At 35.7% G+C, this 72,089-nt stretch overlaps 1 pseudogene; it reads left to right on the forward strand.

The window, feature by feature from the left end:
- The first annotated feature begins 10,974 nt into the window (after positions 1-10,974).
- On the forward strand, positions 10,975-53,208 carry LOC114084738 (serine/threonine-protein phosphatase 2A catalytic subunit beta isoform pseudogene; annotated as a pseudogene).
- Positions 53,209-72,089: the final 18,881 nt, after the last annotated feature.

Consider the following 72,089-nt stretch of genomic DNA (forward strand, 5'->3'; position numbering starts at 1 on the left):
AGCCAAGTATGTATAGATATGATATTTGTCTAAAACTCATTTCTAGGTGACCAACAGTATGACAGGCCAATAAATGATTCAGGGCATGAATTTATGGTCAGACCTTATATGAACCAAAATTTGTGAAATTCAGTCTCACTAAATTTAGACTTTTGAAATGTAACCTCAAGTTATGTACTTTAGATAAATTTTTAGTAAAATAGGGAGTTAACATTGAAAGGAAAGAATAAAATAAACTCTGTCAACTAATTATACAGAATGATGTGATTTCATTTGTTTATTCATTTGTTCATTCATTCAGCAACATTCATTTTGTGCCAGGTGTGGCCTAATTGTTTTCCAGTTGTCTGAAGCTAGAAAATAAGAAGAAAAGATGAGAAGAAAGGTAAAGAATATACACTTCAGAGATAAGCATATTTTAAAGAACAATGGGGTGTGGTAGCAAGGATTGAGAAGATAATTTCTCTGATCCACTTAGTATAAAAAAACTTTATCAAAATTTCAAAGACAAAAGGAAAAAGAATTGACTACTCCTAAGGTTTAAAGAATAATCCTAGAAATTGCCCTTCAAATAGAGATCAGATAAGACATCAGAACCAGGATTTATATAGAAATAACCTGACTTTCTCTCTAACCACCCCCAAACTCTAAATCACTACTCCTAGAGAGAATATGCAATCACACTTCTGATTATGACAAAGTTATTGGGAACAATTATAAAAGCTGGATAAAAACAAACAAAAGACAGTGGTTGGTATTGATGAGAAACCAAAATGGTGTATCTTGACTACATCAAAGGTGATTAACTCTTATGTTATCTGCCTTCTAAGAAAAAACCCTAAATTCTATGTGGAAGATGATGACATCATTCAAAGATCCCTTATAGTATTTCAATATTATATCCAGCATTCAATTAAACTTTACTAGATATGTTATAAACCAAATAACAACAAAACCTAAGTGGGTGAAAAGAGAAAAATAGATAATAGAAACAGAGAAATGGGTAGTGTTGATATTAGAAATATCAAATATAAACTTTAAAATAATTATAAAAATATATTTGACAAAATATGTAAAAAGAGAAAATTTCACTAAGCTGTTACATGTGAAAACCTATCAAAGAGAAATTTTAGGGGGAAAAATGCACTAAAATAAGAATTTAAAGAATAGAGTTAACAGACACAGCAGAAGACAAGATTAATGAGCTGAAAGACAGGTCAGTAGAAAGTGTCCAGAATAAAGCCCAGAGAGGGGAAAATTATAAAGAGTATTTTAAAAAGAGATTAGATGAGATATGGAACTCTGCATAAAATTTTAAAATAAATGTGATTGAAGATGAGGTTGCAAAAGAAATAATTCTTTAAAAACTACTGTCTGAGAATTTTCCAAAACTGATTAAAACACCAACAAAACACTGAGTGATAGATTCAAGATTTGCAAACTTCAAGCAGGCTAAGAGAAAAGAAATCCTTGCTTTACACTACATAGCAAATTGATCAAAGCAAAGGAAAATAAGAAAACTCTTAAAAGAAGCAAGGAAAAACATATTATGTCGTGAATCAGACAGATGACTTTTCAATAGAATCAACAGAAGCCAGGGAAGTGGGAATCACATCTTCGAAATAGTGAAAGGTAAATGTATAGACAGAGAATTATATACTCAGCTAAAATATTCCTCAAAAAATGAAGTCAAAATAAATATTCTTGTTAGATAAACAAAGCTAATAATTCTCCACTATTGGATATACACTAAAAGAAATCTAAAAAGGATTATTTGGGCAGAAGGAAAATGATCCTATAAAGAAGCAAATAAGAAAGATGGAACAATAACAAAAAGTAACTATAATGAAAGATACAAATAAATATTAATTATTTTCAATGATAATATTGTCTGAGTTTTAAAATCTAAGTAAAACTGGAATATATCATAGGAAAAGCACAAATAATAGAAATTTATTCTGCAAAACATTATAAAGTCTTTGTATTGTCTGTAAAGGCAATAAAATATTAATTTAAAGCAAATTCTAATAAGTCAGGATGTGTGTCATAATAATTGGGATACACAATTCAAGAGGATATTACAAACAGGGAGAAATGCAATAATTCCCTTCAATATATGAATGGATAAAAAATGTGGCATATATACACAATGGAACACTACTCAACAATAAAAGAGAATAAAATCATGGCATTGGCAAGTAAGTGGACGGAGTTATAGAAGATAATGCTAAGTGAAGTTAGCCAATCCCCCCAAACCAAATGCTGATATAAGGAGGCTGATTCATAGTGGGGTAGAGAGGGGAAGCATGGGAGGAATAAATGAACTCTAGATAGGGCAAAGGGGTGGGAAGGAAAGGGAGGGGGTATGGGGTTATATTATGGGGTTATGGTGGAATGTGATGGACATTATTATCCAAAGTACATGTATGAAGACACGAATTGATGTGAATACACTTTGTATACAACCAGAGATATGAAAAATTGTGCTCTGTATGTGTAATAAGAACTGTAATGCATTCTGCTGTCATACCTAAATTAAAAAAATTCTTTAGCAGGCAGTGCAACTCATTAAAAATATATATTTTTCTATAAATAATTATAGAGATAAAGAGAACAATTTCAAAAAGTTATAATACTTCTAAATACTCCAGTATTTGGTATTATTGTGGATAAAAATTGCTTTATTATTTTCTATTAGATAAAGAGGGAAATTTAAAAGTGATAAAATAGTGAATTAGAATTAGTATTAGTAACTTAAATTTTTATGCACCAATTAAAATATCCTTAGCAATTTAAAGTATAAACTATCAGAATTAAGTAAAGAAAAAGACAAGTCCATCCTCATGGTTACATATATCTGTACATGTAGCTCAGTAACTAATTAGCCAGACCAAAATAAATTAATAAGAATATAGAAGACCCAAATAACCCAACTAATGAATTGAACTAATGAATATTTTATAAACAACTGCAGAAAGTGCACAATATTTTCAAATGCACTATGGATGATTTACCCAAATAGAGCCTATGCTGGAAAATAAAGCAAGTTCCAAAAAATGATAAAGAATTGAAATGGTTTTATTCAGATTTTTCCCACAGTGATCAAAATACCTTACAAGAACAACTTAGAGGAGTAAAAGTTTATTTTGTCTCAGTTTCAGAGGTTCAGTCCATCATCATCTGATTTCATAGCTCTGAACTCAAGAAGAGACAGAACATCGTGGTGAAAGGGTGTGACAGAAGAATGCAGCTAGGGCATGGCAACTTGGGGTGGGAGTTGGGGGAGAGAGAGAGAGGGAGGGAGGGAAAGAGGGAGGGAGAGGGAAATGTGTCTCATTGGGGACAAAATATAGTCCCCAAAGGCATGAGGATTATAGTTCTAATAATCATTTTATCTCTGAACATTCTTGCACTATCTCACACATGAGCTTTTGGAAGACACCTCATATCTAAAGCATAAAATTTCCCCCCTGGTCCCCCAAAGCTCATGCCTATCTCACATGCAAAATACATTTAGTTCATTTCCAAGAGTCACCATCATCTTAACAATTCCAGCGTTATCCAAAAGTCCAAATCCAAAATCTTATCTGAGACTCAAGGCAAATTCTTGGATGCTTTCCCAGTAAAGATCAAAAGCAAGTTAACATGTGTCCAATGTATAATGGCATGGAGTAAACATTTCCATTCCACAAGAGAGAAATAGGGAAACAGAAAGAAGAGATGGGACCAATGCAAGACCAAAATCCACCTGGGCAAACAAGTCCAGTAGCTCCACATCCAGCATCTGTAGTACATGGCATCCTGATGTTCTATCCAAAGGGCTTGTGTATTTTCCCCTGCCCCAAGGGCCTTGCTGGTGGCACCCAACATGCCCTCTCTATTAGCTTGTCTCTGCTCAATTCCTGCAGCTTTCCTTAACTGATGTTGTTGTTACTGGCATCTCTTAAGCTCAAGGGTCTTCACTGAAGTGTTGGCTTTCTTCCCACTTCTTCATGGACCACCCTCTCAGGGGCTGCCTGCAGGGATTCCAATCCTGCTGTATCTTTCTTGGCCTCCCAAGCCTTTCTCTGAAATCTTAGTGAAAGTCTCCATGACTCCCTAACTAGGGCATTCTGCATTCCTGCAAAACTAGTACCATGTGGTTGATGCCAACGTCTGCTGCCATCTTGAGCAGTGGTATCCAAGCAGTAGTTCCCATCTGTGAACACAGAATGTCTTCCATTTACTTGCCTCCTTGGTTAATTTTATTCCTAAAAATTTTATTCTTATTGATGCTATTTTGAATGAGGTTATTTTTCTGATTTCCCTGTTATTGTTCATTGCAGGTGTATAGAAATGCAGCTGAAAACACACACTCTCTCTCTCTCTCTCTCTCTCTCTATACTGTGACATTGCTAAATTCACTTACTATTCTCACAAGTTGTTCTCAATTATGTTTGATTGTTTTGTGGTACATGTAGGGTTTTCTACATATAAGATCATGTTATTTGTAAACAGACACAATTTTGGTTCTTCTCTTCTATTTCAAATGCCTTTTATAACTTCACATTGACCAATTTTTCTGGCTAGTACTTCTAGTACCATGTTGAATAGAAGTTGTAGGAGTGAGCATCCTTATCTTATTCTTGATCTTAGAGAAAAGGCTTTCAGGTTTTCACTGCTTTGTGTGAAGAACTATGGGCTTTTCATATATGGATTTTTTAAGGTTGAGGTAATTTCTGTTGTTTGTTGTACTTTTTAAAAAATTCATGAATGGATGTTGAAGTTTTTCAAATGCCTTTTCTGCAACTCCTTATCATGTTATGTTATTCATTTTGCTAGTGTGGTATATTTCATACAACATCATATATTCAGCTGTTGAACAAAATCCTTGTATCACAGAGCTAAATCCCAAGTGATGTGGTATATATTTTCAATGCTATTGAATTCAGTTTGCTAGTATTTTGAGAATTTTTTGCATGTATGTTTATCAGGTTTACTGGCCTTTAATTTTCTTTGTAGTATTTTTTCTGGCTTTGCCATCAGGGTGATTTTGTCCTCATAAAATGAATTTGGAAGTATTCCCTATTCTGCATTTTTTAAAAGGTAATATAAAATTTATTTACAATCTGTCAAGATAGCTAAATTTTTAAGCTTTTTCAAAATGTTTGGCATCAAAACATCCTTAAGTTTATTTTTTATTTTTATTTTTTAAATTTTTTGTGCTAATTTTTATTTATTTATTTATTTATTTTTGCATTACAATTCTTAATACACCATTATACAATAATTTATCATATCTCTGATTAGATATAAGGTATGTTGACACCAAATTCACATCTTCATATATGTATTTTGTATAATGATGAGGGTCTCCTTTCACCATCCATGCTATTCCCCTTCTCCCTCCTTTTCCCTCCCACCCCTATTCCCTATCTAGAGGTAATCTTCCTCCCTTGCTCTCCCTCCCAACCCCATTTTGAGTCACCCCCCCCCCCTTATATCAGAGAAGACATTCGGCATTTGTTTTTTGGGGATTGGCTAACTTCACTTAGCATAATCTTCTCTAATGCCATCCAATTCCCTGCAAATGCCATGATCTTATTCTTTTTTATTGCTGAGTAATATTCCATGGTGTATAAATGCCACATTTTTTTTATCCATTCATCCACTGAAGGACATCTAGGTTGGCTCCACAGTTTAGCTATTGTGAATTGTGTTGCTATAAACATTGATGTGGCTGTGAGCCTGTAATATGCTGTTTTTAGGTCCTTTGGGTATAGTCCGAGAAGAGAAATAGCTGGGTCAAATGATGATTTCATTCCCAGTTTTCCAAGGAATCTCCATACTGATTTCCAAATTGGCTGAACCAATTTGCAGTCCCACCAGCAGTGTATGGGTGTACCTTTTTCCCTGCATCCTTGCCAGAACTTTTTGTTTGTCTTCATAATGGCTGCCACTCTTACTGGAGTGAGATGGTATCTTAGAGTAGTTTTAATTTGCATTTCTATGATTGCTAGAGATGATGAGCATTTCTTCATATATTTGTTGATTGATTGTATATCCTCTTCTGAGAAGTGTCTGATCAGGTCTTTGGCCCATTTATTGATTGGATTATTTGTGTGGTTTTTTTTTTTTTTGGGGTGCTTATCTTGTTTAACTTTTATATACCCTAGAGATTAGAGCTCTATCTGATGTGTGAGGGGTAAAAATTTGTTCCCAGGATGTAGGCTCCCTATTCACCTCACATATTATTTCTTTTGCTGAGAAAAAACTTTTTAGTTTGAATCCGTCCCATGTGTTGATTATTGGTTTTAATTCTTGTGCTATAGGAATCTTATTAGGGAAGTTGGGGCCTAGCCCCACGTGATGGAGATTAGGGCCTACTTTTTCTTCTATTAGACACAGAGTCTCTGGTTTAATCCCTAGATCCTTGATCCATTTTGAGTTAACTTTTGTGCATGATAAGAGATAGGGATTTAATTTCATTTTGTTGCATATGGATTTCCAGTTTTCCCAGCACCATTTGTTGAAGATGCTATCCTTTCTCCAGTGCATGGTTTTGGCACCTTTGTCTAATATAAGGTAGTTGTAATTTTGTGGGTTAGTCTCTGTGTCCTCTATTCTATACCATTGATCTACTAGCCTGTTTTGGTACCAGTACCATGCTGTTTTTGTTACTATTGCTCTGTAGTATAGCTTAAGGTCTGGTATAAAGATACCACCTGTTTCATTCTTCCTGCTTAGAATTGCTTTAGCTATTCTGGGTCTCTTATTTTTCCAGATGAATTTCATGATTGCTTTTTCTATTTCTATGAGGAATGCCATTGGGATTTTGGTCAGAATTGCATTGAACCTGTATAGTGCTTTTGGTAGTATGGTCATTTTAATGATATTAATTCTGCCTATCCATGAGCAAGGTAGATCTTTCCATCTTCTAAGGTCTTCTCCTATTTCTCTCTTTAGGGTTCTATAGTTTTCATTGTAAAGATCTTTCACCTCTTTTGTTAGGTTGATTCCCAAGTATTTTTTTTTGAGTATATTGTGAATGGGATAGTTTTCCTCATTTCCTTTTCAGAGGATTTGTCACTGATATACAGAAATACCTTTGATTTATGGGAGTTGATTTTATATCCTGCCACTTTGCTGAATTCATTTACTAGTTCTAGAAGTTTCTTGGTAGAGTTTTTGGGTCTTCTAGGTATAGAATCATATCATCAGCAAATAGTGCTAGTTTAAGTTCTTCTTTTCCTATAGTTATTCCTTTAATTTCTTTCGTCTTTCTAATTGCTCTGGTCAGTGTTTCAAGGACTATATTAAATAGAAGTGGTGAAAGAGGGCATCCCTGTCTTGTTCCAGTTTTTAGAGGGAATGCTTTCAATATTTCTCCATTTAGAATGAGATTGGCCTGGGGCTTAGCATAACTAGCTTTTACAATGTTGAGATATGTTCCTGTTATCCCTAATGTTTTTCTAGTATTTTGGACATGAAGGGATGCTGTATTTTGTCAAATGATTTTTCTGCATCTATTGAGATGATCATATGATTCTTATCCTTAAGTCTATTGATGTGATGAATTGCATTTATTGATCTCCATATGTTGAACCAACCTTGCAGCCCTGGGATGAACCCTACTTGATCATGGTGCCCTATCTTTTTGATATGTTTTTGTATTTGATTTGCCAGAATTTTATTGAGAATTTTTACGTCTATGTTTCTGCCACGCGACCAGCACTGGCTTCATGAAAGAAGGTTCGATTCATGAGTAATTGCTAGGGAGTTTTAAATTAAAGAGACAAGACTCTTATTACCTTTAATACCAGCTCCAGAACGGCTTCTCCTAGCTCCCGCCTCCAGCCACCTAATGCAGTGGCCAGGTTTACAGAAGAGACTAGTGAGAGAGAGAGAGAGAGAGAGAGAGAGAGAACACGCCAGGGAGTGGGCTTTTATTGGGGAACAAAAAATTACAGGGAAAATCTCATCCAATGAAGTTTAAGGAGGGCAGCATCCCAAGGTCAGGGGCGACGATTGGGTCTTCAGGGCAGTGGCCAGATACGCCTCTGCATGGACAAGCCCTCGGACCTGGGAAAGGGTGGGGAAGGCTCTAACACAGCTGTGTCTAAGCACCTCTCACCCAGCCAGGGAGGTAACTCAAATCACATGCGAGGATGGCCTCCCACATATGTTCATTAGAGATATTGGTCTGAAGTTTTCTTTCTTTGATGTATCTTTGTCTCGTTTTGGAATCAGGGTGATATTAACCTCATAGAATAAGTTTGGAAGTGTTTCTTCTTTTTCTATTTCACAAAATAATTAGAGGAGTATTGGTATTAGTTCTTCTTGGAAGATCTTGTAGAACTCAGCTGTGTATCCATCTGCTCTTGGGCTTTTCTTCATTGGTAGGTTTCTGATGGCATCTTCTATTTCATTGCTTCAAATTGATCTTCTTAACTTGTGTATATCATCCTGATTCATCTTGGGCAAATCATATGATTCTAGAAATTTGTTGATATCTTCTATATTTTTTATTTTATTGGAGTACAAGTTTTCAAAATAATTTCTAATTATCTTCTGTATTTCTGTAGTATCCATCATGACATTTCCTATTTCATCACAGATGTTAGTAATTTGAGTTTTCTTTCTCCTTCTCTTTGTTAGCATGGCTCAGAGTTTATTAATTTTATTTATTTTTTAAAAGAACAACCTTTTGTTTTGTCAATTTCTTCAATTGTTTCTTTTGTTTTAATTTCATTGGTTTCAGCTCTGAATTTAATTATTTCCTGTCTTCTACTGTTTGGGTATTGATTTGTTCTTATTTTAATAGAGCTTTGAGATGTAGTGTTAGGTAACTTATTTGCTGACTTTTTCTTCTTTGAAGGAATGAACTCCATGCAATGAACTTTCCTCTTAGTGCCGACTTCATAGTGTCCCAGAGATTTAGATATGTTGTATCCATGTTCTCTAATAATTTTTAATCTCCTCTTTGATGTCTTTTGCAACCATTGTTCATTCAATAGCATATTATTTAGTGTACAGGTGTTGGAGTAGCTTCTATCTTTCATTTTATCATTGATTTCTAATTTCATTCCATTATGATCTGATAGAATGCAGGATCTCTATTTTTTTGTGTTTGCTAGGAGTTGCTTTGTAGCATAATATATGATCTATTTTGGAGAGGCAGCTATGTGCTGCTGAGAAGAAAGTGTATTCATTTGTGGATGGGTGAAATATTCTATATATTTCTGTTAAGTCTAAGTTATTGATTGTATCATTGATTTCTGTAGTTTCTTTGTTTCACTTTGTTTGGAAGATCTATCCAATGATGAAAAAGAGGTGTGTTGAAGTCACCCAGAATTATTGTGTTTTGGTCTATTTGACTCTTGAACTTGAGTTTGTTTGATGAACATAGATGCTCCATTGTTTGGGGGCATCTATATTTATAATTGTTATGTTGATGTATGGTGTCCTTAAGCAGTATGTCATGTCCTTATTTATCCCTTTTGATTAACTTTGGCTTAAAGTCTACTTTATTTGATATGAGGATGGAAACCCCTCCTTGTTTCTGAAGTCCATGTGAGTGGTATGTTTTTTCCCAATCTTTCACCTTCAGTCTGTGTATGTCTTTTCCTATAAGATGAGTCTCTTGAAGGCAGCATATTGTTGGGTCTTTTAAATCCAATCTGCCAGTCTATGTCTTTTGATTGGTGAGTTTAGACCATTAATATTCAGGGTTATTATTGAGGCATGATTTGTTTTCCTGGTCATTTTTGTTTATTTTTGGTATTTAACTTGACTTGGTTTCTCCTTTGATAGGTTTTCCCTTTGGTGTAATACCTCTATTTGAGGATTTTCATTCCCTCCTCGTGGAATATTTTGCCAAATATGTTCTGTATTGCAGGCTTGCTAGTTGTAAATTCTTTTAACTTTTGTTTATCACAGAAGGTTTTTACTTTATCATCAAATCTAAAGCTTAATTTTGCTGGATATGAGATTCCTGGTTGGCCTCCATTTTCTTTCAGAGCTTGTATATGTTGTTCTAGGATCTTCTAGCTTTCAGGGTCTGTGTTGAAAAATCTGCAGATATCCTAATTGAAATCCCCCTAAATGTAATCTGATTCCTTTCTATTTTGGCTTTTTAAATTCTCTTCTTATTCTGTATGCTAGGCATTTTCATTATAATGTGCCTTGGTGTGGATCTGTTATGATTTTGTACATTTGGTGTCCTGTAAGCCTCTTGTATTTGATTCTTCATGTTTGGAAAATTTTCTGATATTGTTTCATCTAATAGATTGTTCATGCCTCTGGTTTGGAACTCTATGCCTTTCTCTATCACAATAATTCTTAAATTTGGTCTTTTGATGTTATCCCATAATTCTTGAATGTTTTACTCATGGTTTCTTACAATCTTCACTCTGGGGTCAACATTATTTTTAAGATTATATATTTTGTCTTTATTGTCTGAGGTCCTGTCTTCCAATCTGATCTGTTAGTTGTGCTTTGTATTGAGTTTTTAATGTGGTTTATTGTTTCTTTAATTTCAAGGATTTCTGTTTTTTTTTTTTCAGAACCTCTATCTCCTTATTGAAGTAATATTTTGCTTCCTGTATTTGCTTATGTAGTTTTTTTATCAAAATGATCTTTTGCTACTTGTATTTGCTCTCTTATATCATCCTTTAATTCTTAGAACATTTTAATTATGCACATCCTGAACTCCTTCTCTGTCCCTTCTTCTGCTGTGCTGGCCATGGATTCCAATAATGTAGTATCTTAGTTTGTTTTGGGCACTTTCTTCCCTTGGTTTTCCATTTTTTGTTTGTGTTTTCCCTTCTAGCACTGTGGATCCTAGGCGTTAGAGTTTTTACCTTATAGGCTTATAGTTTCCTTTCAGGTGCTTTGATATTGCTTATAAACCGAAGCCTGTGTTCCAAGCTGGGGGTTTCCCCAACTAAAGATGGCAAGGAAGGTGTCCCAAGATGGAGGTGGCTGCTTTCAGCCATGGAGTGTCTGGTTGCGGGGGGCCAGGTGGTGGCAGTGGGCGCCATGTTCAGACATGAAGCTCTGTGGCATGGGACTGTCTCCAGACCCTTTGTGGTGTCCCCAGGTGCAGGCTACCATGTGTAGGGGACTATGGCAGTGGTTACAGTGCCCCAAGATGGAGGCAACTGGGGGGAACCCCATGTTGGTAGATGAGGGACTACACAGGAGGCTAGATTTCCTGCATCTGGGCAGCAGCCAGGTGTCCTGAAGGGGAGCGGCACCTGGATTCCTGCACAGGTGAGCATCCAGGAGTTGTGCATGGGTTCTGATGCCAGTGATCCTACTCTGGCACCCGGAGGTCCTGTGTGGAAGAGTGACCAGGAGTCCTATGCAGATGCTGAGGCCTAGAGACCTGTGGAGGTACGGTGGCCATGATTCCAGCTGTCGGGGTTCCTCCAATCACCCACAGAGAAACAGTATTCCTACTACTTGAATCCCAGGTTCCAGAGTGACACAGAGTGCTGCTGTTATGCCAGATTCATGGGACCCCAATAGACTTCCAGGAGCCGAATCAACAAAATCACACAAGGGTCTTTATTGCAAGCTCAAGCCTGGACTCACAACCATTCCGATGCAGCAGTCCCAGGGAGTGAGTCCTGTCCTTTGTTCAGTGAGATTTTATAGGTTTTGGGAGGATACTCTATGCGTCACAACATCACACAGCAAATCATTCCATACTGTGGGAAAATCAAACAACAACTCTTTTAACATTGATTAGCACATTCACTGGCAGGAACAAGTTGGGTAGGGGTGATTGGTTAGTACAAGAGGGGGATTCCTTTGAACTGAGTGGTTTAGGCCACAAGGGATATACGTGCTAAACTAAACTACGTGGTTTCCCAACATGTTATCAACCACCATAAACTACTTGGGGGTCATCTGGCATTCCAGGTATTTTCCCTGTCTCATGCTGATTGGAGGTTGCCAGGGGGGTTGCTATGGGTCCTCACTTAGCCTAACTGAATCAGGGACACCTTGCACCACAGACCTCTCCTGTTATTTACAGACAGACAACTCAGCAGGGTGGGCATGTGCTTAGGAGTGCTCTGTGGGTTTTTCCAAGGAAAAACGCCCCCTCCTTGGACAGGCCTTGAAGTAGAAGCTGCTGTTATTTATTTATTTTCAAAAATGGAGTCAAATCAGTTTCTCACTGCCTCCCCCTAGCCCACCATTCTTCAATTTTTTTTTTGAAAGAGTTTGAGTAGAATTGGCATTAATTCTTAAAAAAATTGATAATACTCACCAATAAAGCTACCTAGTCTTGGTCTTTTCTTGGTTGGGATGTTTTTGATTACTGATTTAATCTCTTTATTCATTATAGGTTTGCTCATATTTTCTACTTCTCCATAATTCTGTCTTGATAGATTTTATATTTCTATAATTTTATCCACTTCTTCTAAGTCATCCAGTTTGTTGGCATATGTGTTGAGAGCCACAGCCCAGTTAGAATTATGCCTGGCATTTGCCAGAGGGAATGGTTGAAAGGTGACACCAGCGAACCATTGAGATGATGATTTGAGTTAAGCTATATATAATTGCTGTGATGCTGGATTGATTGTATTGTATATTTGACCTTTACTGTAGGGCAATAGGGCTGCTCTTGCTGCCTGGGCCCCCCCCCCTACTTTGGAGTTCCCGAGTTCTCACGGGGATTCGGAGAGATTGGACAGAGCCTGGTGGAGGGAGTGTGTTCACGGGGATTCGGAGAGATTGGACAGAGCCCGGTGGAGGGAGTGTGTTCCCGTGTGGTGGGTGCAGTGCCGGTGAGAGTTGGGGAATAAAGAGTTGCTATTTGAATCTACAAGGCTTTGTGGCGGCTCGGTTATTTGTGCCCAGCCAGACTGCGGCACATATGATTATTCATAGTTTTCTTATGTGTCTTTTATTTTCTGTGTCATAATTGTAGTGTCTCCTCTTTCACTTGCATCATTTAAGTCTTCTTATTTCTTAGTGTGTCTAAAAATGTTCCACTTTTTTTTAATCTTTTCAAAGACAGACATTTATTTATTTATTTCTATTTCATTTTATATACAATATTTTTTCATGTTCTTTGTTTATCTCTTTATCTTCTATCTGAATGTTCTATCGATTATTGAAAATAAGTTATTAAAATAACATGCTATTGCTATGTTGTTGTTTATCCTTTCAGTTATGTTAATATGTATTTTATGTACTTGGGTGTTCTGTTGTTGAGTTCTTATATAGTCATATTTAAATTCTAATATTTAATGTTTTTTTCCTTCTCCTACCTTTGGGCTTTGTTTGGTTCCCCACCCTCCAAATCCTTTAGGTGACAATTAAGTTTATTTGAGATCTTTCTTTCTTCTTAATGTAGGTACTTATCACTATAAACTCTCAGAGAACTGCTTTTGCTTCATCTTGTAAATTTAGGTATATTGTCTTTCCATTTTTGTTTGTCTTAAGAAATCTTTGTTTCCTTCTTTTCCTGATTGGTTGTTCAAGAAAATTTGTTTAATTTCCACAAGTTTGTGAAATTTTCAGTTTTCTTTCTGCAGTAATTTTCAGTTTTATTTCATGTGCTTGGAAAAGTTACTTGGTATCATTTTAATCTTTTAAAATATGTTAAAACTTATTTTGTGACCTAACATGATATATCCTGGAGAACAGATGTGAAAGATTGAGAAAAAATGTGTATTTTCCTGCCATTGAATGGAATGTTTTGTATATGTCTATTCTTTGTAGTTTTTTCTATGTCCTTTGCTTCATTGTTTATTTTTCTGTCTTATGTTCTATCCATTATTAAAAATGAGTCACTAAAATTATATACTATTATTGTGTTGCCTACTATTTTTCCCTTCAGCTCTGTCAATGTGTGTTTCATGTATTTGGGTGTTGGGTGTATATATATTTATAAATTTAAATCTTCCTGGTGAACTAACTCTTTCATCATTATATACTCTTTTGACAGTTTTGGAATTAAATCAGTTTTATCTAATATAGATATGGCCCATCCCTACACTCTTCACATTACCATTTGTATATCTTTTTTTTATGTTCAGCCATTTGTATCCTAAAAAGGAAAGTGAGTCTCTTACAGAAAACATATAGTTGGATCTTGTTTATTTATCCATTCTGCTACTCTATGGCATGTGACTTTTCATTTATATTTAAATTATTGATAGTGAAGAATATATTATTGCCATTTTTTAGTTGCTATCTCTTTTGTAGTTCATTTGTTCTTCTCTTCCTCTCTGTCTTCTTAGGGCTTAACATAGGGCTTACATAAAATGCCTTAAACGTATAGCCATCTATTTTGATATGATTCCAACTTAACCTTCATACCAATACTCTATTAACACCTCCCACAATTTGTTATTGATGTTCCAAATTAAATCTTTATGTATTATGTACCATTAACATTTTATAGCTATAGCTATTTCTATGCCTTTATCTTTAAAAAATTCTACACAAATATTAAAGTATTTTATGCACACCAATATTAAGGTGTGCATATATATTTACCTTTACCAATGAGCTTTATATTTTCATATGTTTTTGTATTTCTATTTAGCATACTTTTATTTCAACTTGAAGAAGCATTTCTTGTAACACTAGTCTAGATGTGATGAACATGCTCAGTTTGTGTTTACCTAGGAAAGTCTTTATGTCTGCCTCAGTTCTGAAGAACAGTATTTCTGGATATATTATTCTTGTTTGGCAGAGTTTTTAGTTTTGTTTAGTTTTTTGTTTTTTCTTGAAGCACTTTGAATATATCATTCCCTGGCCTGCATGGTTTCTACTGAGAAATCCAAAACTACTCTGTGGCATTTCCTCTGTACATAACAAGTCACTTTTCTCTTACAACTTTCACAATTCTTTGTCTTTGCCTTTTGACAATTTGATTATAATGCATCTCAGTGTGGATTTCTTTAATTACATCTTGTTTAGTGTCTGTCAACCTACTTGCATTTGGATGTTCAATTCTTTCTCTGTATTTTGAATATTTTCAATCTTATTTCATTAAAGAAACTTTGTACCCTTTTCTTTCTCCTTCAAGAACTCCCTTAATATGTATATTGGCCCACTTAATGGTGTTCCATAAGACCTTTAAACTTTGTTCACTCATTTTTATTATTTTTGCTTTGGATAATTTCAAATTATTTCTCTTAAGTTTATTTATTCTTTCTCCTTGATCAAGTCTGTTATTGGCCTTGTTTATTGAATTATCTGTTTAGTTATTATATTCTTCAGTTCAAATTTCTATTTGGTTCTTTTTATATTTTCTATCTTTGTTGATATTTTGTTCATGCCTCATTTTTGACCTTATAAAACATCTTTATAAGAGTTATTTCAACTACTTCATCAGATAACTCATTGACATCTGTTTCTTTAGGACTGGTTTCTGTAGATTTGTTTTAGTTTTTCCTGTAGACTATGTTTACATTTTTATGTGTCCCATAACTGTTGGGATGTGTACATTAAAACAAATTCTACCTTCCCCAGTGTTTATGGACTAGCCTCCTGTAGGAAAAGACCTTCACCAATCAGTCCAGCTAAAAGTTCTGTGGTTCTATAAAACTTAGTTTGAGGGCAAACAACTTCTCAGCCTGTGCATGCAATTTCCTAGAAAATTTGCCAGATTATTTTTCAGGACTTCATAATCTCTTGCTCCCTCTGTTGTTCCATTAGGTATTGCAAATTCTTTCATTCGGGAATAGTAAACTGCTCTATTTTCTCCTGTTCTCAATGACCATTCTCAATGACATCTAAAGTATGCCAGTTCACCATCAGTGCCTCAAGGTAAGAAGGCAGATACAAGTCCCCTGTGTAATTCTGGAGGTACATAGACATATGCTCTCCTCTTGTCCTCCTGATAGAAAAGCATCTAGTTGTGTATCTTCTCCCAATCATGCAAAAGTGTGCTATTTCCCCCATTTTTCTTTGTTTTCAGAAGACGCCTGTAACAAACAATGCCTGTTCTACCAACACTGTGAATGAAGCATAACAGAAATCAGTCTCCCAGATATCTCCCCAAAAGCCAAAATATTGAATACATCCTCTATTCTATAGTATTTCAGTGGGGTGGTGGCCTATCATTCCTATTCTATCATCTTCCTGACTTCACTCCTTTTTTACATGTTTTTAAACCAATACATGAACATTAATCCTCTGAACTCCAAGTGCATATCTTACTAATGAAGACGGAGGGATAAGGTTATTGAAACTTGTGTTTGCTTACAGAGATGTTCAGGTAGAGTGGCAATGCCAAGCATGAAAGCAGATGGAATGGCACCAAAACATCATTACTGCATAGCTGATCATGAGTGGACAGTCTAGGTGATTTAATAATGCAGGCTACTCTTCCCCACAAGAAAATACTTTGGGTGGGACCCAGTCTCAGACTTCTGCAAAAGTCATCATTCTTCTCATCTTAAATGGCATTTATCCTGACAACTAAAAGGAGTGCATGGATTCTTTCAAAATGCACAGCTAGACATGCCCAAGTAGCCCAGAAACATTTGTTCTTCATTAGTCTAATCACTGCCTAATTGCTTGGAAATTCATATTGTCATTGAGGGAAGTTGTTGGTGTACTCTTATGGTCAGTTCTGGATTTGTCCAATATCTTAATTAATGAGGCTGTATACCCCTTTTGTGTCATAAATTGTTTTGTTTTCCAGTGTTAGAGGTCTTGCCAATGATAGTATTTTATCTGAGTTACATGTACAGTGCCACTTTTTCTGTTTGTGAAAGGAAGAACCACAGCAAATCTCAACAGCCCCTATCAAGAAAGAGGTCAGTGTCATAACTGGTAGAACTGTTTCAGATAATTATTTAGTTCTGCTCCTACAGGGCCATTCTTGAAGCATGGAATAATGAGAACAGCTTTAAATGTGTGTGTGTGTGTGTGTGTGTGTGTGTGTGTGTGTGTTTATACAAAAGACTATAAGGAGTCATTTTAAAGCCTACACATGGAGTACAAGGATAGGTCTGTTTTTCCCAAAGATTGTTCTTAGAGTTTGAGAAATTGTATGCAAAGCAATTTCAAGACACTACTGTGCTTTTTTTTCTTGCTTTGTCGTTTGTTTCTTTTTTTCTCTTAACATAGTAAAAAAATGGTACATTGACTTCATTTCCCAGAAATCACATAATTCTTTTCTGTGAAATACTCATCCCTTGACAGGAAAGACAATTGACATAGACACATAAGTCGAAGCAAAATTTATTTTGGGGGTTCTGTTTTACCACATTTAACACCAATTCCTTGACCTAAATTAAAGTATTTAGGTGTGGGAAAATTAGGAACTTATTCCTTTCAGTTTTTATTTTACTCTTTTTTATTCTGGGAAGTTTATCTCTACATCAATAATTATTAGGTCTCAGTTACATGCTCAAAGAGCTGTTTTTCCTGCATTAATTAACTAGCTCTCTTACCTCTGGGACTGAGTTTTATAATTTCATCATGGATGACACCATATGCTAATTCATACTCATTAAATGTATGCAATATTATATAGACCCAGGCCTTCCAGTCAAACCTAGAATCATGATGAAATCCAATGACATTTTTGTAAACAATGCCTATAATATAGTGGAGCATGGCTTTAAGACCAAAGGTGTAGCTGGGTTTCAGCAACAGGTACACTGTGTTACAGTCCTTTGTTCCATTCCAATTAGCATGTCATTTCAACCATCAAACCCCCGCATGCCCCAGTAATGACTGTACCTCAATTTTCAATAGACAGGAGTTGCAGAAAAAAAATTATTTAAAGATATTATCCTCTCCATCTGCTATGGAGTTTTCAGTTTATTAAGTGTCTGGAGTCTGTTGTTCAGTCCTTTGGCTTAAGCTGACTTTACACTCTGATTCATCCTTCCCTCAACCCAGTCCCTGTCCCTCCCCCATCTCCCTTCATAGTTTGAAAAGTTATTCCCTGGCTCCAAACACAGGTGGTCCTCTTTCCTAGTAAGCATGCTTCTCATTTCCTTATTTTTTTATAAGCTGGCAACCATCCAAGTTTCCTTCTGGGGCTGCAATACGCAATGCAAAAACAAGGGTTGTGGACAATTTCTGAACACCAAATGGATAGAACAAGGAATTGGCAATAACATCCAACCCAAATTTAACAGTCCTGGTAAAAAGAAACTGAAGGAAAAGACATCTTTATAAAAGACAAGAGTCACTTGATTGGTCATATCAGTGTCTGGAAGATTCTATATCAAATAAATTCTCTTCATTGGCCCTAAACATTTTCATGTTCCACTGATTAAAACAGAGATATAAGACAGTCTTTATATTGGGGAGTCATAAATGAGAGACATTCTTATTTCTGTGACCTAAGCAAGTTCCTCAACTTCTTTAAACCTTGGTTACATTTCACTGAAATGGGAATCACAAGATTGTTAAGAAGACTAAGTGAAATAATGCATTGCAAAACAGGTAAAGTATTAATTCTAGGGCAAAGTAATAATGAAAGCTTAATGAACATTAAATGTGAGACAAAACTATGTTTTCACTACAAAGTTCATGTGGCTTATACATATCTATTTATATGCCCAGAAAATACAAGAAATACATGCACTCATACACTGATAACTCTGGGACTGTGGGGTTCTTTGTTCTAATGTCAGCCTGTTAAAGTTTGGTTGAGTTAGATAGTGGCTGCAGAGAGAATCCCTGAATCTGCGCAAACACAGGGCATATCTTAATGAATGAACTGACAGCCTAATCTCAAAGATTAAAAAAAGAATATTTTCTAGCCTGAGCTCCACTGCACATTCACATTGGCCTTGGTTATAACCCATCTGAGTCTTGAATCTACCTAGAATGGGCCAGGTACCCGTTTTCTTCTGAAGTCAAGTAATAGATTTACATGAGCCCCTGATGACTGACTTGAGGGAAAGTAATGGCAATGGGCAACAGAATGTGTTGTATGCCACCACCACTACCACCATCCTCAAAGTGCACACACGTACACACACACACACACAATTCAACTTAAACCCCAAGACTTAACCAATTCAACTTAAACATTTTAGTCTTGTCTCCTGCTACACATATTCAAGAATTTTTCTTGATGAATACCTATTATTGGAATTCTAAGTTCATCTAGTTGTACAACTATTGCCAAACTGTTCTCCATGGTGGTTGTATCAATTTACATTGTCTATAGCAGAGGTTGAGAGCATTTGATTCCATACACCTTTACTCCAGATTGCCAGGATGATACCCCACTTCATTTACTGGGATACCTAAACAAACCAGGAGATACTGAAAATAGAAAATATCTCTCAATGGGATAAGTCACTGCATATACAGAAATGGAAAAGCAGGAAAGATAATTAACATGATTTGAATATCATTCTCTGCTCTGGTTCTGAGAAATCTGTGAGCTAAAGTCAGAGTGATCTTGAGAGTCTGCCAAGGAGACTTGGTTGGATAATGGCTTTGTATTCATCAAACTTTCTGAGTTTTGATTCTTCCCCTCCTTCTAGTTCCACTTTGGGGACTTTAACTAAACTTCCCTATGCTTCATTTTTGTCTTTGTAAATGGGGATTGTAATAGTTTCTACATCAGAAAATAGATTAAAATGTGTGGTACTTATAACGTACCTATCATGTAGGGTACAGTCATTAGTAATATTAGCTATTGGCTTTATTTTTGTTTTAATTTTAGAAAAAAAGACATAATCAAAAGTCCAATCTGAAGCTCCAAGGCAAAGTTTATTTTGTTAAAAGACAAAACAATCATATTTCATTCAGAGGTTTGTTTCAAATATCTATGAGATATTAGTAAAAATACAAATACAAATACTCAAGAGATTGAAAGAAAATAAGCAAAATTCCAGTGCTTTTCTCTCAGTGATGAGCTTATGAGAAAATGTTTTTTTGTTTTTCAAAAGTTCCAAAATTTCTGTAATGAAAACACATTACTTTTACAGCCAGGAAAAGTCATTATTCTTGTAATATAATATTAATAACCACAATTAAAATAATATTCATAACCACAATTGTCATAAGACAATACATATACCTTTGCTCCTCTTCTCAAAGTCATTGTTTCCTGTCTATCTCCAAGGTGGGCTGTGTTGGATTCTTTGGTCAAGAAGGATGACTAATAACTGGGAGACTAGTAAATGCTTGTGTATGATTCTCTTTCTGTGTGTGTGTGTGTGTGTGTGTGTGTGTGTGAGAGAGAGAGAGAGAGAGAGAGAGAGAGAGAAAGAGAGAGAGAGAGAGAGAGAGAGAATTATTCTAATTTCAATTATTTGCTCCTTTTTATGTTTGAAATGTCAACAAAAAATACCAGAATGTACAAAGAATCCACTCTCAAGAATAATCAAATGTTACTACATAGTCATATTTATTTGAGATATTTTGTTTGTATAAATAAAAGAGAATTTTACAATAAAGTTTAAATTTCTTTTGTATCCCTCTCCAAATTCCATCTCCTTATCTGTAATCAGAGACAAATATTATTTTGAATTTGGAGAATACCATTTCATTTTTGTTTTTTTTTTTTAATTTTGTTCTTTGTTATTGTGCTAGGAATAGAACTCAGGGCCTCATGCATGATAATCACATGTTTTATTACTGAACTTACACCCCAATCTCAATATTATTATTATTATTATTATTACTACTACTACTATTATTATTATGGTGGTGTTGGGGATTGAACTCATGACCTCATGACCTATATGTATGCTAGGCAAGCACCCTACTACCGAGTTACACCACCAAACCTCAGTCCATAGTTTTGTATTTTAACTGCATAAATGTCTCCATGAACAATAGATATTACTTTGCATGCCTTGCAATGTTTAAAGATTATTTTATTCTGTATCACAATTCTAGTTCTGAATATATATATTCACTTAATTTTTGTAAATTCACACACACACACAAGTACACACGTAGCAATAGATTTACACATTTAATTTATTTATAGACCATTCACTTAATGGAGAGTTAGCTTTTTCCCTATTGCAAATTATGCTTCCTTGAACATTTTAGTCTTGTCTCCTGCAACACATATTCAAGAATTTCTCTTGATAAATACCTATGATTGGAATTCTGAGTTCATCTAGTTGTATAACTATTGCCAAACTGTTCTCCATAGTGATTGTACCAATTTATATTGTCTACAGCAGAGGTTGAGAGCATTTGTTTCCATACATCTTTACTCCAGATTGCCCACTTCATTTACTGGGATACCTAAACAAACCAGGAGATATTAAAAATAGAAAATATCTCTCAATGGGATAAGTCACTGCATATTCAGAAATGGAAAAGCAGGAAAGATAATTAACATGATTTGAATATCATTCTCTGCTCTGCTCCTAGAAAAATCTGTGAGCAAAAGTCAGATCAGAAAAGGAATATGATAACCTAAGCACTAAGAAAAGATATGACAAAGACCCAAAAGAGCCCTTAAAGAAGAATTTTCAGTAACAATATGGAATGCTGACTATCATTATGGTTTCATAATGAACATTGCCTCATAATACCACAGAGTTCAATGCCAAGAGTTTTCCACAGGACATAGTTTTACATTTCTGTGCTGTCTGTTCTGGTTGGATGACATTGATACTCTCAAAAATCCCATACAGCTCTAATTGATTCTACAATTACTATCCTTTCCCAACATTATATTGACAAAAAACTGAGGCTACATCTTGTTCACAGCAGAACTGGAATAAAGCATGGACCTGCTCTCCTCTATCTACACTCTTTATGCAATAAAGAAAGCTAACATTTATTGAGTGTACTGAGCATTTAACATATCACATATCATTTTATCCTTATTATTATCCACTATAAGTATAGATACTAGTATTATCCCATTTTACTGTGCCCTTGGGTGTGGCCTACCCAGGTGTCAGACAACCTGCTGACAGTGGACATCATGAAGATAGACTCAGCCCCCTGAAACCCGACCCCTTGCCTCATTTGAATAGCTTCTCCTCAATAAAAGGGGTCAGCGCGTGCTCTCTCTCTCTCTCTCTTTCTGCGGACCCTTAAGGTCAGAGGAGCCATCACAGCAACCCCAAAGAAAAAGGTAAAAAAAAAAAAAAGAAAGAAATTAAGGCATAGAAAGTTAAGCAGTTTATCAGATCTCCCACTAAGGCATATGTTGGATCTAATTATTTTCCCCACCAGCAACATGGCTACCACAGTCCAAGTCATATAATCTCTCTCCTAGGATCCCTTTAATTTAACTGCTCTTTTTCTACTCTTGCCCCCTCCCAGTATCAATGTACTCAGAATCCAAAGTATCTTTCAAAAACATAAATTAAATTATGTCACCTTCTGCTTAAACTCTCCCATGGTTTCTTATTATAGTTAGAATAAAATGTAGGTTTCTTATCATGAAAAATAGAGTCTTCTTTTAGACTCTGTCAGACCAGACATTTATCCATCTTTCTGATCTCACCTCCTGCTATGCTCTTATGGGGGAATGTTACAAAAATCTCTGTCTTCACCCTGTCTTAGCCAAACCTTCAGCATCTGCTGGACTCTGGACCTTCATGCTGTAAAAACTCTTCCTCAGCCTCCTCACATGTCATCATTCAGCTTTCGGCTGGAGAGTCACCTCTTTCGAGAAGACTTCCCTTCCCACTCAAGCCAAAGAACAATGTCCTTCATCCACATCCACCACATCTGGCCATGACTCCATCCCACTGTGCTATTTTGTTACCATGAAACAATTATTAGTATCTGAAAATAGCTTTTTATTCACTTGTTTATTTTTTGTCTATGCTAATTATGTTCTATACCAAGCAGGTACTAAGATGATATTAGATTTACAAGGATTTTTATTAGGGGAAATGCCTGAGAAAGAAGAAGGCAACTTTGAGAAAGTCATTATGTATGATTCAATTTGGATCCTGAATAAAGGAGGAAAAATTTTGGACTGAAGTGAACTAGATAGACTGCTGTGTAGTCTAGAATATTCTGCAAAGCCTCAGTGAATCCCAGAGCCTTGTCTCCCAAGTCAGTTGACTTGTCTTGATACACCAGCCTCCATCAGCATACTGCAGGGAGCAGTTCATGGAGGTAGATCCTGGTGCAAATGTTACAAAGGATTTCTCAGCACAGAATCTGAGGCCCTCAGTCAATTTGCTTTCACTGTTGGAGATCTATGAGACATATTCTTAGGCCTACCACACATTTTAAGATAAAGGACCGTGCTAATCTTACACTCACAATGATATTCACAAGATTCTCAAAATATATTTGTGGAATACATGAATAAATAATCGAAAGAATGAAGACCTTTGTCCAGGTGGAAGAGCAGAATTTGGAAAACATCTTCTCTCATTCTAGCCATTTAGTGTTTCCTGCTGTTTCTTGACTGGGGTCACTATTTTATACTGTTGCTTAGACTATAAATTCAGAAGAATAAAATAAATCACATATGCTTAGTTAGACTTCTGAGACATATTTATGTTCCTTATGCAACAATTATCTTCTAACATATTTACTTATTTTATTTGGACCTGATGTGAAGAATGGAAAAGTTTATCCACCACCATGCAGAAGGAATTGTGTTAACCATCCTCCATTCAGTCAGATACATTAGACAAAGTGAATTTTTTCCCCTTAAGGAGCAGTTGCAAAAGAGAGCAGAAAAACAAAAGCTTATGCTCTTCCATAAAGATTAAGAGTGAGAATCAATTCTGTATTCAGCAAGTGTTATGTAAAGATGAGCAGTGCATTCATGGGGCCAATGTCTGATATAATGATCAATAAAGTCTGGGATATTTATATGAAGGAGTTGAGTTTTATCATAAAAGACAAACATCTAACTTGACCATCTGACAAAAATGCTAAAAAACAGAAAGAGACATCTTAAAATAAGCCTCCGCACATGCAAGACAGCCAAAACACTAGAAACCACATAAAATTATTTTTAAATGTTATACTTTGAAGCTGATAGCTTGAGATCAAAGACGGCAGTGAATTGCTTATCTAAAATATCTCCTTAGAAATTTGGATGACAAAAATAAACAACTTTGTTCTTAGCCTTAATAATTTTCCCTAAAACCAAAACAAGATAGTACGAATTGTCCATAGATGGAGTCAAATACAGTGAGCAAGTGAAGAAAAACTGGTGGGAAATAAGAGAACCTGCTACAGTGAAATATGTAACACAGAATAGCCAGTTTCATGTAAATGGAAATTCAGTTTGAACCCCAGGGCCTTCATATTATGTAGCGCATTTGTTTCTTTCTATGTCCTTTAACTGGAGCCTTTTGATGCAGGAATCCGAGGGGCTACAGACTGGGATCTTCAAGTTGTTTTGCTTTAGGACTTTGATTCCAGTCTTGATTTCCAGGACTTTCACATTGATTCCGAGACTCCATCACTAGAAAACTAATGTCAACACAGGCCCCGATCAGTGTAGATACAGGTAATGTATACTTCTGTTGTCAGGTTGAATCAGTAAAAAGTACATCTGACCACACTGCTTTCACTCCTTTGAGATGTCTTTCTGAAATACAACTTCACAGTGGTGAATTGTTCTCATCTTGATGTGGTAAAAAGGAAAAAGAGGCCCTAGTCAGACTGTAAATACCACACAGGCATTTCAGAGGCATGATAAAGAGGAATGGGGATGGCCAAGCCAAAGAAAATAACAAAATATATATAATTTTAGAGCAATTTTTGGTTCACAACAATATTAAGAGAAAAATATAGAGATTTCCCATATGCCCATAGACCCCATGCATGTATAGCTTCCCACATTTCAACATCCACCACCAAAATGGTAAATTTGTTGCAATTTCTGAGCCTACATTAATACATCATAATCACCCAAAGTCTATAGTTTATTATGGCTCACTCTGGTGTCTATGGGTTTAGACAAATATATACTGACATATCTACCATAATAATATCATATAGAATATTTTCATTGTCTTAAAAGTCCTCTGTGAGAGGCCTATCCAATCTCTGGCAACCACTGATCTTTTTACTTTCTTCATAGTTTTGCCTTTCCCAGAATGTCATATAGTTGGAGTCATAGTATATGGCCCTCTCAGAATGCCATCTTTCAATAATATGCATTTAAATTTGAAGTTTTGTAATATGCATTTAATAATGTGCATTCCTCCATGTAGCTTTATAGCTCATTTATTTTTAGGGCTGAATAATATTCCATTTTCTGTATGTAGTACGCCAACTGAAGGATATTTTGGTTCCTTCCAAATTTTGACAATTATTAACAGTTGCTATAAACATTCATACATGTGTGGTATTTTGTGTGGACATCAAGTTTAAAGTTATTTTGTGTAGATACCAAGGAGTATGATTGTTAGATCATACAGTAAGGGTATGTTTTGTTTTATCGAAATTGCCAAAATGTTTCCCAAAGTGTCATTCTCACTAGCAATGAACAAGAGTTCCTGTTATCCACATTATTTCCAGCCTTTGGTATTGTCAGTGTTCTGAATTTTGATCATTTTTTAAGTGTACAGAGGTATCCCAATGCAAATTTATTTGAAACTTGCATTTTACTAATGACATATGATATAGGTGATGTAGACAATCTTAATGCTTATTTACTATCTGTGTATCTTCTCTGGGAGGTATCTATTAAAAGTCCTTGGGCAAGTTTTTATCTAGCTCATTTGTTTTCCTATTGTCAAATTTTTAGAACACTTTTCGTATTTTGGATGAGAGTCTTTTCTGAGATGTGTCTTTTGCAAAAAATTTTTCAGGCTGCAGATTGAACTCAATTATTTCTTTCATGGATCATGACTTTTGTGTTATATCTAGAAACTCGCCACTGTACCCAAGGTCATCTAGTTTTCTTCTATATTACCTTCTAGGAGTTTTATAATTTTGTGTTTTACTTTATGTCTATGACACATTTGGGGTTAATTTTTGTGAAGAGTGTAAGGTATGTGTCTGGATTGATTTTTTCTAGAAATGTTCTAGCACCATTTCTTGAAAATACCACCTTTGCTCCACTATGTTGTCTTTGTCACTTTGTCAAACATCAGTTGATTATATTTATGTGTGTCTGTTTCTGGGTTATCTATTCAGTTCCATTGGTCTATTTATGTATTCTTTCATCAACGCCACACTGTCTTGATTCCTATAGTAAGTCTTGAAGTTAAGTCGTGTGTCTTCCAAATTTGTTCCTCTTCAATATTGTGTTGGCTATTGTGTTTTGTTTTGTTTTGTTTTTGTGGTACTAATGGGGATTGAACCTAGGTGTACTCTACAACTGAGCCACATCCCCAACCCTTTTTTATATTTTTTAATATTATTTAGGGATTTAAACTCACTAAATTGCTTAGGGCCCTGCTACATTACTCAGGGTGACTTTGAACTTTTAATCCTCCTGCCTCAGCCTCCAGAGCCGCTGGGATTACAGGCATGTAATACTGTGCCTGGCATTCTTTTGGCTTTTGATATAAACTTTATAAACTTTAAAAACAGTTTGGTTGATATCCACCAAATAATTTTCTGGAATTTTGGTTGGGATTGTATTTAATCTATAGGTCAAGTTGGAAAGAATTGACATCCTCACTATTTTGAGTCCTCTTAACCATGAATATAGACTTAAATTATATTGAGCTGTATATCTTAACTTTGTGTTGTGCAATCTTGTTATAATTATTTACTAATTCTAGGAACTTTTTGTTAATTCTTTCATATTTTCTACATTGATGATCATATTATTTGGGGGGAAAGTTTTATTTCTTCCTTCCCAATAAGTATATTTTTTATTTGCTTTTTCAACTTGTTACATTTGCTAGGACTTATAGTATTATGTTATAAATCATTGATGAGAGGGGACATTCTTCCTTGTTTCTGATCTTAGTGAGAAAACTGGTAGTTTTTCTCACCCTTAAGTATGCTATGATCATCAGTATGGTTAAGTTTAAAGTATCTTGTGTTTCTTCTATTTGTCTCATTGTTATTTCATTTCTTTTCTTTTTCTATATTTTTAAAACTTTTGTTTAGAAACTCACCAACTTCCTTTGTTGGTGTGCATATTTTCATCATTTTACTTATTGTTTTGAGGTTCATAATACACACACACACACACACACACACACACACACACACATATATATATATATATATATATATATATATATATATATAATCTTAGTTTAACTTCAGATGATATTATATAACTTTATGCATAACATAAGAACCTTTTAAGAGTATACTTTCATTTTCTTCTTCCTAGATGTTGTGCTATTGCACTAATATGTTTTACTTTTACAAGTGCTATTAAACCCATAGTACACTGATATTACTTTTCTTTAAATAGTTAAGTATATTTTAAGAAAATTTAAGTGATAAAAATGTGTAGTTATCATTTTCTATGCTTTTCTTGCCTTTGTATTGGTTCATATTTCTATCTAGTAGCTTTTTCCTTGCGCCTGAAGGACTTTCTTTAAAATCTATTGTCACATGGGTCTGCTAGTGATAAATACTTTTAGATTTTCATATATTATCAGCTAATCTTTCTTTTACTTTTAATTTTGAAAGGTATTATGGCCAAGTAGAGAATTCTAGGTTCAAAGTTTTTTCTTCCAGTACTTAATATTTTATGATATTGCTTTACTGTCATCTTGTTTGCCTTGTTTCCCATGAGAAAAGTCATTCTTTATCTTGGTCCTTCTGTACTTTTTCTCTGACTGCTTTTAAGATTTTCTTTTTGTCACTGGTTTCAAGAAATTTGATTTTGATGTTCCTCAGTGTTAATCTATGTGCTCAGGGTTACTTGAGTTTCTTGAGTCTGTAGATTTTAATTTTTGCAAATTTAGAGAATTTTTAGTCATTATCCACAAATATTTTTCCTACCCCTTCACTCCTCTCCTCTAGGTACTTGAATCACAAATATATTAGATCATTTAAATTGTCCCACAAAACATGTATTCTGTGTTCCATTTCTGTTTTTTTTTTTCCTTCTGATTTTTATTTTGGATAGTAAAATGACCATATTACCAAAAATACTATACAGATTTAATTCAATTCCAGTCAAAATCCCACTCACATTCCTCATAGAAATAGAAAAAGCAATTATGAAATTCATCTGGAAAAATAAGAGACCCAGAATAGCTAAAGCAATCCTTAGCAGGAAGAGTGAAGCAGGTGGCATTACTATACCAGACCTTAAACTATACTACAGAGCAATAGTAACAAAAATAGCATGGTATTGGCATCAAAATAGACTTTTAGACCAATGGTACAGAATAGAGGACACAGAGTCTAACCCACATAACTGCAGTTATCTTATATTAGACAAAGGTGCCAAAAAATGTACATTAGAGAAAAGATAGCCTCTTCAACAAATGGTGCTGGGAAAACTGGAAATCCATATGCAACAAAATGAAATTAAACCCCTATCTCTCACCATGCACAAAACTATTAAAATATCTTTGAATCTATTTATATTTTCTCTTCAATTTCTAATCTGTAGTTAATCCCATTCAATGTATTTTTCATTTTAGAAGTCATAGTTCTCATTTCTGGAAGTTTTAAGTCTTTTTTATATCTTTCACAACTCTATTTAATTTTGGAATATATTAAACACAGTTATAAAATTATTTTCACATCCTGTTTACAATTATAATATCTGTGTCAGTTCTTGGCACATTTATATTGATTGTTTCTCCTTATTGTAAGTAATAATTTTCTGATTTTTTTTTTGTGTGTGTTTGTGTGTGCGTGTCTGGTGAACTTTCTTGTATTCCTGATCTTGGGAATTATCCTTTCTTGGATTCTAGATATTTTTATATTTGTATAAATATTGTTGAGCTTTATTCTGGAAAGCATTTAAATTATATGGAAACTGTTTGACCATTTTGGATCTTGCTTTTATGATTCACAAAGTAGAACTAGAGCAGTGCTTGTCATATGGCTAGTTATTTCCCACTACTAAGACAAGACTCTTCTGAGTATCTCACCCAGGACCATGTGAATCATAAGGTTTTCCAATATGATTGGTAGGAATGATTTCTATATCAATGTGAGCACTGAGTACTTTTCCCTCTAACTCTTTAGGTGATTATTTCTCTGACCTTGCATAGTTTTCTCACATATAATGATGATGAACACATATGAAGATAATCTTGACTATTATTGCCACATACTCGATCCATACCATATTCTCCATTTCCCTGACATTATAGATATTCATCAATGAGGTAATATGTCATTATGATTAGTACTTTACTGCTGATTTTCAACTTATGATAGGCTTCATTAGTATCACTGGGCTACATTTTTTGAAGGAGAAAGTTCATTCTATTTTATTCTTCTGCTCTAGATCCCAAGGAAAATCCTATTGTTTGGATAGTGAATATGGTCTGCAAGCTGAGGTTATGGTTTGGAACTGAAATACTGAAGACAATGGAAGGGTTTGGCAAGGGTGTGTGAACTGAGAAAATTAATAGAGCCAAGAAAACTCAGTAAGTGAAGAAATTTGGAGGAACTCAGATATCCAATGGCAAACTTTGTGAGGTATCTGACTCATTTTACTAAGTGCATGAACTCTCAAAATCTTCAGTTAAACTTTTGTTACTCATTAAATTTCCATTTTGTAAATTAATTTTTTGTCCTGGTACACTTTATTTTAACAGTTAACCTTTTTAAAGCTCTTAATTTTTAAAAATTTATTTGTTCTTTTTAGATATACATGACAGTAGAATGTATTTTGTCATACTGTATATACATGGAGTATAACTTATTCTAATTAGGATCCTATTCTTGTAGTTGTACATGATGTGGAGTTATCCTGGTCATGTATTCATATACAAGGATAAGAAAATTATGTTCAATTAATTCTACTGTCTTTCCTAATCCCCATTCCACTCCCTTTCCTTCATTCCCCTTTGTCTAATCCAATGGACTTCTATTCTTTCTCTCTCCATCCTTCTTTGCTGTGACATCCACATGTCAGAGAAAACATTTGGCCTTTTATATTTTATATTTGGAGACTGGCTTTTTCACTTAACATAATATTCTCCAGTGCTATCCATTTATCAACAAATACTGTAATTTCATTCTTCTTTATGCCTGAGTAATGTTCCATTGTGTATATATACCACTTTTTCTTTATCAATTCATCTGTTGAGAGACACATAAGGTGGTTCCATAGCTTTGCTATTGTGAACTAAACTGCTATAAACATTGATGTGGCTGTCACTCTAGTATGTTGATTTTAAGTCCTTTGGGTTTTTACTGAGGAGTGGGATAACTAGGTCAAATTGTGGTCCTATTCCAAGTTTTCTGAGGAATCACCATACTGCTTTCCATCATGGTTGCATCAGTTTTCAGTCCTACCAGCAATGTATGAGTAAACCTTTCACCACATCCTTGACAACATTATTGTTACTTGTATTCTTGATAATTGTCAATCTGACTGAAGTGAGATGGAATATCAGTGTAGTTTTAATTTGCATTTCTCTGATAGAGATGTTGAACATATTTTCATATATTTGTTGATTTGCATTTCTTCGGTGAAGTGCCTGTTCAGTTTCTTTGCCAATTTATTGAATGGGCTCTTTAGTTTTTTTGGTGTTAAAATTTTTGAGTTCTTTGTATATCCTGGATATTAATCTGAGGTACAGGTGGCAAAGATTTTCTACCATTCTGTAAGTTCTCTCTTTGCATTCTTGATTGTTTCCTTTGCTGTGAAGAAGCTTTTTAGTTTGATACCATCCCATTTATTGATTCTTGATTTTACTTCTGTACTTTAGGTGCCTTATTGAGGAAGTCATTTCCTAACCCAACATGATGGAGAGTTGGGCATACTCTTTCTTCTAGTAAGCACAGGGTCTCTGGTCTAATGCCAAGGTTCTTAATCCACTTTGAGTTGAATTTTTTGCAGGGTGAGAGATAGGGGCTCAAATCTATTCTGCTACATATCACTTTCCAGTTTTCTGAGCACCATTTGTTCTAGAGGCTATCTTTTCTCTAATGTATGTTTATGGCAACTTTGTCTAGTATGAGGTAACTATTTACATAAGTTTGAATCTGTGTCTTCTATTCTGTACCACTGATCTTCATGTCTGTTTTTGTACCAATACCATGCCATTTTTGTTATTATAATTCTGTAGTATAACTTAAGTCTGGTATTATGATGCCTCCTGCATCACTTTTTTCTCTGAGTATTGCTTTGGCTACTCTGGGCCTCTTATTTTTTCAAATGAGTTTCATGACTGCTTTTTCTATTTCTATTTAGAACATAATTGGAACTTTAATAGAAATTGCATTAAATCTGTATAGAGATTTTGGTAGTACGGCTATTTTGACAATATTAATTCCACCTATCCATGAACATGGGAGATCTTTCCATTTTCTGAGGCCTCTTCAATCTCTTTTTTTCAGTGTTCAGTAGTTTTCATTGTAGAGGTCTTTCATCTCTTTTGTTAGATTGATTCCCAAGTATTTTATTTAATTTTTTGAGACTATGGTGAATGAGAAAGTTTTCTTGATTTCTGTTTTGGTGGATTTGTCATTGGTGTATAGGTATGCAATTGATTTATAGTTCTTGATTATTTGAAATGAAATTTTTTTAGAAACATGATATAGTAATGAGTCTTATCTATTGATGATACAGGTTGTAAATAGAGGCTTCCATAAGAGGATCAGTCATATTTTGGCTGTTTATTTCTTTAAAATAACTATTACATACAATTAAATGGCTGCTTTTCCTCTAAACTGTTCAAATAAATGGAGTTTTTTCTGAAAAAAAAATTGAGTAAAAGGAAGTCTGGATACTTATACAAGGTCAAGTTTAGGGTTTAAAGTAAGGAAGGAAGGAAATTCTGTCTGTTCAAAAAATTATGTTCCCGAACACTTTACTTTCAGAACATTCTGGACAATTGTATCCTCTTGTTGCAGTAGATTCAAGGATTCCTCTCTGAAGAGACTAGAAGTCCCAGAGGAATATTCCATATACACCAATGTTGTAGGTTTCCTGAACAAAATGTTGGGGCACATTCTGATCTTCTTACTATAGGATGACCAGACATTCTCTTTATAAATACAAGAGACATCCATCTATCTTTGTAGTTCTCAATCTGAAAAATAAGTAAAATAGACTCTTTCTGGACTGGGGTTGTGGCTCGTGGTGGAGCGCTCACCTAGAATGTGTGAGACACTGGTTTTGATTCTCAGCACCACATATAAATAATATGAATAAAATAAAGGTCCATCAACAACTAAATGTGTGTGTGTATTGGTCTTATTTTGATAATAAAAATCATCACATAAGCTTCAACATGAAAAGTAAAGGTCCAAATAAAAAAAAATTGTTTAAAAATAGAGAAAATGAAGAGTGAAAAAAACTATAATTAATATCTTCAGAGGAAAACAAGAAGACACCATATACATGGGACAACTATGAATCAGTTTATAAGACTGAGTATTTATGAAAAATAAAATTTGAGCAAAAAGAAAAGTAAGGGAAAGGAATGGTTGTTTTTTCCAGAAAATAAAATATTAAAAAACAGAAAGCAGGAAGGAAATATTTTCAAAAATTACAGAATCAAATCAGGAGATTCAACATATGACTAATAGGAATTCCAGAAAGAGAAAATGACAATGTAGAATTTTTTTAATCCACAGCAGGACCCAAGTTTCCAGAATGAAAGAATCTGTTATGTTGCCTGCAATTATGAATGAAAGGGGAAAAAAAGATTCACCAAGGAATATCATAGTGAAACTTCACATGCTTACATTTCTAAAGGGAATAAAACAAATGAACAACAGCAACAACCACAACAGGAAGTCTAAGCCAAAGATTGTGAATAAGAAAAGCATCAGAGTTCTTCAAAGAAATTTTGAAAGTCAGAAACAGTGAAGCAATGCATTAGAAATTATAAGAGAACATTATTTGCTATTCTTGATCAAACAATTAAGTTTGAAGGAGGAGTCCTACCAACCAGCAGACTACCAAAGAAGCTGAGATCCAGCCCAGACCACCCACACCAGCCCTCCCAGGACCCATGCTCTCAACCCCCAAGGGAGGTCAAGCCCCATGGCCCAGATTTATCCACACCAACTTGTGCAGGACCCAGATCCAGGATGCAGTAACATTCATTGAGGGACACCAGCAGGATCCAGAAGCCCAACACCAAGGTGAGGTACAAACAATCTGCATGAGTACTACAAGAATATAAGGAAGAAACTGTAATATCTCAGATCCACACCACAAGAAAGGAAGACACATAGACAACATTAAAAAAAAAAAAAAAAACAAGAGAGGAAAGTGCCCCAAACAAACCAGGACACTATAATAACAGAACCCATGGACAACGAAGTTGATGAAGTGTTAGAAAAGGAGTTCAGAAAGTTCATAATTAAAATAATTTGTGAATTAAATAATGACCTAAATGAGCAAAAACAGGCAAAATTTGATCACTCCAACAATGAGCATCTGGTGTGGGTGGTCTGGGCTGGATCTCAGCTCCTTTGAGAGCAAATGTATGTAGCAAAAGGCTACTTTGAGAGAAATAGAGACTCTAAAAAAAAGTCAGAAGTCCTTGAAATGAAGGATATAATAAATCAAATAAAAAACTCAATAGAAAGCATAACCAAGAGACTAGATCATTTAAAAGAAAGAAAACCAGATAATGAAGACAAAGTATACAACCTGGAAAATAAAGTTGATCACACAGTGAAGATAGTTAGAAACCATGAACAATATCCAAGAATATCCAAGAATTATGGGACAGCATCAAAAGACCAAATCTAAGAGTTATTGGGTTAGAGGAAGGCCCAGAGTTTCAAACCAAAGGAATGCACAGTCTCTTCAATGAGATAATATCAGAAAATTCCCCAAGCATGAAAAACAAATAAGAAAACCAAATACAAGAGGCTTACAAGACACCAAACATACAAAATCACAACAGATCTACACCAAGGCACATTATAATGAAAATGCCTAGCATACAGAATAAGGATAGAATCTTAAAAGCTGCAAGAGAGAGGAATCAGATCATATATCAAGGGAGACCAATTTGGATCTCCGCAGATTTTTCAACCCAGATGCTCAAAGCCAGGTGATCATGGAACAACATATACCAAGCTCTGAAAGAAAATGGATGCCAAGGAGGATCCAACATGGCAGTGGGTGCGGAGAGATCAAGTCTCTGACCTCTTCAGCTGCGTGGGCATAGGGAGTCGTAAACCGTCTAAATGCTGTTTGCTCAGGATCACTAGGCAATGCTGAGCTGACGTGGATCTGGGCGAACAGTCTGGGCCTCTCAGAACACACACCGAGCCCGGATCGGCTGAATTCAAGCTCCCGTTCGCCTGCATCTTGCAGAAAAACTGCTGTGACTCAGCACTAAAGGATCCCGCTGAAACAACTGGTCGGCCCTTCTGAACCTGCGGAGGTTAATACCAACTGAGCCTTCATAGGCAGTGGCCACAGGATTGAGATGGGGCTTGGGAGAGCCAGTCAGGACCCACCCATTGCATCAGTCACCCGGCAAAGGGAACGGACTGTCACCATTTGCATGGGATACCACCATGGCAGAGAACTGACATCACCAGAATGCGGCGGAGAAGATAACTTCATTGAAACTGGCGGCAGCAGTGACTTCTTCCCTTCCCTTCTAATACCTTTCCTCCCAAGCATCAAATAAATTTATAGGAGTAAACAGTAACTCAGCAATCAAACAGAACAAGAAGTAACATGAGCAGCATGAAAAAGCAAGGAAGAAAAGGAGTACAAACAATGCAGGACAGCCTAAATATTCAGGAGGATCTGGAGGCATCAGAAAAATGGTCAAATAAAGAACTCAAGGAATACCTTAGACAGATGGAATGGAACCTTAAAGAGGATATGAGACAGCAAATTCAAACAGTGAAAGAACACATTGAAAATGAATTACATAAACAGATAAAAGAAGCAAATAAGCATCTTTATCAGGAGATAGAGATTATTTTAAAAATCAAACAATAATTGTAGAAATGAAGGAAACTATAAACCAAATTAAAAACTCAAATGAGAGTATCACTAACAGAGTGGAGCAAGTAGAAGCCAGAACATCAGATAATGAAGACAAAATATATCATCTTGAAAAGAGTCTAGCCAACTCAGAAAGGCTGGTAAAAAATCACAAGAAAAACATCCAAGAGATATAGGATAACATAAATAAAACAAACTTAAGAGTCATCGGGATAGAGGAAGGTATAGAGGTCCAATCCAAGGGAATGAGCAACCTGCTGAATGAAATAATTATAGAAAACTTTCCAGAAATAAAAAAGGAAACGGATGTACAAATTGTAGATGCATAAACGACACCGAGCATACAAAATCACAGTAGACCAACACCAAGACACATTGTTATGAAGATATCCAACATAAAGAACAAAGAGAAAATTTTGAAAGCTACAAGAGAAAGGAGGCAGATTACATTCAGGGGTAAACCAATAAGGTTAACAAAGGATTTTTCATCACAGAGGCTGAAAGCGAGAAGATCCTGGAACAACATATTTGAAACACTGAAAGACAATGAATGCCAACCAAGAATTTTGTATCCAGCAAAATTAAGCTTCAGGTACAACAATGAAATAAAAATCTTTCATGATAAACAAAAGTTAAAAGAATTTGCAGCCAGAAAACCAGCATTGCAAAGCATCTTGAGCAAAACACTACACGAGGAAGAAATGAAAAACAATAACCAAAACCAACAGTGGGAAGTGCCTCAGTAAAGACAGAGGGTGGGGGAAAAGCTAATCATGGAGAAACAAACTAAATTAAAAAAAAAAAAACGATAAATAATCAAACATGGCTGGAAGTACAAATCATATATTAATAGTAACTCTAAACGTTAATGGCTTAAACTCTCCAATAAAGCAACATAGGCTGGTAACATGGATTAAAAAAACAAATCCAACAATATGCTGCCTCCAGGAGACACATCTGATTGGAAAAGACATACACAGGCTGAAGGTGAAAGGTTGGGAAAAAATATACCACGCACACGGTCCTCGTAAGCAAGTAAGGGTGGCCATCCTCATATCGAATAAAATCGACTTCAAGACTAAGTTAATCAAAAGGGATAAGGAAGGACATTATATACTGTTAAAAGGAACCATTCACCAACAAGACATAACAATTATCAATATTTATTCACCAAATAATGGTGCTGCGACATTCATAAAACAAATTCTCCTCAAGTTCAAGAATCATATAGACCACAGCACAATAATTATGGGTGACTTCAACACACCTCTATCACCATTGGACAGATCCTCCAAACAAAAGTTGAATAAAGAAACTATAGAACTCAATATCATAATCAATGACCTAGACTTAACTGACATATATAGAATATATCAACCATCATCAAGTGGATATACTTTTTTCTCAGCAGCACATGGATCCTCCTCAAAAATAGACCATATATTATGCCATAGGGCAACCCTCAGTAAATATACAGGGGTGGAGATAATACCATGCATTTTATCTGATCATAATGGAATGAAACTGGAAATCAATGATAAAAGAAGGAAGGAAAAATCCTACATCACATGGAAAATGAACAATATGTTACTGAATGATCAATGGGTTACAGAAGACATAAAGGAGGAAATCAAAAAATTCTTAGAGATAAATGAAAATACAGACACAACATATCGGAATCAATGGGACACAATGAAAGCAGTTTTAAGAGGGAAATTCATTGCCTGGAGATCATTCCTCAAAAAAAGAAAAAAACAACAAACAAATGAGCTCACATTTCATCTCAAAGCCCTAGAAAAGGAAGAGCAAAACAACAGCAAATGTAGCAGAAGGTAAGAAATAATTAAAATCAGAGCGGAAATCAACGAAATTGAAACAAAAGAAACTATTGAAAAAATTGACAAAACTAAAAGTTGGTTCTTCGAAAAAATAAATAAGATCGACAGACCCTTAGCCATGCTAACGAAGAGAAGAAGAGAGATAACTCAAATTACTAACATAGAGGATGAAAAAGGCAACATCACAACAGATATTACAGAAATACAGAAGATAATTAGGAATTATTTTGGAAACCTATATTACAATAAAATAGAAGATAGTGAAGACATTGATAAATTTCTTAAGTCATATGATTTGCCCACACTGAGTCAGGAGGATACACACAATTTGAACAGACCAATATCAACGAATGAAATAGAAGAAGCAATCAAAAGACTACCAACCAAAAAAGCCCAGGACTGGATGGGTATACAGCGGAGTTTTACAAAACCTTTAAAGAAGAATTAATACCAATAATTTTCAAGTTATTTCAGGAAATAGAAAAAGAGGGAGCTCTTCCAAATTCATTCTGTGAGGCCAACATCACCCTGATTCCGAAACCAGACAAAGACACCTCAGAGAAAGAAAACTACAGACCAATATCTCTAATTAACCTAGATGCAAAAATCCTCAATAAAATTCTGGCGAATCGGATACAAAAACACATCAAAAAAATTGTGCACCATGATCAATAGGATTCATCCCTGGGATGAATGGTTGGTTCAACATACGGAAATCAATAAATGTTATTCACCACATCAATAGAATTAAAGATAAGAACCATATGATCATCTCGATAGACACAGAAAAAGCATTCGACAAAGTACAGCATCCCTTTATGTTCAAAACACTAGAAAAACTAGGGATAACAGGAACTTACCTCGACATTGTAAAAGCTATCTATGCTAAGCCTCAGGCTAGCATCATTCTCACTGGAGAAAAATTGAAGGCATTCCCTCTAAAATCTGGAACAAGACAGGGATGCCCTCTCTCACCATTTCTATTCAATATCGTTCTCGAAACACTGGCCAGAGCAATTAGACAGACGAAATAAATTAAAGGCATAAAAATAGGAAAAGAAGAAATTAAATTATCACTATTTGCGGAAGACATGATTCTATACCTAGAAGACCCAAAAGGGTCTACAAAAAAACTACTAGAACTAATAAATGAATTCAGCAAAGTGGCAGGATATAAAATCAACATGCATAAATCAAAGGCATTTCTGTATATCAGTGACAAAACTTCTGAAACGGAAATGAGGAAAAACACCCCATTCACAATATCCTAAAAAAAAATAAAATACTTGGGAATCAACCTAACAAAAGAGGTGAAAGATTTATACAATGAAAACTACAGAACCCTAAAAAGAGAAATAGAAGAAGATCTTAGAAGACGGAAAAATATACCCTGTTCATGGATAGGCAGAACTAACATCATCAAAATGGCAATATTACCAAAAGTTCTCTATAGGTTTAATGCAATGCCAATCAAAATCCCAACAGCATTTCTTATAGAAATAGATAAAGCAATCATGAAATTCATATGGAAAAATAAAAGACCCAGAATAGCAAAAGCAACTCTAAGCAGGAAGTGTGAATCAGGCAGCATAGCGATACCAGATTTCAAACTATACTACAGAGCAATAGTAACAAAAACAGCATGGTACTGGTACCAAAACAGGCGGGTGGACCAATGGTACAGAATAGAGGACACAGAGACTAATCCACAAAGTTACAACTATCTTATATTTGATAAAGGGGCTAAAAGCATGCAATGGAGGAAGGATAGCATCTTCAACAAATGGTGCTGGGAAAACTGGAAATCCATATGCAACAAAATGAAACTGAATCCATTTCTCTCGCCATGCACAAAAGTTAACTCAAAATGGATCAAGGAGCTTGATATCAAATCAGAGACTCTTTGTCTGATAGAAGAAAAAGTTGGCTCCGAACTACATATTGTGGGGTCGGGCTCCAAATTCCTTAATATGACACCCATAGCACAAGAGTTAATAACAAGAATCAACAAATGGGACTTACTCAAATTAAAAAGTTTTTTCTCAGCAAGAGAAACAATAAGAGAGGTAAATAGGGAGCCTACATCATGGGAACAAATTTTTACTGCTCACACTTCAGATAGAGCCCTAATATCCAGAGTATACAAAGAACTCAAAAAATTAAACAATAAGATAACAAATAACCCAATCAACAAATGGGCCAAGGACCTGAACAGACACTTCTCAGAGGAGGACATACAATCAATCAACAAGTACATGAAAAAATGCTCACCATCTCTAGCAGTCAGAGAAATGCAAATCAAAACCACCCTAAGATACCATCTCACTCCAGTAAGATTGGCAGCCATTATGAAGTCAAACAACAACAAGTGCTGGCGAGGATGTGGGGAAAAGGGTACTCTTGTACATTGCTGGTGGGACTGCAAATTGGTGCGGCCAATCTGGAAAGCAGTATGGAGATTCCTGGGAAAGCTGGGAATGGAACCACCATTTGACCCAGCTATTGCCCTTCTTGGACTATTCCCTGAAGACCTTAAAAGAGCGTACTACAGGGATACTGCCACATCGATGTTCATAGAAGCACAATTCACAATAGCTAGACTGTGGAACCAACCCAGATGCCCTTCAATAGATAAATGGATAAAAAAAGTGTGGCATTTATACACAATGGAGTATTACGCAGCACTAAAAAATGACAAAATCATGGAATTTGCAGGGAAATGGATGGCATTAGAGCAGATTAAGCTAAGTGAAGCTAGCCAATCCCTAAAAAACAAATGCCAAATGTCTTCTTTGATATAATGAGAGCAACTAAGAACAGAGCAGGGAGGAAGAGCAGGAGGAAATGATTAACATTAAACAGAGACATGAGGTGGGAGGGAAAGGGAGAGAAAAGGGAAATTGCATGGAAATGGAAGGAGACCCTCATTATTATGCAAAATTACATATAAGAGGTTGTGAGGGGAATGGGAAAAAACAAGGAGAGAAATGAATTACAGTAGATGGGGTAGAGAGAGAAGATGGGAGGGGAGGGGAGGGGGATAGTAGAGGATAGGAAAGGTAGCAGAATACAACAGTTTTTACTAGTATGGCAATATGTAAAAATGTGGATGTGTAACCGATGTGATTCTGCAATCTGTATTTGGGGTAAAAATTGGAGTTCATAACCCACTTGAATCTAATGTATGAAATACGATATGTCAAGAGTTTGTAATGTTTTGAACAACCAATAAAAAAAAAGAAAAAAAAAGAAAATGGATGCCAACCAAAAATCTTATATCCAGCAAAACTAAGCTTTAGATTTGATGATGAAATATAACCTTTCATGATAAACAAAAGTTAAAAGAATTTACAGCTAGAAAGCCTGCACTATAGAACACCCTCAGCAAAATATTCTAAGAGGAAATGGTAAACAATGATGAAAATCAGGGAGGCATTACGCTAAAGGAAATTCTAATCAGAGGAGAAAACAAGTAACATTAAATTCCACAAATATACAAAAATGGCCGGGAATACAAATCATGTCCCAATAATAACCCTGAACATTAATGATCTAAACTTACTAATTAAAAGACATAGGCTAGCAGATTGGATTTAAAAAAGACCCAACAATATGCTGCCTACAGTAGACTCATCTCATAAGAAAAGACATCCACATACTGAAGGTGAAGGGTTGGGAAAAATCATACCACTCACATGGACTGTGGAAGCAAGCAGGGGTTTCCATCCTCATATCAAATAAAGTAGACTTCAAACTAAAGTCAATCAAAAGGGATAAAGAAGGACACTACATACTGCTCAAAGGAACCATACACCAAAAAGACTGAACAATTATAAATATATATGCCCGAAACAATGGAGCATCTATGTTCATCAAACAAACTCTTCTCAAGTTCAAAAGTCAAATAGACCACAACACAATAATTTGGGGTGACTTTAACAAACCTCTTTCATCACTGGATAGATCTTCCAAACAAAAGCTGAACAAAGAAACTATAGAATTCAATAATACAATCAATAACTTAGACTTAATGGACATATATAAAATATTTAATACTTCAACAAGAGAATACACTTTCTTCTCAGCAGCACATGGATCCTTCTCTAAAATAGATCATATACTATGCCACAAAGCAACTCTTAGCAAATATGAAAAGTAGAGATACCCTGCATTCTATCAGATCATAATAGAATGAAATTAGAAATCAATGATAAAATAAGAAATAAAATTCACTCCAACACCTGGAGACTAAATAATATGCTACTGAATGAACAATGGGTTACAGAAGACATCAATGAGGAGATTAAAAAATTTTTAGAGGTGAATGAGAACACAGATACAACATATCAAAATCTCTGAGACACTTTGAAAGCAGTCCTAATAGGAGACTTTATTGCATGTAGTTCATTCCTTAAAAGAAGAAAAATTCAATAAATAAATGACTTAACATTACATCTCAAAGCCCTAGAAAAAGAAGAACAAATGAATACCAAAAGCAGCAGAAAACAGGAAATAATTCAAATTAGAGCTGAAATCAATGAAATTTAAACAAAAGAAACAATTTAAAAAATTGACAGAACAAAAAGTTGCTTCTTTGAAAAAATAAATAAAATTGACAGACTTTAGCCATGCTAATGAAGAGAAGGAGAGAGAAAACTCATATAACTAACATGAATGATGAAAAAGGAAATATTACAACAGATGCTACAGAAATACAGAAGATAATTATAAATTATTTTGAAAACTTGTACTCCAATAAAATAGAAAATGTTGAAGGAATTGGCAAATTTCTAGAGTCATATAATTTGCCCAAACTGAATCAGAATATTATACACAATTTAAACAGATCAATTCAAGTGATAAAACAGCAGATGCCATCAAAAGTCCACAAACCAAGACAAGCCCAGGACTAGACGGATACACAGCAGAGTTCTACAAGACCTTTAAAGAAGAACTAATACCAATACTCTTCAATTTATTTCAGGAAATCAAAAAAAGAGGCAGCACTTCCAAACTCATTTTATGAGGCCAATATCACCCTGATTCCAAAGCCAGGCAAAGACACATCAGTAAATAAATAAATAAGTAAAAAAGAAAGAAAAGAAAACTTCAGACCAATATCTCTAATGAACATAGATGCAAAAATTCTCAATAAAATTCTGGCAAATTTAATACAAAAACATATCAAAAAGATCGTGCACCATGATCAAGTGGGATTCATCCCAGGGATGCAAGGTTGGTTCAACATACAGAAATCAATAAATGTAATTCATCACATCAATAGACTTAAAGATAAGAACCATATGATCATCTCAATAGATACAGAAAAAGCATTTGACAAAATACAGCACCCTTTTGTGTTCAAAACACTAGAAAAACTAGGGATAACAGGAACATATCTCAACTTCATAAAGACTATCTATGCTAAGCCCCTGGCCAACTTCATTCTAAATGGAGAAAAATTGAAGGCATTCCCTCTATAAACTGTAGCAAGACATGGATGCCCTCTTTTGCCACTTCTATTTAACATAGTTTTTGAAACTCTGGCCAGAGCAATTAGATGAAAGAAATCAAAGGAATGCACATAGGAAAAGAAGAACTCAAATTGGCACTATTTGCTGAAGACAATATTCTATACCTAGAAGACCCTAAAAGTTCCATCAGAAAACTTCTAGAACTAGTAAGTGAATTCAGCAAAGTAGCAGGATATAAAATCAACACCCATAAATCAAAGGCATTTCTGTATATCAGTGACAAATCATCAGAAAGGGAAACAAGGAAAACTACCCCATTTTCAATAGCCTCAAAAAAATAATAAAATACTTGGGACTCAATATAGTGAAAGAGGTGAAAGAACTATATAATTAAAATTACAGAGCCCTAAAGAAAGAAATCAAAGAAGACCTTAGAAAATCGAAAGATATACCTTGCTCTTGGATAGGCAGAATTAATATTATCAAAATGATCATACTTCCAAAAGCACTATACAGATTTAATGCAATTCTAATCAAAATTCCAATGACATTCCACATAGAAATGGAAAAAGCAATTATGAGATTCATCTGGAAAAATAAGAAAACCAGAATAGCTAAAGTAATCCATAGCAGGAGGAGTGAAGCAGGTGGCATTACTATACCAGACCTTAAACTATACTACAGAGTATAAAAAAAAAACCAGCATAATACTGGCACCAAAACAGACTGGTAGACCAATGGTACAGAATAGAGGACACAGAGACTAACCCACAAAATTACAATTATCTTATATTAGTCAAAGGTGCCAAAAACATGCATTGGAGAAAAGATAGCATCTTCAACAAATGGTGCTGGGAAAACTGAAGATACATATGCAACAAAATGAAATTAAACCCCTATCTCTCATGCACAAAACTCAACTCAAAATGAATCAAGGACCTAGGAATTAAACCAGAGACCCTGCGTCTAATAGAAGAAAAAAAAGTAGGCCCTAATCTCCATCATGTGGGATTAGGTCCAAACTTCCTTAATAAGACTCCTATGGCACAAGAATTAAAATCAAGAATCATTAAATGGGATGGAATCAAACTAAAAAGTTTCTTCTCAGCAAAAGAAACAATCTGTGAGGTGAATAGAGAGCCTACATCTTGGGAGCAAATCTTTACCTCTCACACATCAGATAGAGCACTAATCACTAGAAGTCAAAAAGCTAAACACCAAAAAAACAAATAACCCAATCAATAAATGGGCCAAGGACCTGAACAGATACTTCTCAGAAGATGATATGCAATAAATCAACAAATATATGAAAAAAATGTTCATCATCACTAGCAATTGGAGAAATGCAAGTCAAAACCACTCTAAAATTTCATCTCACTCCAGTCAGAATGGCAGCTATTATGAAAACAAACAGCAGTAAGTGTTGGTGAGGATGTCGGGATAAAGGTACACTCATATATTGCTGGTGGAACTGCAAATTGGTGCAGCCAATATGGAAAGAGTATGGGGATTTCTTGAAAAATTGGGAATGGAACCACCATTTAACCCAGCTATCCCTCTCCTCAGTCTATACCCAAAGGATTTAAAAACAACATTCTACAGGAACACAGCCACATCAATGTTTATAGCAGCACAATTCACAACAGCTAAACTGTGGAACCAACCTAGATGCCCTTCAATAGATAAATGGATTAAAAAATATGGTATATATACACAATGGAATATTACTCAGCAATAAAAGAGAATAAAATCATGGCATTTGCAGGTAAATGGATGGAGTTAAAGAAGATAATGCTAAGTGAAGTTAGTCAATCCCAAAAAAAGAAATGTCAAATGTTTTCTTTGATATAAGGAGGCTGATTCATAGTGGTATAGGGAGAGGGAACATGAGAGGAATAGATGAACTCTAGATAGGGCAGAGGGGTTGGAGGGGAAGGGAGGGGAAATGGGTTTATTAATGATGGTGGAATGTAATGATCATTACTATCCAAAGTACATGTATAAAGGCACGAATTGGTGTGAATATACTTTGTATACAACCAGAGATATGAAAAATTGTTCTGTATATGTGTAATAAGAATTATAATGCATTCTGCTGTCATATATAAATCAATTAAATAAATAATTTAAATTTCTAAAAAAAAAGTTTGAAGGAGGGAGAATAAAGATGTTTCAGTCACATAAGCTGTCATTATCAAGAAATTGCTAGACAATATGTATCTACACAATAGTCAGAGTTAAACCAAGAGAAAGGAAGGCAGGAATATGGCTCCAGCATAGAAATTCTGGAGAAAATATTTGTAGGAATAGAGCATACCTATACCCAAGAAATATCTAGAGTAAACAGTTCAGACTGCACAAAAGAACTCCTGGATTGAAAAAGGAAAGAAAATAGGAAGGAGGTAGGAAGGAAGGAAAAAATGAAATGCTTCTGGTTATATGAAAAATAGAATTGAAATGAGGAGGGAAGATGGCCGCTGCATACGGGGGTTGCTGAAGTGCTGAGCGTGGTGCTCAAAGCAGCGGCTTTAATAGAGATTTCGCACAGTCTGTTAGAGCTCCTTTCACCGTTAATCTGTAGCGGACCACTTTGCCAAGGAGCAGGAAGAACAAAGAAATCGAAAAAGAGAAGTTTGGCTGCTCAGAGCCGCGGGCGCTTTGCTCCCATCTGCTTCCTCTTTCGCTTCGCTCCGGGCGGAGAAGCTGAATGTGTAATCAGCAGTGGATTGTAAGTACCCGAGGCAAAGAAAGCTCAGTGCGCCCCGCCTTTTTTTTTTTCTTTTCTTTCTTTTTTTTTTTTTGAATATTTTTTATACAGGGAGAGTTTGTGGATTGGGATTGTTGGTGGGGCTGTGGTTTCTGTGCCGAAAATCCACTCCGCAGGAGCCGCCATTTGCTTTCTGCTTGCTGTCTTGATGGCTCTGTATACACTGTCCGGCAGCCGCACCTAGAGGTTGGAGCTGGGCTGCCGCCCTGTCCTCCGAAGGCTGGAATGCAGCCTCGAGCGTCTCGGTGGCCTGTTCGCCGCTGCACCTTCGGGCAGAGCCTGCTCTGGGGTCGTTCTGCACCCCCCTGCCAGAGGACCCGTGCTCCGGAGGAGGGGGACGGAGAGCCGCTTGGGCCCCTGGGGCCGGGCACCGGGCTGAAGAGCTGCGGAGGCCAGGGCGGCTCTGCTACGGTCGCAGACAAGCGCGGCGCTCGTGAGCGCAGCCCAGAGACGGAGGCGACGGCGGCAGGGTTTCATTTCTAGAAATCTGGACTGGAAACAGAAGCAGCAGTTTGTATAATCCCAAGAACTTGCTTATACCAGGAAGCTGTAAGGGCAACATGAATATCATTGAGGTGATGTAACATGGTGGCAGGCGCAGAGAGATCAAGTCTCTGACATCTTCAACTGCACGGGCATAGGGAGCCGTAAACTGTCTAAATGCTGTTTGCTCAGGATCACTAGGCAATGCTGAGCTGACGTGGATCTGGGGTGTACAGGCTGGGCCCCTCAGAACACACACACAGAGCCCGAATCGGAGGCAATTAAGCTCCGGTTCGCCTGCTTCGTGTGACTCAGCACTAACGATCCCGCTGAAATAATTGGCCGGCCCTTAGGAACTTACAGAGGTAAAAGCCAACAGAGCCTTCATAGGCAGTGGCCACAGGACTGAAACGGGGATTGGGAGAGACAGTCAGGACCCACCCGTTGCATTGGTCACCCGGCAAAGGGAACAAACGGTCACCATTTGCAAGGGATACCACCATGGCAGAGAAATGGCGTCACGGGCGGAGGAGATAACTGCATTGAAACCAGCGCAACAGGTGTGTAATCCCCTAGTCATCTCTCTCCACACAGCAGGGAAAACTTAAGGGCCACTCCCAGCTCTCCTGTGAACGCAATAACCAGACCGAGGGAATCAGGAGTGGCGCGGGACTTGCGGCGCAGACCTCCCGGCTACCGCTCCCACCAGTGCTGACAACTGAGGTCTCTTGCACCAGCTACCGGGGGCGTGGCTACAGGAGGGCAAGCAAATTCGCTGGGGAATCTCAGCCCCAAGCTCTACAAACTTAGGGTCTGAGGGAGGCAAACAGGGAGAGTGAGCCCAGGTGTTCATGAAAACAGGGCTCCCAGGAGCAGCAGACCTGGCGTGTAGCCAGTATTGTGGTGAGCGCCACAGGTGAGCACGGCCTGGCTTGAGGAAACACAAGACAAGGCCCTAGACACTCAGGATTGGAGACCCGCCCAGTCTAGAAGAAAGAGCTGCTGCACAGTGAATGGTTCCCACCTATTGAGAAAAGAAGCTTGGCCCAGTGGGCACAGCTCCACCTACTGGAAGAGAAGTTAATAGAACTCTAGGACTGCATTTATTATTATTATTATTATCATTTTTTTTTCTTTTCTTTTTCTTTTTTTTTCTTTCATTTTCAATTTTTATTTGTTCTTGTTCTTTAACTTTTTTTCAATGTTTCTATTTTTTTTAATTTTTTTTATTTTATTATTATTATTTTTTTTAAATTTTAATTTTCATTTTTTATTATCGCTATTATTTTTGTTAAAATTTTTTTTTCATCTTTTCTTTCTTTCTTTATTATCTAATCTTTGTTATTCTTGTTTCTTTTGTCTTTTCATTTCTTTTCAATTTTCTTATTCCCCTTCCTTGAATTCTACCTGCCTACTCTCATTCTCTTTAGTGACTTCTTCCCTTCCCTTCTAATATCTTTCCTCTCAAGCATCAAATAAATCTATAAGAGTAAACAGTAACTCAGCAGTCAAACAGAACAAGAAGTAACATGAGCAGCATAAAAAAGCAAGGAAGAAAAGGAGTACAAATAATGAAGGACAGCCTAAATATTCAGGAGGACCTAGAGTCAGCAGAAAAATGGTCATATAAAGAACTCAAGGAATACCTTAGACAGATGGAATGGAACCTTAAAGAAGACACGAGACAGCAAATCCAAACAGTGAAAGAACACTTTGAAAATGAATTACATAGACAGATAAAAGAAGAAGTTAAGCATCTTTATCAGGAGATTGAGATTATAAAAAAAAACCAAACAATAATTCTAGAAATGAAGGAAACAATAAACCAAATTAAAAACTCAATTGAGAGTATCACTAACAGAGTGGAGCAAGTAGAAGCCAGAACATCAGATAATGAAGACAAAATATATCATCTTGAAAAGAGCCTAGCCAACTCAGAAAGGCTGGTTAAAAACCACAAGAAAAACATCCAAGAGATATGGGATAACATAAAGAAACCAAACCTACGAGTCATCGGGATAGAAGAAGGTACAGAGATTCAAACCAAGGGAATGAGTAACCTGCTGAAAGAAATAATTACAGAAAACTTTCCAGAAATAAAAAAGGAAACGGATATACAAATTGTAGATGCATACAGGACACCGAGCATACAAAATCACAGTAGACCAACGCCAAGACACATTGTTATGAAGATATCCAATATACAGAACAAAGAGAAAATACTAAAAGCTACAAGAGAAAGGAGGCAGATTACATTCAGGGGTAAACCAATAAGGTTAACAACGGATTTTTCATCACAGACGCTGAAAGCGAGAAGATCCTGGAACAACGTATTTCAAACACTGAAAGACAATGGATGCCAACCAAGAATTCTGTATCCAGCAAAATTAAGCTTCAGGTACGATAACAAAATAAAAATCTTTCATGATAAACAAAAGCTAAAAGAATTTGCAGCCAGAAAACCAGCATTGCAAAGCATCTTGAGCAAAACACTACACGAGGAAAAAATGAAAAACAATAACCAAAACCATCAGTGGGAAGTGCCTCTATAAAGACAGAGGGCGGGGGGAAAGCTAACCATGGAGAAACAAACTAAATTAAAAAAAAAAAAAAGAAGAAGATAAATAATCAAACATGGCTGGAAGTACAAACCATATATCAATAGTAACTCTAAATATTAATGGCTTAAACTCTCCAATAAAGCGACATAGGCTGGTAACATGGATTAAAAAAAACAAATCCAACAATATGCTGCCTCCAGGAGACACATCTGATTGGAAAAGACATACACAGGCTGAAGGTGAAAGGTTGGGAAAAAATATACCACGCACACGGTCCTCATAAGCAAGCAGGGGTGGCCATCCTCATATCGAATAAAATTGACTTCAAGACTAAATTAATCAAAAGGGATAAGGAAGAACATTATATACTGTTAAAAGGAACCATTCACCAACAAGACATAACAATTATCAATATTTATTCACCAAATAATGGTGCTGCGACGTTCATAAAACAAATTCTCCTCAAGTTCAAGAATCAAATAGACCACAACACAATAATTATGGGTGACTTCAACACACCTCTCTCACAATTGGACAGATCCTCCAAACAAAAGCTGAATAAAGAAACTATAGAACTCAATATCACAATCAACAACCTAGACTTAACTGACATATATAGAATATATCAACCATCATCAAGTGGATATACTTTTTTCTCAGCAGCACATGGATCCTCCTCAAAAATAGACCATATATTATGCCATAGGGCAACCCTCAGTAAATATACAGGGGTGGAGATAATACCATGCATTTTATCTGATCATAATGGAATGAAACTGGAAATCAATGATAAAAGAAGGAAGGAAAAATCCTACATCACATGGAAAATGAACAATATGTTACTGAATGATCAATGGGTTACAGAAGACATAAAGGAGGAAATCAAAAAATTCTTAGAGATAAATGAAAATACAGACACAACATATCGGAATCTATGGGACACAATGAAAGCAGTTTTAAGAGGGAAATTCATCGCTTGGAGGTCATTCCTCAAAAAAAGGAAAAACCAACAAATAAATGAGTTCACACTTCATCTCAAAGCCCTAGAATAGGAAGAGCAAAACAACAGCAAATGTAGCAGAAAGCAAGAAATAATTAAAATCAGAGCGGAAATCAACGAAATTGAAACAAAAGAAACTATTGAAAAAATTAACAAAACTAAAAGTTGGTTCTTTGAAAAAATAAATAAGATCGACAGACCCTTAGCCATGCTAACGAAGAGAAGAAGAGAGAGAACTCAAATCACTAACATACGGGATGAAAAAGGCAATATCACAACAGACACTACAGAAATACAGAAGACAATTAGAAATTATTTTGAAAACCTATATTCCAATAAAATAGAAGATAGTGAAGACATCGATAAATTCCTTAAGTCATATGATTTGCCCAGACTGAGTCAGGAGGATACTCACAACTTAAACAGACGAATAACAATAGATGAAATAGAAGAAGAAATCAAAAGACTTCAAACCAAGAAAAGCCCAGGACCGGATGGGTATACAGCGGAGTTTTACAAAACCTTTAAGGAAGAATTAATACCAATACTTTTCAAGTTATTTCAGGAAATAGAAAAAGAGGGAGCTCTTCCAAATTCATTCTATGAGGCCAACATCACCCTGATTCCGAAACCAGACAAAGACACCTCAAAGAAAGAAAACTACAGACCAATATCTCTGATGAACCTAGATGCAAAAATCCTCAATAAAATTCTGGCAAATCGGATACAAAGGCACATCAAAAAAATTGTGCACCATGATCAAGTAGGATTCATACCTGGGATGCAAGGATGGTTCAATATACGGAAATCAATAAATGTTATTCACCACATCAATAGACTTAAAAATAAGAACCATATGATCATCTCAATAGACGCAGAAAAAGCATTCGACAAAGTACAGCATCGCTTTATGTTCAAAACATTAGAAAAACTAGGGATAACAGGAACTTACCTCGACATTGTAAAAGCTATCTATGCTAAGCCTCAGGCTAGCATCATTCTCAATGGAGAAAAATTGAAGGCATTCCCCCTAAAATCTGGAACAAGACAGGGATGCCCTCTATCACCACTTCTATTCAACATAGTTCTCGAAACACTGGCCAGAGCAATTAGACAGACGAAATAAATTAAAGGCATAAAAATAGGAAAGGAAGAACTTAAATTATCACTATTTGCAGATGACATGATTCTATACCTAGAAGACCCAAAAGGGTCTACAAAAAAACTACTAGAACTAATAAATGAATTCAGCAAAGTGGCAGGATATAAAATCAACACGCATAAATCAAAGGCATTTCTGTATATCAGCGACAAAACTTCTGAAACGGAAATGAGGAAAAACACTCCATTCACAGTATCCTCAAAAAAAATAAAATACTTGGGAATCAACCTAACAAAAGAGGTGAAAGATTTATATAATGAAAACTACAAAACCCTAAAAAGAGAAGTAGAAGAAGATCTTAGAAGATGGAAAAATATACCCTGTTCATGGATAGGCAGAACTAACATCATCAAAATGGCGATATTACCAAAAGTTCTCTATAGGTTTAATGCAATGCCAATCAAAATCCCAACGGCATTTCTTGTAGAAATGGGTAAAGCAATCATGAAATTCATATGGAAAAATAAAAGACCAAGAATAGCAAAAGCAATTCTAAGCAGGAAGTGCGAATCAGGCGGTATAGCGATACCAGACTTAAAACTATATTACAGAGCAATAGTAACAAAAACAGCATGGTACTGGTACCAAAACAGGAGGGTGGACCAATGGTACAGAATAGAGGACACAGAGACTAATCCACAAAGCTACAACTATCTTATATTTGATAAAGGAGCTAAAAGCATGCAATGGAGGGAGGATAGCATCTTCAACAAATGGTGCTGGGAAAACTGGAAATCCATATGCAACAAAATGAAACTGAATCCCCTCCTCTCGCCATGCACAAAAGTTAACTCAAAGTGGATCAAGGAGCTAGATATCAAATCAGAGACTCTGCGTCTGATAGAAGAAAAAGTTGGCTTTGATCTACATATTGTAGGGTCGGGCTCCAAATTCCTTAATAGGACACCCATAGCACAAAAGTTGATAACAAAAATCAACAAATGGGACTTACTTAAACTGAAAAGTTTTCTCTCAGGAAGAGAAACAATAAAAGAGGTAAATAGGGAGCCTACATCATGGGAACAAATTTTTACTCCTCACACTTCAGATAGAGCCCTAATATCCAGAGTATACAAAGAACTCAAAAAATTAAACAATAAGAAAACAAATAACCCAATCAACAAATGGGCCAAAGACCTGAACAGACACTTCTCAGAGGAGGACATACAATCAATCAACAAGTACATGAAAAAATGCTCACCATCTCTAGCAGTCAGAGAAATGCAAATCAAAACCACCCTAAGATACCATCTCACTCCAGTAAGATTGGCAGCCATTATGAAGTCAAACAACAACAAGTGCTAGCGAGGATGTGGGGAAAAGGGTACTCTTGTACATTGCTGGTGGGACTGCAAACTGGTGCGGCCAATCTGGAAAGCAGTATGGAGATTCCTGGGAAAGCTGGGAATGGAACCACCATTTGACCCAGCTATTGCCCTTCTTGGACTTTTCCCTGAAGACCTTAAAAGAGCGTACTACAGGGATACTGCTACATCGATGTTCATAGCAGCACAATTCACAATTGCTAGACTGTGGAACCAACCCAGATGCCCTTCAATAGATGAATGGATAAAAAAAATGTGGCATTTATACACCATGGAGTATTACGCAGCACTAAAAAATGACAAAATCATAGAATTTGCAGGGAAATGGATGGCACTAGAGCAGATTATGGTTAGTGAAGCTAGCCAATCCCTAAAAAACAAATACCAAATGTCTTCTTTGATATAATGAGAGCAACTAAGAACAGAGCAGGGAGGAAGAGCAGGAAGAAAAGATTAACATTAAACAGATACATGAGGTGGGATGGAAAGGGAGAGAAAAGGGAAATTGCATGGTAATGGAGGGAGACCCTCATTGTTATACAAAATTACATATAAGAGGTTGTGAGGGGAATGGGAAAATAAACAAGGAGAGATATGAATTACAGTGGATGGGGTAGAGAGAGAAGATGGGAGGGGAGGGAGGGGGGATGGTAGAGGATAGGAAAGGTAGCAGAATACAACAGTTACTAATAGGGAATTATGTAAAAATGTGGATGTGTAACCGATGTGATTCTGCAATCTGTATTTGGGGTAAAATTGGGAGTTCATAACCAACTTGAATCTAATGTATGAAATATGATATGTCAAGAGCTTTATAATGTTTTGAACAACCAATAAAAAAAAGAATTGAAATGAGGATTCTTTCATATCTACTACTAAATTTGGGGAAGGCTATATAACTCTTGTACCACTGATACATAGAAAATGAAGCAAATGAAAGAATGAAATAGTAATGAAGAAAAATAAAATTTGTATAAAACCAAACTATCATAGTGTTTTACCTGCCTAACAGTGAACAATACTTATACAGACATTATAAGCATTAAATAATCATTTAACAAAAATGGTGATAGTAAGTTTCATTAGCAGGAAAGCATCTCCATTCTTGTAGGGAATCACAAGAGCAGGCAGATCACACACGTTTATGGTGTCTAGGATGAGTTTTTAAGAAAATATGGAAATGCAAATGTTTGGAAATATTTTATAGATCTTCCTCTCACTGCCTTTGTGGATGGGCACATCTTCTGTTGACAGGATGGCCTTTCACCATCCACAGATACACTGGATTACATCAACACATTTGATTGCCTACAAGTTCTCCATGAGGGTCCAATGTGTGACTGTCTGTGGTCAGATCCAGATGATCATGGTGGTTGGAGTATATCTAGTTGAGGAACTGTTTACGCATTTGTGCAAGATATTTCTGAGACATATAATTATGTCAATGGCCTCACATTGGTGTCTAGAGCTCACCAGCTGGTGATGAAGGGATATAACTGGTGCCATGATTGGAATGTAGTAACGATTTCCATACTATTATTATCATTGTAGTGACCAAGTCATGGAACTGGATGATACATTAGATATTCTTTCTTGCAGTTTGATCCAGCACCTAGTAGAGATGAAACACATGTTACTCATAGTACCCCAGACTGCTTCCTGTAATGAAACTTTAAACTTGTCCAGTATTGCCATGAACCATATATTGACCTAATGGAATTGGGAAGAGCAACCGTAACTCCAAAGTGTCAGAAAATAGTTAACATTCAAAATACTTGTTTTTACATGGACCAAAAGATGCGGTATATAAAAATACAAGTTTCCTGTCATCAACAGCCGTGACCAGTTTACAAGAACCAGTTCATTACATGCTGAAGCAACATTGTTGTCAGGAAACCAGTTTCCCGCATAGTGCTATTTATAGTTACTTTTGCTTTCTCTGAAGGACTGCGGATAATAAGATGTAAACATTCACACCTCATAAATACAATTGAACTTCCATTTAGCTATAGCTTTACTCAGCATGACTGTAGATAAAGATAGCAGTAAACAATCATTGGAGCTTAATGAACATTTTTAAAAAATAAGTACCAAGGCCTCCCCTCTACTTGTGAGTTGAAATCATTTTGTTTATTTTCAGAGAAATCATTTAATTTAATAGTATGACTTGTCTGCACTCAGTTTATTTCCTTCTCAAATCTCAGCCCCATGTTATTCTTTGTTATTGTCAGAACCTGGTGGGTTGTTTTGAACAGAACCGTTTTTCCCTCTCCTTAAGATGATGTTACTGAACAAGAGTACTGCAGTGTTTTTTTATAATAAACTTGTGAAGTAAAAAAAAAAATGGTGATAACAAATTTTAAAAATTGGGATAAAGGGAAGCAGGGTAGGGAAAAGAAGAAGAAAAGACAAGAAAAATCTCCATAACATAATATGAAGTCAATAGATATGTCTTAAATAGGTAACTATAAAGATAAGCATATATACATGATATTTACAAATATGATGATACATTTCAGAAGAAAAATCTAAGAGTACCAGAGCATGAGGAAGGTATATCCTGAGACTACTTTTCCTCTATAAGTCTCATAGTTGTATTTAACCTTTTAAACCATGCATTGTTATTGAATAAAATAAAAAAATAATTTAAAATAGACTAAAATTATCACTGATCTCCACTAATATAATGTTGATAGGAAACTTCCTAATGTACCTTATTTATTTATTATAATATCTCCTAATAATCTTTTTGTTACTTATACGACAAAGGTCCCAAAGTTCTTCATTTTTATCAGTAAGCTATTTCTGGGTAACAAATTCCTTCCCTCTACTCCCCCCCAAAGGAAAAAAAAACAACAACATAGTGGCTTAAAACAATGATTATTTTCTTGCAAATCTCACAAGTCAATGGGTTGGCTGGATGCTTCTTTCCTCATTAGGGCTTACTCATGTGTCTGAAATTAGTGTGGGTCAGGCAGACAGCTCTGCCAATACAGGCAGGGCTCTCTAACATGTTTGAAGATTGTTTCTTGGCTGGACTCGGATGGCATTGGCTAGGACAACTGGACTCACTGCCACATGGTCCTCATTCTCTAGTATGTTAGCTGGGTTTGCTCACATAGCAACTGGCCAGGGTTCCAAGAGAGTGAAAGAGTGCAATGCCTCTTGAGTCCTAGGTTCAAGATTTGTAGATCATTACTTCTGTTTCATTCCATCAATCAGTAAAATTATTAAGCCAACCCAGATTTAAGAAGTAAAGCAATACGTTCTATCTCTTCAGGAGCTGCAGTCACATTGCAAAGGTATGGGTATGGGGAGGGCCAAAGAATTTTGACTATTTTTGCATCCAGTAGCCCTCAGCACTTAAGGTCCTACTTTGCTTCCTACATGAGTTTTCCTTAGTCTATACACATATATGCCTTTATGTCCTTGCTTCTCCCAAAAGTTTTTTTCATACCTTCTACATGATATCCAGAGAGTTTTCTATCCATTCAAATTATAAATCAAATCACTTTTCTCTTTTTAAGCCTTCCCAGTTCTTTCCAAGCATTTTGTGACTTCCTATATTGTCAGTATCACTCACTTGTCATTTGAAAACTTAACTTTACCATGGAGATATCTTAACCCTGAACTAGGACATAACTTCCTGGATGACAAGAAATTATCTGATAAAGTTTTAAGAATACTACCTTCTATGTAGAAGACCATCCATGAAGATTGAGAATCAGCCTGTTTCCTCTGACTTGGGACCTATATAAAACTAGAGAATTGTGTAAACCTCTTAATCTATAAAATCATAGCTCCGGGGTGTGTAGCTTGAGCAACTTCCAAGATTATGAAAAATAAGTAACTAGAGAGAGAAAGAAGAAAGCTACTTCCTGTTTTAGCCTCATAAAAGTTCAAACCACTACATACAGAGACACTGAATCTCCTAAACTAAATTATGGGTGCTATTTAATCCTATCCTCTGAGAGTGTCCTACTTGTGTCTATGACGTTGGAAAATGTCCTTCATGCCTGAATTCACCTCTGTTTGGACCATGTGGAAAGGGGGCTGACTGGAAGCTTAGTGAGAAACCTACTCCTCCCTGGCTTTAGGGCAAAGATGTCCAGAGGCTTGCCTGCATTTCTCATATTCCCTTCCTGCTACATGAGTGTCTTGCCCTAAGGCATATTGAACAATCTTGCAAGAATCAAAGATTAGACATCCAACATTCCTTTTAATTATTATAATGAAAATTGAGTGCCAATCTTCAGAAAAATTGGCCCTCCTGCCCTCCCATTGGCTTCCCTTCAGGACAAAGATCCTATTATTGTGTCTCCCAAACTCTCCCGCCAATCTGCTGTTGAAACTCCTCTCTTGTCCATCTGTATTTGATCTGCAGTATATTTTTTTTGCTCATTCTCTGGTAAAATGTCTTAAAACTTGGATATCTGTGTTTTAGTGGTTCTTTTGTGAATTTAACTCTTGCTCTAAAGGTACCATCTTTTCTATTATGCAGAATTTGTTGCTAGATTGTCCTGGCACCACAAAAGTTTCTGACACTCTCTTTCTCAATTTAAATGGAATCTGTCAGCTGATGAATGGTTTAAGATTCTTATGATTAGTAACAAGACCATCCAAGTCAACCCCATTCCATAAGATTATGATTATTCATAGCACTGGTCAGTCTGGAGAATTGGCACCATTTTAGATCTTTTTTTTTTAAATGTTTCCCTGTAATTTAAGAGGCTTATAAGTTTGAGGCTATGCTGGGAGCCATTAGCCAAGTAGGTATGACAATTTCCTTGCCAGCGTACCCCATGTTGCTTAGTGGAAGGACTCGTGGAAATAGGACATTTTGCAGTGACATTGCATGTAGGTGACCTTGCTCAAGGACCAGGGTGGATCCGGATTTAGGGCGTTCCCGGTTTAGGACTATCCGGGTTTAGGGTGGTTCCAGGTTTAAGGTTATTCCTGCTGGGAATAGGGCGTATCCTGCTGCCTGAGTTCCCCTTGAGTTCTCACGGGATTCAGACAGTATTTTTTGGGGAGTCAGAAGCCCAGTGGGGGTGGATTTGGGCAGAGAATGTGGATTTCCCCAGAACGTGATTGTAGACGGCTGGTGTGAGTTCAGGAATAAAGAGTTGCTGTTTGAATCTACAAGCTGTGTGGTGGCTCGTGATTTTGTGCCCAGCCAGACTGTGGCAAGGCTACATTTTGAAGTATCTACAAATAGTTGTGGGAAAAAGTGATAAAGATTAAAATGCTTTCAAACTTTAAAATGTTCTATGGGTCTCATAAATATCTTAATTTCTCAGTTGAGACACATCATCATTTTGACAGTTAAGAATCCATCAATATAATCAGAAGGAAATAGAGAAAGTAAGTAGCAGATGAATCAGGCTGGATGTTTTTGTTGTCCGAGCTAAAGATTCATATGAAACAAAACAAAATTAGAAGAAAACAGAAGAAGGCGTAAAACATAATTTCAGCTGTGGAGGTATTGAACCCTTTCAGATTCTGAGCAGGAAGACCACATAGATAGTCCTTGTGACACTGGGTACCTCTGAGAATTTCTTAAAGATGAACATACTGTATAAAATTATGTACACAAATATTACACCCCACCTCGCAAACTCTGTGTAGTTTCTCTTCATGGCCTTCCCATGTCCTTTCTTTTGTGTCTTTCCCCCTGACCTTTAACCTCTCAGTGCAGCATCTTTTAGAGTGGTGTTTCTGTTCCCAACAACATGGGGAAAATTTTTAAAAATTTTAAAAGTGCCTCAATCATAGAAGGATTCTCTATGAAGATAATGAGAAAGGCTTCGTTTTAAGATTCCTCATTTGTATGAACTTTTTCCAAGGTTCTATACACCTAATTTTTGTATTTATACTATTTTTCTTAAAAGTGCTCTTCTAGATTATACAAGACTCAGGTCCCAGAAAACCTACACATGTCCCTGATTTCTACTCACCCCTGGACCCTCTCTAACCCATTAATCCATTCAAAATGAAAATGTAATCAAGAAGCACCAAATTTGCTTTGTCTTTAAGTGTCTCTATTGAATGGACAATTCATCAAAACTTTTTAAAAAGGCATCTTTTATTCTTCCTCAGTTATTCTTTCCATGTTTATATGTGCCATATTCACCTCAGAGAGGTTTCTTCCTCCAGAAGAGTTTTGTGAATGACGATGTCTAGAGAGGGTAGAGAAGAAAAAATATCAGCAGAGAAAGCTGAAGTCTAAGTAATAAATTCTTCTTCATGTTTACTGAAGAGTCGTAGTTAACTAATCGAGTCAGATAACTACACCTATTCAAACTAGCAGGTTTATGGCATTTTAAAGCTAGAGATTATTATTCTATTTAATAAAAACCTATGAAACTGCTTTTTGAATGCAATATAAGTACTACAAATTCTTATGGCTATAAAACAATTTAAAAATTATTCAATTCAATCTTCTTATTTATCAGACCATGTACCTCAAGTTCAGAAAAGCCAAATGAGTTGTTCATTGTCACATTGCCAGTTTGACCAGATAGCCAAAATAAAAATCAGCTGGATAGACAAACAATTGGTTGGATTATAACTTCACTAAGCCAAAGTTGGTCATCAAATTGTTTTGTAAAAGTAGATACAGATTAAGAAATACATATATGTAAATGAGGGAAAGTTAGAAGATTTGATCATATTCATACTGCATTTTCATCTCAAAATGAAAATGTTTATAAAGACTTGTTGATTCACAAGCCATAAATTTTAAGAGAAGGCAGCTTCACTTGTATACTTTCCTCCTCAATCTTTCTCTTTTCTATTCTTTTCTCTCTTTCCTTCTTTTTCCTTTTTTTGGAACATGGACAAAAAATGTTATAGAATAAACATGTACACAAATATTACACCCTACCTAGCAAACTCTGTGTAGTTTCTTTTCATTTTATGGCATTTGCATTTTATACAACTCCATCCATAAATTGCATTTTATGGATGGAGTTGGATAATATCTTGCTAAGGGAAATAAGCCAATCCCAAAAAAACAAAGGCCGAATGTTTGCTCTAGTATGTGGATGCTAATTCACATATATGCGACTGCATCACCAATATTATTCTGCAACATGTACACTCAGAAAAATCAGAAATTATATCCCATCTATGTATGATATATCAAAGTACATAAATGCATTCTATTGTCATGTATAATTAATTATAAAAATTAAAAATGTTTTTAAAAAGTCACAGAATCAATCCTGACAGTCCAGTCTTTGTCAAAGAGACAAGTATAGTGTTTTTTCTCATATGTGGAAGCTTAAGGGAGAAAAAAAAATCATGGCAGTAGAACGTAGTCCTTTAGGACAGAGGAAAGGGATCAGAGTGGGAGGAGGGTAGGTAAGGGATGGTACTGGGGAGTGCAGTTGATCAAATTATGTAATATGCATATGCACATGCATAATAAAACCCCCAATTCTGTATAATTAATATGCACCAATAAAAAAGCCACAATGAAAGAATCCCTGCTTGTAGATAATGTCCCTGCTCCCAAGGCATTTGCAATCTTCTTGGGGGAACTTTTTACAGAACTTCTATTCTGAAGTTCCTTTGTGAATCCATAACACTTTGTTTGCATATTCTTAGTAGTGGCATCTTTGTCCCCTTGGGGTATACTGCTCTCAGGAGAAAAAAAAAAAACGCAAAGATCATTTGGCACTAAAACTAATGAATACAGTGGGCAACAAAACTGGATATTACCGTTTTTGGTAAAAACAAGTAGGGAGTAGTGTAATAGGACCCATTTTCTTTCTGACTCATGAACTGGATCTGTAGGAAATTCCAAGAGAAAATTGCTAGGAAAAATCTGCACAATGTATCATCATCAAAACAAGTGAGTATCTTCCATTCGCGCATATAACAAATACTTTTGGGACAGCTGATAAGAGGAAATGGTTCATTTGGTTGCATAAGTTCTTAATTTTCACTACTTTATTTTAAAGAAATAAGTCTTATTAGCATGTATTCTATTCCTAATAATCAACACATATCAAGTTTTTGCCATATAGAAAGTACTGTTCTCCATGTACTTAGTCAAATGTATATGTATGTGTATATATATATATATATATATATTTTTTTTTTCTATATATAGTTCCTTTGTGGCTAACTACGGAGACAAGCACTTTCTCCTGTCCATGCATGAAAATCATATGCTGCCTTCCAACACCAAATGAAAAGCCACTAAAATTAAGCAGATGAAAATTGAAATATGAATTCAGAAGAAGCAGTCAGCTGTGTGAGCTGTGAGGAGATTCTGTCACATGAAGGAGGCAAAATTAATAAGATTAGAATAAAGAGGAGTGGTTACGAGTAGCAGCAATAGCAAGGGCAGAGACTTTAGGTAAGGTTGGCAATGTGTTTTTGCTAAGGGAGGGCACAGAGGGACTAAGCAGAATAGACAAAGAGGACAGCATGGCAGAAAAGAAAACAATTCCAAGAGGTGGTAGTAGTTGAAGGAGATGAGTTTCCATCATGAAAGAGAGAGAGAGAGAGAAGGAAGGAAGGAAGGAAGGGAGGGAGGGAGGGGAAAGAGAGAGAGAAAGAAAGGAAGCTGGAGGGAGAAAGGGATTAGTAAATTGCCCCCTAAACCCAAGTAGGAGTCAAGAATAGCATTTAAGGTAGAGGCTCTCCTCCAAAGTTCCCAGTCAACTTTGAAAAAAAAATCCCAGAAATGAGACTGGACTATATCCCAGATCAATTGAGTTCAGATTTCTGGAGATGAAGTCTAGATATCAGTTTGTATGGTTCATTTGTTTTAAGTTCCCCAGTGATTCTAGTATATAACTGGGGTTGAGAACTAATAGTTTAGCACTTTACAGTAGATTACATAGATAGCAATGGAGTCCCAGCATTTGAAACTAGTTGACAATCTGACACCAGACCAGGAAAAGAACAGGCAGATATCTATGAGAACACAGACATGGATTGATGCCAAGAGACAAGATTGGGTAGGAAAGCCATCACAGAAGTAGACCCTATGAGTAAGCAAGAGAGATTTGGGTTCAAGCTAACTCTGTTCAGCCCAAAGTGATAGAGAACCACATCCAGAAGCAGAGAGTATGGAGGCATGACTAAAAACAGGACTCTACAACTTATTTGTTATGACACCCTAGACAGGTTACTTGACTTCTCTAACCCCTAGCACTCTCATTTGTAAAGTGGGAATGTTAATATTATCTATCTTTCAAGGCTATATATATGCTGGGCTTAAAAGAAAAATTATGAGCTGAAGGTCTTCTAGGAGACCACAGTTCTAAAACAGTTGAAAACTCTAGTGAGAAGTACAGAACCAGGAAATAGCAGTAGAAAAGGAGGTTGGGAGGTTGGTATTGATAGCAGGAGAGCTCACTCTTGTCTTTTTTTTTCTTCTTTTTTTTCTGTTTCTTTCTTTCTTTTTTTTTTTTTCCCTGAGTAATGATGGGTAAGAAGCAGCATAACATTTAACGTTTTTGGAAAGCGATGTGGAAAAATATATCACAAGCCAGAAAGATGTTTGTACCATTTTACCCAGTAATCCCACTCTTGGAATTTATCCTAGAGAAATAAATCAACAGAAGAAAAAGAAGCTTCAGTTTATAAAGATCCATAATATAAAAAATGGAAACAAACTGAACTGCCAAGGTCAATGGCTAAGTAAATTGTTATACATCTATTCAATGGAATATTAACTTTAGGATTCAGGAAATTTGTCTAAAAATTTTTAAATTCATTCTTCATTTTAAACAAGGAATACCTTAAACGTTGTCATAGTAAAATAAATAAATACAGAAACAGCTAAAATCCCCCTTGACTGGTCTTAGATTTCTACCTAAAAGTAGGCACTTTTAACAGTTGGAGCTGCACTCTCCCAGACACTTTTCAGCACACTTACAAACTAACACACACACACACACACACACACACACACAAATTTATGGGTCCATATCCACACAAATACATTTATATGAACTTATAAATAGCACAATTTTGTTTAATGTTTATGAAAATACTGTATCACTTTGCTAGTTTTGTAATTTGTTAGTTGTTGCTATTTTTTAAGTTACCTACATGGCTTAGAAAGTTTCCATGTCATTACTGAAAGATATGACTTACCATTTTAAGTTTAAGAATGGATATATCACAGCTTATTTAGTCATTCCAAATACTGATGAGTATTTATGTGGTTTTCAAATTCTATAATTTCAAATGTTGTTTCACTGGCTTTGATCTTAGGCCACTCCAACTGGCATCTCAGAGAGCAACACAACAACAGGAAGGGGTTAACAACCATCACCCCTTGCTTTCTCTATAAGTGCATAACTCAAGAAGAATTGGAAATAAAGACTGTTGAACATAGGCAATGACCACCAAATCTAGCAGACTATTTGGCCACCTCATTGGAGATGGTTCCTTCATTCTTAATTTATATGCTTTTATATTGTTCTTTGTGTGTGTGTGCATGTGTGCACACATGCATACACACATGTATGAATTCTTGCTGTGCTGATTGATTCAGGAACATATACTTATTTCTTTTTATCTCAGTTTTAGTAATTTTTAATGTAATTATTTTTTCCTAGCATTGTCTTTTGAGGGTTCAGGTGTTTTGGATTGTATATTTTGGTTTGGTTTGGTATTCTTTTCATTTGTTTAGTTCCCTTGCTTCTCTTTCTGTCTTATCTTCTCCTGCTAATAGCCAAATGCTGTTGCCCTCTCTCCTCTTTCCCAACACTTTGCTTTTTCTACTCCCCCCATAAAAACATCCCTGCTGCATCTCTTCTTTTCTCTGCTCACTTTTTGAAATTGTAAAGTCTTTTCTAGCTTTCTAACACATTTTCTTTTCCCCTAATTAACTATGTTTTTACCATTTTCCAGAACTAATTGACTTACATAACTCCTGTTCCCACCATTAATGCTGATACAATAATTAGTGCTGTGGATGATATAGTTGACATCTGTTTTTTTTCTTTAAAGTCAGATTTAGTCCATGAATACGGTTTTCACTTTGACAACTGCTGAACCCAACATTCCTGTTTATTGATGGTAATTTGTTGAAGATATTATAGTAAGACCTGGGTGTTTACTTTAATGTTGTGTATTATTTACAGTGGTTATTACTATTGTTTATTTTGCCCCATTATGTGAGGTGCTGGGAACCTACAGGAATACTAAAAGTTCTCTGGCTAGAGAGTCTGCTGCTGAACTAAACATTCCCTGAAATTACTCCAACTCAAAGAAATAAGGAGACAAAAACACCAAACCAAATACAAGGACCCAAGGAGGAACAATCAGAGAGGGACATCAGATCTCACCCCTGGGAACCTATTCATACATCAAAAATAAAGGAAAGTCCTAGAACAAATAAGATAATTGCACAAGAAGGATACACACACACACACACACACACACACGAAGGGGAATCTACCTCAATTGATGCACAAGTCCAAGACCTCTGAAAATATGAGAAAGCAGGCAAATAAATCTTCCCCCAAAGCCCACAATCCCCCAACAGAGTATTTCACTGATAGTGAGGTAGATGAAAGCCAACAGAAAGATTATAAAAAACTGATTATTAAAATGTTCAATAAACTAAAAGAAGATCTAAGGAAGGAATTAAGAGAGCAATTTTAGTATATGAAAGACCACTATAGTAAATAAATAGAAATACTGAAAAAGAAACTAAGCAAAACTCCTAGAAATGAAAGACACAACAATCAAATTAAGAACTCGGTTGAAAACATCACTAACAGATTAGAATGTGTAGAAAATAGAATCTCAACCCTTGAAGATAGGATATATAATACAGAGTACACAGAATTCAATAAAGGGGAAAATTATAGAATATACAAGGACTCTGGGACAACATTAAAAGACCAAATCTAAACAGGAGTGGTGGTGCATGCCTATAATCCCAGCGGCTCAGGAGGCTGAGATGGAATAATCGTGAGTTCAAAACTAGCCTCAGCAACAGCGAGGCAATACGCAAATCAGTGAGACCCTATCTCCAAATAGAATACAAAAAATAGGGCTAGGAATATGCCTCAGTGGTTGAGTGCCCCTGAGCTCAATCCCCAAAGATCCCAACCCCCAAAGCTCCCAAAAAGAGGGAGTTACACCCCCCAACAAAAAAGACAAAAAGACCAAATTTGAGAATCACTGGGATAGAAGAGAACATGGAGATAAAACCTTTATACTAAAGGTATAAAGAACATTTTCAATGAGATAGTTACAGAAAACTTTTTCCATATCAGATATGAGATAGATATACACATACAGGAGTCTTACAGGACCCCAAATAGACCTAGTCAAGTGAGAAGCTCTCCGAGACATAGCATAATAAAAATTCCTACCATATAAAATAAGGAAAAAATATTAAAGCTATAGGAGAGAAACATCAGGTCACATTCAGAGGCAAACCATTAAGGCTCACTTCTGATTTCTCAGTTCAGACGCTAAAATCAAGGAAGGCCTAGAATGATATACTCTAAGCCCTAAAAGAAAATAACTGCCAGCCAAGGTTACTAAACTCAGCAAAGCTCAGTTTCAACTTCAAAGGGAAAATAAAAACTTTCCATGACAAGAATAAACTAAAAGAATTCCTGAGCACCAAGCCAGCACTACAAAGAATAATCAAAGATAAACTGCACACAGAGGAGCTAAAAGACAACCCCCAAAGCTCCCAAACAGAGGGAGTTTAATAGAAGAACAATCCACTAAATGAGAATCAAGCTAAGACAAAATATAGCACACACACATAAAAAAGGCAGGAAACCACAAATATATAAATGTACTAATACTGAATGCTAATGGTCTCAACTTTCCAATTGAAAGATACAGATTAGCAAAATGTATCAAAAAACAAGATCTAAGTATATGCTGATTACAAGAGTCTCATATAAAAAGACATACACAGGCTGAAGGTAAAAGGATTGCAAAAAATATTCCATCCATACAGACAACAAAAACAAACAGTAGTAGCTATTCTCTCATCTGAAAAAGATTTCAAGCAAAAGTTAATCAGAAGAGCAAAGAAGGCCACCACATCCTAGTAAAGGGAAGAATCCAATAAGAAGACATAATGGGAGTAAATATTTGTAAATATGTCCCAAATGTCAATGCACACAATTACATGGAAGAAATACTCCATGACATTAAATCTTACATAGACTCCAACAAAATAATACTGAGTGATTTTAATACACTCTTCTCACCAATAGCCAGGTCATCAAAACATAAAATCAATAAAGATATCTCCAACCTAAATAACACTATAAATTAAATGGACCTAATGGACATTTACAGAATATTCCACCCCATAATGGCTAAATTTACCTTCTTCTCAGCTGCACATTGAACTTTTTCTAAAATAGATCATATTCTAGGCCACAAACTGAATCTTTGCAAATACACACACAAAAAAAATCAATATAACCGCATATATCCAATCAGATCATAATGGAATGAAACTAGAAATCAACATCAAGAAAAATAATAGAAACCATATAATCATATTGAGATTGAACAATACATTCCTAAATGAAGAAAAAAAATGAATCAAAGAAGAAATGATAATAAAAGTCAAGAAATTCTTAGAAATGAATGATAACAGAGATACATCAAAATCTATGAAACAGTATGAAAACAGTTTTAAGAGGAAAATTTATTTACTGAGTGCCTACATTAAAAAAAATCAGAGAGATCCAAAATAAATAAGTATATGCTACACCTCAAGTTCTTAGAAAAAGAAGAAAAAATTAACCCAAATGGACACGGAAAACATACAAACAAAGCCAAAGTCAAGGAAATTGAAAATAAGAAAACAATACACAGGATGAATGCAAGGAAGAGTTGGCTCTTTGAAAAGATAAATACGATTGACAAACCCTTAGCCAAACTAGCCAAAAGAAAGAGTGAGAAGACCCTTATCAACAATATTGGAGATGAAAATGGAGAATCAGCACAGACCCTTCTAAAATCCAGAGAATTATCAGAATCTATTTTGAAAATTTATACTCCAATAAACTTGAAAATATGGAAGACATTGACAAATTTCTAGACATGTAGGATCTGCCCAAACTGAATCAGGAAGATATAGAAAACCTAAACAGACCAATGTCAAGGAATGAAATTGAAACATTGGTAAAAAGCCCTCAAAAAAAGAAAATCCAAGGACATGATGGATTCTCATCTAAGTTATACCAGCCCTTTACAGAAGAACTAATGCCAGTCTTTTTCAAATTATCTCATGAAATTGAAAGGGGCAGAACACTCCTAAATATATTTGATGAAGTCAGTATAACCCTGATACCAAATCCAGACAAAGACACATCAAGGAAACAAAATTATAGACCAATGTCCTTGATGAATACAGATGTAAAAATGCCTAATTTAAAATATTAGCAAACTGCATTCAAAAACACATCAAAAAATAATACACCATGATCAAGTGGGTTTCACTCCAGGGATGCAAGATTGGTTCAACATGCACAAATCAATAAATATAATTCATGATTTAAACATAATTAAGGACAAAGATTACATGAGCATCTCAAGAGGTGTAGAAAAGCCCTTTGATAAAATCCAACACTTGTTCATATTAAAAATGCTGGATAAGCTAGGTATTGAAGGAACTTACCTCAACAGGTAAGGACAATTATGACAAACTCAAAGCGAAAATCACACAAATTGGAGAAAAACTAAAAGCATATTCTCTAAAATCAGGAACATGACAAGGCTGTCCACTCTCACCACTCTTATTCAATATAGTACTCAAAATGTCAGCTGGAGTGATCAGGGAAGAAAAGGAAATCAAAGGGCTACAAATAGGAAAGGAAGAAGTCAAACTATCTCCGTTTGCTGACAATATGATGCTATATCTAGAACACTCAAAAAACTCTAGCAGAAAACTTCTAGAGTTTCTAAATGAATACACCCATAAATCAGTAGCTTTCTTATACTCCAACAGTGATATAGCTGAGGAAGAAATCAGGAAAACCATCCCATTCACTATAATATATTTTTTAAAAACCTTAGGAATTAATCTAACAAGGATATAAAAGAAATCTACAATAAAAATTATAGAACACTGAAGAACTTGAAGAAGACCTTAGAAGATGGAAAGACATCCCATGTTTTTGAATAGGCAGAATCAATATTGTCAAAATGGTCATATTATCAAAAGCAATACTCAGATTCAATGCAATGCCCATCAAAATGCCAATGACATTTGTCACAGAATTTTAAAAAAATTCTTAAATTCATTTGGAAAAATAAGAGACCCAGAATAACCAAAGCAATACTAAGAAAGGAAAGCAAAGCAGGAGGCATCACAATACTTGATCTTAAAATATTCTATAGAACTATAGTAACAAAAACAGCATGAAATTGGCATCAAAATAGACACGAAGACCAATGTAACAGAATAGAAGACAGAAAAATCCACATACCTACATCCACCTGATATTTGACAAATGTGCCAAAAAAATGTTTTGGAGAAAAGAAAGCCTTTTTAACAAATGGTGATGGGAAAATGGGGTAGCTATATACAGAAAAACAAAATTAGACCCCTATCCCTTGCCCCACACAAAACTCATATTGAAATAAATCAAAGACTTAGGAATTAAGAAATTAACAAAAACTTTACAACTGCTAGAAGAAAACATAGTGTCAACACTCAGTCATATATGTGCTGGCACAAACTTCCGTTTTAAGACCCCCCAAAGTAAAAGAAATAAAACCAAGAATCAATAAGTGATATATCATCAAACTGAAAAGTTTCTATGCAGCAAAGGAAAAGATTAAGAGCCTACAGAATGGATAAAATCTTTGCCACCTGCTCCTTTGATAAGGAATTAATATCCAGAATATGCAAAGAACTAAAAAAAACTTGACATCAAAAAAAATAACAAAAACCAAATGACCCAATCAATGAATGGGCAAAAGAATGAAATAAACTTTTCAAAAGAAAAAACACAAATGGCCAACAAATATATGAAAAACAAATGTTCAACATCTATAGCAATCAAGAAAATGCAAATCAAAACTACACTAAGATTTCATCTCACTCCAGTCAGAATGACAATGATCAAGAGTATGAATAATATTGTGATCCTGGGCAAGGTTGTAAGGGAAAAGGTACATTTGTACCTGTTGCAGACTAGTACAACCATTCTGGGAAACAGTATGGAGATGCCTCAAAAAAACTAGGGATGCAGCCACCACAGGACACAGGTATCCCACTCCTTGGTATTTTCCCCAAAGATCTAAAATAGGCATGGTGCTGCAATACAACCACCTCAGTGTTTAAAGCAGCACAATTCACAAAAACTAAATTATAGATGAAGGGATTAAGAAATTGAGATCTATCTATCTATATCTATCTATCTATGTCTGTATCTATGTATATCTGTCTATATCTATCTTTATCTATATCTATATATCTATCTATCTATATATATATATATATATATATATATATATATATATATATATATATATATAGAGAGAGAGAGAGAGAGAGAGAGAGAGAGAGAGAGAGAGAGAGGAATAAGAAATAAGATACAGAGAGAGAGAGAGAGAAAATGGAGTTCTACTCAGATATAAAAAAAGGATGAAATTATGGCATTTGCTGGTAAATGGATGGAAAGGGAGAATATCATGCTAAGTTAAATAAGTCAAACTCAGAAACTCAAAGGGCAAATGTTTTTTCTCTTATACAGAGGCTAGAGAAAAATAAAGGAAAGGGGGAGGGAAGGATAGGATAAGGTAAAGAACCAACCAAATATAAACTAACAGACAAGTGTAAGGAAGTCTAGTAGAGTGAGGAAGAATGGGAGAGGGGAGGGAGGACAAGAGGGAAAAGTGGGGGGATCATGAACTGATCATGATTTCCACATATATATGAGTTTGTCAGGATCAACCCAACTACTTTGTATAAATATAAAGCTCTAATAAAAAAATGTTGCTTCAGTAAATATCCTTGCTTTTGTCTCCTGAAATATGAACAACTGTTTCTTGAGGGCAAATAAGATAGAGTAAAATGATTGGGTAGAAAAGATCTGTGTATTTTAAATGTTAATAAATGGATGCACTAGATTACACTTTGCCAGCAGAGGAGGAGCATACTTTGTCCCATTCCCTGAGTTAACATAACTATGATCAAACTTTAATGCTGTAAATCTGTTCTATGAAAATAGTAACTATTACTTTAATTTGCATTTTGGGGCTTCTCATTAGAGCAAATTTCTTTGGCCTTTTTTATTTCTTCTTTGTTAATTTTGACCACATATACTGAGGACTTTCATTGCCAATAGAAATGCAATGCAGTACTCCTGGCAGTTCAACCATGCTCTCCCCACTGGGAAAGTCTAAAGATTGAAAAGTTGTTGACAGCATTTTGTATGTCTTCATTGATGGAAACAGGAAAAAGAATCAGTGGTTGCCCAGGGTTGGGGGTAAAAGGAGAGAAGAATAAAAAAAGCACAGGAAAATTTTAGAGCAGTAAAAAATAGTCTATGGTATGATACTATAATAGTGTATTATATATCCTAAATGTATACATAACACATTTAATTTATATATGTGTGAATATATATTTATGCCATTATACATTTGTCCAAACCTGTAGAATGTATAACACCCAGAGTAAACCCTGGTTAAATTGTGGACTTTGGTGATTATGATGTGTCATCAGTTTTAGTAAATGTACCATTCTGGTGTGGGGGAGAGTAGATAAAAATGGAGGTTATTATGTATGAAGGCAGGTGATATATGAGAAATATCTACACCTTCTTCTTAATTTTACTATGAATTTAAAAGCATAATTTAAAAATTTGGTCTTTTAAAAAGAGAGAGAAAAGTGTTAAAAGCAATAGGAATTGGAGGAGTTTAGAAAATCGTATCATTTCAGAGTAGTTAGAATTAATTTCAGTCCTTGTATATAGGTGTATAAGAAAAATGACTCATGATTTAATTTCTGTTTCTAATCATCCTCTCATCAGCCTACTGGGGAACTTAACTTCCATCATTTTAGAGCCTCCCTCTCCTCTGTGACTTCTGAAATCCTATGCCAAGCTCTGCATGCTGGGTGAGTGTCAGGGGTCATGTTGTACGTCATGGAGTCCTTGATTCTCTATCATCAGGCCACCTAAGTTGCCAACGAGATATCCTCTATCCTGTACAGCATACTATCTGCTCCTCTGCTCCAGGCTGCACATAGGACCAACTCTAAGATGGTGCAGTCTAAGATGTGCTCAGGGGCACACTGACTCTCTCACGGTCTCTTTCAAGACAGGAGAACTGCTCTTCTGGAGGGGAAAATCCTGCCTTCATGGTCTTAGCCAAGACAATTTATATGCCTAAATCCATTCCTGTTTCTGAGATTTAGGCTTGTACACCTAAATCCAAAATTACTGTTAGAATAATTTCTTCTTATACTAGCAGATCTCTCATCTAAGATAAGTACTGTTAGCTTGGGGATGATGTGGAAAACTAGAAATACTGAAATTAGATATTGATCTTATAACTTTCTCTCTCTCTTTTCCTCCTTCTCTCTCTCTCTCTCTCTCTCTCTCTCTCTCTCTCTCTCTCTCTCCACACAAAACACACACACACACACACACACACACACACACACACAAATAATATATCAAGATATGTTGCCACCTAATCTCCCTTAGGCATGAGAACACACGTGCCCCTCTACCTTGGGCAATGTTGGCACTTAGTTTGGGCTTTAGATGCCAACTGTCCTTTTTATTCCCATAACAGCTGTATAAAACCTCTGTCCTTCTACTGTGACTCCTTAAAGACATACTTCACATACTTCATTCTCTCTCCATCATATTTTTCTTCTGCAGATGTCCATGAACAGCTAGAACCATTTGCTTATGTAGCAATTCACAAGATGTGACAAAGTGTCAGTTGCTCCCAGTACCTCAACAGATAGGTAGATGGAACAGCACTATTGATATCTTGCTGTCCTGAGAACAGGGATGTCTGTCTTCGTCGGCATGAAATCTATACAGTCACACAGGCCATGAAATTGGTTTAATGTTCTGCTTTCATCATATTAAAATTCTTAGTAAAATTTTTAACAGAAGACCTGTGCTTTGACCAGCCTATAAGTTATCTAGCTGTCTCACCAAAGGATCATCATCTCAAAAGATTTCCAAGTTCTGCACTTGGAGAACTGTCTCCAGGTTTTCTGATACTAAGAAACCAGGGAGAAATCAGATTTTTATGATATTTAAAGATACTGTTATTGGAAAAAATTTATATGATTGGTTAAGAGGTACCCATTAGGGTTATTTATTTAAGGTTCAAAACTCTTAGGTCTTTATAATTATTCTAAAATTAGTTATTTTAACAATCCCATTTATAATACTTGTGTGCACACTTTTTTGATAATGGTTATATCCACATATTTGCAAATGTTAAAATAAAAGAATGCTTACAAATTGCATGTTGGAATTAATGCAAATAACTGCTTTCAGAATAGCCAGTGGTTTGATTAGATGGTGTCTTCATACATCCCAAAAGACTATGTAAGCCTGACTGGACCAAACCCAAGACTAGCCCTATGCTAATTTAAATTCTGTACCATGTTGATTCATGGATCAATAGTTACCATTTGAGCTTACTTTTCCTTTAGCAGTGGCATTGGCCTGAGTCCAGACCATATGACTGAATTTAAACTCCTAGATAAGATTCAGAGAGATTGCTGAGAATCAGTTTTATCAGCCATTCCTGCTCCATTTTACTCTGTCAGGGTTAATAACAGACCAAATGAGTTGTGGATAAAATGGTAACTTCATATCCTCAAAGTGTAAACATAGTTTTGAAAAATAACTTCTATTATTTTCTGTCAAATGAGGAATACCTCAAGCATGGAAGCCTCAAATAAATATTGGGAAAAAAAGTCACTCTTTTATTTAAATCTTTATATTTATGGGAATCAACAAATGATTCTGTCTTCAGACAAGGATCTGTGAAACCTTCCAAAGAACATGAACTATCTTTCATCACAGAAGAAAGAAGTCTGTGGTCTTCTTCCTGAGATGATTTATGGCTCTCAAAGATGAGTTTTGGGTACTCAGTCTTTGGCCAGCATTCACCAGCTTCCTGAATAAGTAGCATCATTCATTGAATGTCTCTTGACACTTAATACAGTATAGATGTCATGTTCATGTATTGGCCACTAAACCAGAAGGACCCCATCTTCTTATTAGCACTGCCCTTCTTTCATTATTAGTATTACTTAAATCTGCCAGTAAGGAAATAAGAGATTTTTTTCTAATGTTTACACAATCTAGAATAGAAATGTATTATAGAGCAATGAGTGTTTGTCCAATGATAGACTGAATTGAGGCAGCAACAAAGTATTGGGTGGGGGGGTGGGGGAGAGTGAAAGACAAGAACCATGAGTTTAAGGATTATCTCTACCTTTAACAACTGTCACAAACAACTTTATGGGATTGTTTATGGAATATTTTGTGGAAAGGTTTGTATAGATCTTATTAATTCCTAAGACAAGAGTATTC

Source organism: Marmota flaviventris, chromosome 2 (assembly GCF_047511675.1).
Source record: "Marmota flaviventris isolate mMarFla1 chromosome 2, mMarFla1.hap1, whole genome shotgun sequence".
NCBI lineage: Eukaryota > Metazoa > Chordata > Mammalia > Rodentia > Sciuridae > Marmota > Marmota flaviventris.